Here is a 72,089-nt window from a genome sequence, read left to right as displayed (position 1 = left end):
AAGCTGGAAAATCAGTTCTTACATCAACATGTCGTGCAGAAACATTGTCGGGTGAAACTGAGTAATCATAAATATCACCACCATGAAATCACATGAAATCCAAGCTCCAGTCGAATGAGGAAAGACAGCTGTGCATCACTACATTCATTACTACAGCTGTACAGAGAAGAGAACTTATCTGATAGCAAAATGATCGAGACATATGCTTCCTTTATGTTTCGTTGAGGGAGACAGGTTTAAGAACAGAAAACACAAAGCGCTGTAAGAAACTTTGCAAAGCACACGTTATCTGTGTCCCTGCATAGTCTGTCAACGGAGCACATTTAGTCTGCGCCTGGCTTTATATTTATCAGACTAAGGAGCCTACTTTCATGCATGTGGATACTCTTTTTTTTTTTTATTCCTCAACATGAAAATGTGAAAGAATAAAAAAACAAAAATAATATGCTGATCCGAGTGTTCTCTACAATAACTGGCACTGTCAGCTTTATTAGCGTTTTTTTCCTTTCACTCTGCTTCAGCTTTAATGTTTTTTGTTCTGCAGGGTTCTCAAGTCTCACGCATTGGCCGTGAGACACACGCAATTCAACCAGTTCACATGCTCACACGCCACACCGTGTATTTCTCACGCTGAAAAGGCAATGTCAACCAAGTTGTCCTACAAGCTTTATATATAACGTTGTATACGAGGCGCGGGCACACAAAGTGAAGTTTCCTGCCGCCAGCACGTATCTCGGCCAGATTGCGTTCGTTAATAGGCAGCATACATAGATGCGCGAACACACGGAAGTTGACGGAACATTCTCGGCCACCGTACGTTCGTTACTAGGTAACCAACAACATCGCGCGAACACACGTGGAGAAGGTAAGTCGGAAGAAAGCTCGTCTAACATTTTTAGGCTAGAACATTTAATATATAGCCCATCGTATACATTATTATTGATGCAGTCAAAAACTCTACAACTACTTTGCAACCAGGCCAGAAGCTTTGGCTCAGTTTGGCTAGCTTACGTTATCTGAAACTAAGGGAAATGTTAGTGGGTATGGGAAGGAATGAAGATGTATTTCTTCATTTTATTTTAAATAAATTTAAATGTATTTATTTTATTTTATTTTAAATGAAATATTATACTGTATTAATAGTATTTCTAGTTACATTAAGGCTACATACGTATTAAAGCAGAGTGCTCTGGGTAATATATATCCTGTCATAGCATACATTAATCATTGCCATTGCATTTGTATTTTTCAAACACTTACAACACAAAACACATTTCATAACTCTTGTGTACACACACCCACCTTAATAATACTCTAATATGTCATTTGTTCACAATGTCCCAGTACACAATAAATCATTATACCGTTTCGACTAGACACATTCAAAAATGCAAAAATATTTGTTTTTCCAAACTGTTTGGAGCAATTTATTATATTTTTGTAATTTTTGTATAACTTATTTGTAATTTTGAAATATAAAATTAAAGAGTATATTTGATGTGATGAATTGCTCTGTCATTTATTAGATTTACCAATTGTTATAATTTCAATTTGTGCTGGTTAATTATGAACAATGGGTAAAATTGGGGGGCGGGGACAGGTGGGGGCGGGGCTCCATTAGGCTCCTCCCCCAACCACATGTGATCTCACTCCAAGCTTTTGATAAAACTTGAGAACCCTGGTTCTGTGTATGTTGTGTTTACACACATTGTTTAATGTGTTGAAACTGAAAAAGGGCAGCCCTCCTCCCTTTTTTATATTAAGATTATTTAGTAAGCTTACATAAAAAGAAGAAATGGTCACATCTTCATGACAAATTCTATAACACAAAATAATAGTCTCAAAAGCTTTAGATTTATTCACTATTAATAACAACCATAATAATAATATAGATAATATAGATATACAGGGTTTCAGGGCTTCTTTAGCTCTAAAGCACTAAGGTCCTAAAAAAACATGTTTTACCATATTTATACATGTGAAGACGAGCGGAGAGTATAGAATACTATAGATTCAAAAATTAGATAGCGAATACGTGCATATTAAAAGCCTTAAATTAACCATAATTTAATATTATTATCATTACATGATTAAATGTTAATAAACTGAGTGTATCAGCAGTCATAAAGCAAAGGAGAAATTTCTTAGAAATATGTTACCTAGGTGACGAGGATCACTCAGTCACTTTGTGTAAGTTCCAGTACGAAACAGCGCGGGGGCGCACCTGTGCTTATGATTTTCCCATGGTGAAAAATTGTATGTTGTTGTAGGCCTATAACTTATCAATCAATATATTGTTAACATTTTACAAAAGTCTAACTCAAATGCAGTTACAGGGTTTTTGACCAGAAAATGTGCATTTTGTCCATCATTAAAATGGCGCCCGCGACATCACATTACATTTTCATCAACAGGTAACAAACTAGTTTGTTGTAGCTATATGGGCGCTCAGTTTTTCCTGTTGTAAAATACATTTGGCCAAAGTCTAATTTTATAAATGATGAAATAAACGCTACTGTATGTACAGGCTATTTAAGTGTAGGCTATGTGTTGGCTATGACTAGATGGCAAATGCTAGACCTCTCTCTCAGGTCCCATATGTCTCAGTCAGACATCAAATAAATAAAATATGAGCCTTTATAGACATAGTGTTTTAGTACTTATTTAAACAACAACATATTTGTTTACCCTTGCAAAACTTCATTCAGCTGCTGTCTGGCTGCTGCGGAGCTTCAGTTCCCCTTTAGGAACTACCGCTGCGTGTAATCGCAGTGGGAACGCCTCCAGCGTAGAGCATGAACGAAATCAGTCCAATGACGAGACTGAGCGTCACAGCGAGTGACGTCATCGACCAGGAAACTATAAAGCACCCCAGAATCACAAGCGAGACATCTTCTGTTACTTCAGCAGCGCTCTGTGTGTGTTTGAAATCTGTCTATTTCGTGTTTGTCTGTTACTAAGCAGGAGTTTTCACTATATATATCCCTATATATATATATATATATATATATATTAAAAAAAAAATGAGCCAAGAAAATGTGACGAGCGAGCAGCACTATAGGAAGTGTGTTTCCCCCTGTACTCGATACATCACAGGCGGGGATTCACACCAACTATGTGTTGCTTGTTTAGGAGTGCAGCATGCCCAGTCAGCTCTCGAGGGGGCTGATTGTGAGCATTGCGAGCGTCTTCCATTACAGACGCTGCGCTCGCGGCGATCGCTCTTTGAGGAGGGCGGTTCGCTGCGCGCTCCCCGCGGCTCAGGTCCCGCTTCTGTCGAGGCAGAGCGGTGATGTCAGTCGTGGGGTTCGCAAATGGATCTCACCGAGGGGATTGAGACGGGCCCCGCCCTATCTCATCCTTCACCGGCGAGATCCAGCGCCTCTATACCCGGTGCAGAAGCACGCGCTGCGGTTACTTCTGCCCGGAGGGGGGGCGCAAGAATTTCTTCTATCCAGTTCTGAGGAACTGGATGTTGAAAGTGTTGAGACAGAGGAGATTGGAGACTCGTCATTTCATTCTCCAGCTGAAGAGGAGCTGTTTGATGTTTTAATTCGTGCTGTTGAAAAGCTCAGCATCAAGTGGCCATTAGATAGGCAGGAGTCTCGTCATAAAAGCAAATTACATGAGAGATTTCTGCCATCTCGCGCTCAGCCTTCACGCCGGTGTCTGCCGTTCTTCCCAGACCTTCACACTGAGGTGTCGAAGTCCTGGGCTAGACCAGCTTCATCTAGAGTTTACACCAATCATTCAAATGCCTACGCTAATATTATGAGAGCTAAGTCATTTGGTTATGTGTCGATGCCGAGGGTGGAGGAGACGCTTGCGAGCTATCTCTCTCCCGATTTGGCATCGTCATTTAAGGCACCGGCTCTCCCCACCAGACCTCTTAAAAATACATCATCACTGGTGGGGAAGGCATACTCGGCGGCAGGTCAGGCAGCAGCATGTTTACACACAGTGTCAATATTACAAGCATACCAAGCTGACCTGTTGGAAGATTTATTTATTTATTTATTTATTTGTTTATTTAACAGGGACAGTGCATGGCACTCAGCCATACCAGAATTAGCTACAAGCTAAATTTCATCCGTAGTCCCTGGGCAGGAAGAGGTAACATACAATTAACAATCCAACAAACACATATAAATATACCATAAAACGTCATCACGCAAGTAGCCTTTCAGACAACAAAGTTTCACATTCTTAAAAACACAATAAAACAAAACAACAGAACAAAATAAAGTGCAATATTTATAGACACAACTATACAATGTTAGGATACGACAAAAAATTAGTTTTTTGAGTTTATGATTAATGGGTATATGATTGTATAGATTTTAGCCATAATTTTATTTTATATTTAAAACAAGTAAATGTACTGATGTCTCTAATCTCATTTGGGACTGAGTTCCAGTACTTAGAGGCTCTGATAGAGAAGGCTGATCTGCCAAACTCAGTACGTCTGCGCTGTACGGCACAGTGACCTCTACTGGTCGCCCTGGTTGTTCTCCGACTATCTGAGAGCAATAATATGAACTCCTCTAATGGGGGCGCAGCCAGATTATTAATTACTCTGTACACTAAACAAACATTGGCAAAGCGCATAAAATTTTCAAAAGTCAAGAGTTTGTGCTTTTGAATGATATTGCAGTAATGATAACCTGATGGCTTTTTAACTAATACTTTGAGAGTTTGTTTATATAGCGTTTGTAGTGGAGCAAGTATTGTTTTTCCGGTTTGTGACCAACTTGTGATGCAGTATGTAAAATGTGAGAAAATCATTGAGTGCATATACAATTTGGCAGCATCTAGAGGTAACTGATTACGAATGTGTCTAAAATTTCTTAAATTAAATTTAACAGTATTACAAACCTGCTTTATATGTTTCTTAAAAGACAACTGTGAATCAAGAGTAACTCCCAGATATTTAAAGTGTGACACAATCTGGATTTTTTCCCCATTTACAACGACATCTGGCTGATTTTCATTTTTCCTTATATAAAAATACATACACGCAGTTTTACTGACGTTTAGTGTCATGCAAGACTCAGAGAGCCAGGTGGCAATTTTTGCCATTGCTGCTGTTAATTTGGTTGCCACTTCATATCTGTCTCTTCCATGTGCCAGAATGACTGTGTCATCTGCATACATTTGGGTGTCAACTTGAGGACATGCTAGTGGTAGGTCGTTAACATATAGACTGAATAACAAAGGGCCTAAGACTGAGCCTTGCGGGACGCCAACAGAACAGTTACTGAATGATGACATTTTATTCCCAACTCTGGGAACTGCGTCAGGCAGCAGATCTTTCTCTCCGGGCCACCAAGGAGACGGCAAGATATATTGGCCGGTCTATGGCAGCCCTGGTGGCCACGGAGAGGCATTTATGGTTGAACCAGACACAAATGAAAGAGAAAGAAAAATAATTTCTTTTAGATGCTCCGCTTTCTCCTTCGGGCCTCTTCAGTGATGCAGTCAATACTGTCATTGAGAGGTTCCAGGAGGAGAAAAAGCAGGCGGCGGCATTTCAAAAATGTATCCCCCTGAAGGTCAAGATTCCCGGGGCTGCTGAACGTAAAGGGCAGCCCCAGCTGTCGAGTAGCTCCTCGAAAAGAGCGCAACAAAAGCAGAGCGTCATGTCTCGTGCCCCCCCTCAGAGAAATTGGAGGGACGAGACAGGGCGCTCTCAGGCGCGGCCTTCTCGCGATAGGGCTGATCTGAGGACAGTCATTATCGCTAAGAAGGCCGCGTCTAAAAAGGATAAGTCCTGACGCCATAAATGTCAGGACTCTGAGGGTGGCCCCCTCCGAGGGAGATCGGAGTACACCTCATCATACGGTGCCCTTTCTCTCTCGGTACCCTCAGGGGTCCGTTCTGTCAACCCTGAGGTCATTCTGCCATTAGCTGTACATGCGAAAGCATGGGAAGCTATTCCAGGCGTGTCAGAATGGGTGCTGAGCACAGTAAGAGAGGGCTATTCACTGCAGTTCGCTCGCCGTCCCCCGCGCTTTCGAGCGCGAACCGAGACGAGAGTGAATGGGGAGGTAGCACACCTACTTCGTGCAGAAATAGCGAAGCTGCTGTGCAAAGGGGCTATAGAACCGGTACACCCTTCTCTGAGCGAGGCAGGTTTTTACAGCCGTTATTTCCTCCCCAAGAAGGACGGAGCTCTCAGACCAATTTTAGATCTGAGATATTTGAACAAAGCTCTTATGAGGAGACCGTTCAAAATGCTCACAACCAGACAAATTCGCCCGAGAGACTGGTTTATTTCCCTCGATCTGAAAGACGCTTACTTTCAGATCCAGATAATACCCCGTCACAGGCCATTATTGAGATTCGCCTTCGACGGTCAGGTGTATCAGTGCACCGTCCTGCCGTTCGGCCTGTCTTTAGCACCCCGTACATTCACAAAGTGCATGAACGCGGCTCTCGCTCCCCTGAGAGGTCAGGGCATGCAAATTTTGAACTATCTAGACGATTGGCTGATTCTAGCACAATCAGAAGAGGAACTTCTCTCTCACAGATCAGTGCTTCTCAGCCACCTGGAAAGCCTGGGTCTCACGGTCAATTGGACCAAGAGCTCATTACTGCCCAGTCAGTCAACCTCTTTTCTGGGTTTGGAACTGGACTCTGTGGCAATGACGGCCCGGCTGTCGGTACAGCACGCGCGCCGTATCCAACACCTGGCCGCGTCTTTCCAGATGGGCAGCACCGCACCCCTGAGAACATTTCAGAGGATGCTGGGTTGTATGGCATCAGCTGCAGCAGTGCTTCAGCTGGGTCTACTACATATGCGCCCTCTACAGCGCTGGTTGAATGCTCGTGTGCCTCACAGAGCATGGGCGTCCGGCGGCATCCGAATCAGAGTGACTCAGAGCTGCGTTTCAGCACTGAGACCCTGGTTAGCGGCCGACTGGTACCAGCGGGGAGTGACAATGGGAGCCATCTCACACTGCAAAGTTATCTCGACGGATGCATCCAACTTAGGTTGGGGCGCTCTGTTTGAGGGCAAACCGGTCTTTGGCCTGTGGTCAGATCGGGAGAAATGTCTCCATATAAACTGTTTGGAGATGATAGCAGTCGAGAACGCGCTCAAACACTTCCTCCCACATATACGGGATCACCACGTGCTAGTCCGCTCGGACAACATGTCTGTGGTGTCCTATGTGAATCGACAGGGCGGTGTCAGATCCAGAAATCTCTGCAATCTGACGAAACACCTTCTAGTGTGGGCTCATCACTCGTTGCGCTCGCTGAGAGCCGCACACGTGCCTGGCCACCTGAATGTCGGTCCAGACAGACTGTCCAGAGACAACATTCCCCTGGGAGAATGGTCCCTGCACCCTCAGACAGTCCAGCTACTGTGGCGCCTGTTCGGCAAGGCGGAAGTCGACTTATTTGCGTCGAGAGACAACGCTCATTGCCCGAGGTTTTTCTCAAAGAGCGAGGACGCGCTGGCCCAAACCTGGCCCAGCCTCCTGCTGTATGCTTTTCCCCCAATCTCTCTGTTACCACAGGTATTAAAGAGAATCAGGGAAACGCGCCACTCTGTGCTCCTCATAGCCCCGCGATGGGAGAACCAAATCTGGTACCCAGAGCTAGTGAGGCTGTCGCACTCACCCCCATGGCCGATCCCGGTGAGGAGAGATCTCCTCTCTCAAGCCGGCGGATCGATCTGGCATCCCCATCCAGAGCAGTGGTTTCTGCATGCGTGGATAATCAATGGATACCCGCTGATCTGCCAGAAGGGGTCATAAACACGATCATGCAGTCTAGAGCCCCTTCCACGAGAAGACTCTACGCGTCTAAATGGTCAGTGTTCACTAAATGGTGCGCTACTAGGAGCCTTAATCCACGCACATGCGGGGTCTCGCGGGTGCTTTCCTTCCTACAAGAGCTGTTGGACAAGGGCAGGTCCCCCTCCACTCTCAAGGTATATGTTGCGGCTATAGCCATGCAATAGGAAGAAATGAGCTCATCATCCGCTTCCTCAGAGGAGCCAGGAGGATGAAGCCCCCGCGACCCCCCTCGGTTCTGATCTGGGATCTTTCTTTGGTCTTAGAAGCCCTAAAAGCTTTTCCCTTTGAACCGTTAGATTCCGTGGATCTAAAATTCCTTTCGCTCAAAACCGCTTTTCTGATAGCTCTGGCATCAGTGAAACGCATAGGGGACTTACACGCGCTGTCTGTCAGCCCCGTGTGTCTCGAGTTCGGACCTAACGACTCTAAAGTCATTCTCAAGCCGAGACACGGTTACGTCCCAAAAGCGATTGGCACTCCCTTTAGGGCGCAGATCATCTCCCTGTCGGCTCTGCCAACATCCGATAGTGATGATAGTGATATTCTCCTTTGCCCCGTCAGGGCGCTGAGAATTTACATCACACGCTCCGCCGCCTTTAGGTGCTCCGAGCAGCTTTTCGTTTCGTTTGGTGGGCGCACCAAGGGTCTCGCTGCCTCGGAACAGATGGATAGGGGACGCTATTGCAGCTGCATATGCGTCCAAACACCTGCAGTGCCCTATGGGCATCAAAGCCCATTCCACTAGAGGCATGGCCTCATCGTGGGCTTGGTCTAGCGGGATTTCTATTCACGACATATGTATGACGGCAGGCTGGGCCTCCCCCTCTACATTCGTGAGATTCTATAATCTGGAAGTCCCCACCTTGCAGGCTAAACTGTTATCAGTCTAAGCGAGTTGTATGCTCTGCCCTTTCGTTCATGCGCGGACTACTCTCGTGTACTTCTAGCTTTTCTGGTAAGCTGCACTAGGGATAAAAGTCTCTATATGTGCCTATGTACTGTGCTGGCCCGCGTTGCTGGCCGCACTCTTCTCGGGTTTATACACAGACCGGCAGAGCCGCTTTGTACCCTTATGAAGTGCTTATGACATGTGCTGGCCCGCGTTGCTGGCCACCTGTTCTCGCATGTTTTTTCCCCAGGTTTCCCTGGGACTCATGCATTGATGCTTGGCGCGCACGGCGTTGACAAGGGGTTCCCGTAGCGTAAGTAACTTACGCAATACGAGAGAACCTCTCGTAAGAGAACGTACTCGGTTACCTAACGTAACCTCGGTTCTCTCTAGAAGAGGGAATGAGTATTGCGTAACCTGCCGTGTCGCGCCATGAGCTTATTCGCTTCAGTCTATGAAAACCAGAATTACAGCCTGTGAGCCCCTCTTTTATACACGCTAGCCACGCCCATTCTGGCGGGCTAGGTGCGTGGAGGGCACAACGTCACGCGGGGCTCACTGGTAGGCTGCTGCAGTTGCCGCAGGACAGCCAATAAGCACGCTCGTACAGCCTGCTATGGTCTGCTGTCTGCCGCACTGCGTTGACAATAAATACAAAATTAAGGATAATTTTTTGGCTTTAGATCTCGAGAAAAGACAACTTTACCCGTAGCGTAAGCAACTTGCGCAATACTCGTTCCCTCTTCTAGAGAGAACCGAGGTTACGTTAGGTAACCGAGTACGATTTATTGAAAAAACAAAACAAAACAAAAAACACCAAAAAAGGGCACTTCGGAGTGTAAGGGCAAAAAGGGCAGGTTGAGCCATACCTCTGCACGTGCCTGATGTAAACTTGTTGTGTGCATATTTGCTAATCATAAACTTTTTCAGAAAGGTTAAAAAATATTAAAACGTAATTTAACGTCAGTTAAATTACATTTTAATCTTTTTTAAAACTTTCTGAAAAAGTTTTAAAAATATTATCTTTCTTGTTAAACTACATTTAAATAAATGAATATTTAAATATTTGTTTTTTTATGAGCCCAAAAATTTGAATACAATTTTTTTGAAAAATGCCCATCCCTAGTGGATTGCCATTAATTTGCTGCCCTGATTGCCTATGTGCGAATACACTGCAGGCTCACTCTCGCCCGTATTCAAGGTAAATAATCAATACTATCAGCCCCAACATGTGTTTTACTAAATACATTGTCATCAGCTAAAACTTCCTGAACAAGCACGCACCCAAGTCTGTGTTGCTTTCACATTCACGTGAATGCAAGAATCTCCCCAAATACAATGGGGAGAAATATATATTTTTTATTATTATTATTTCACTCTAATGCCAAAACTATATAAGACAATTACTTTATAAGTTAATACAATTTAAAATATTGTCCTTTTTAACATAAATCATTGCAATTTGTATACCTTTAGTCTGTCTGTGGGTTTGCAAATATTTAACCAATAAGAGGTATTAAAAAGAGCTTGTGACCAATTTTCGTAACTCCATTGCCTCCTTAAACTGTCTGTTGAAAAGGCTCAGTAAGTTAATTCTTATTGGTGGGTTGTGAATTATTGACAGTCGTAACTTAGTCCCGCCCCCAGAGTTTGACGCAACTGGTTATGTTTCGCTTGAAAGCTGTGGAGGGCTCGTGTGTATTCAAGCCATAGATGAGTGTGCATAACTTTGAAAGTAAGATTATTTTCCACATATACCGTCTTCTTGTTTATATTGCTATTTGTTGTATTATGTGTTGAAACGTTCTGATGTTGAGTGTTTTCGGATTTCCGTGAAGCTAATGTTAGCGGTATGACTGTGTGCATTATCTTTGCACGTGTGTTCCGATGCGCGCTGTATAAGTGAAATAACGATAAAGACTCATATTTTCCATATGTTTACTTTAGTGTTTACACTTTACAGATGTTATTAAGCCATAATTATGTGAATTGTGAAGATTACACTGGATTGAGATATGGTTATAAGACGATAGTCACGTGTATATAAATAGTCAATTGTTTACATTTATAGCCATGTACCCTCACGCGTTTATTCTTTTTGAGTGAAATGTTTATCATTTATTACTGTAAACTGATTATTTATATTTCTGTTTTTATTATAGAAACCACACTCACACACCCTTAACCCTCAGGGGTCTGAGATCACGCCGGCGTGATCTGCTCGATTTTTTTCCTTATGAGTTGATTGAGACCCGAAATTCTCTTTTGACTTTGATTTTACAAAACAAGTTTCATACATCAATCGATTCTGTTAAATGTGTATTATTTTTGTGTATACTCACAATAAAAACAAAGTGTTGTGCTTTTTGCCAAATAAAGAAAAATAAACACGAAGCGAGTTCTGCCTTCTCTCTGTCCGTGTAGTCCATTCTGAAACGCGTCCGAAAATGAACTGTAGCTTAGCGAATACTCAGTCAAACAGGCATTCAGACACACAGGCATGAAGCTTGAATTCTCTACTTTTTAATGAAGTAATTTATATAAAAAACAAATATTCTCATCTTGTGAAATCTGTATTTCACAAGATGAGAGAGAGAGCGATTCCAGTCGACCTCATTAGAGCTAATTCAAATGTAACGTGACTCCGCCCACAGAGAGCGCACGCTATTCAAACGCAAATGGCTGAGGTAATCCAAGCAATCCTGTGAACGCCCACAAGCACAAGAAAACCAAAACACCAGTTTATTCAGAACATTACTTGTTTACAACGCAGCGCTGTGAGGAATAATGAGGAATACGAGGAATACGAGCTGAGGAATACTAGTAAGTTTTTCCTTCTCAGGTTTCTGTTTATGAATGAATGTAAGGCATAGATGCGCGCTGTTTACCACAGCTGGCAAAAAACAATATTACGTGACAGTTGACTTTCAAACATTCACAGATACCTCAAAACAGAAAGTACAAATCCTTTCTTTAAAACGAATTTCGTTTTGTATCAATTGTATCTTAATTGTAATATTTTTTTCATTAACAAATTTCCTGGATTTAAAGTAAATATATGCTAGCAATCACAACATAAGGTGCTTGAACTGGAGATCATCAACCAGACCGTAGCCTACTCGCCTCACATGTCTAAAAAATGTGAAATATATTTACATTTACAGCTGGTTCTAAACAAAACCATCCAAAACAAAAAAAACTATGTAGCCTAATAAATGTGCGTTTCTCCGGTGCGTTCACTAGCCTACTGCGAAGATCGCGAGTCAATAGCCTATCGTATTTTTTTATTTTTTTTTTTATTTATTGCACAAGTCATACATAAATTCATTCATTCATTCATTCATTATTACATGCATGAACGAATAAAAGAATAGAAAAAAAGGAACATGGAGAAGAAAATCTTATGATACCTGTCGCTTATTTGTGCACATCAGAAAAATAAATAAAAAACAGCTACTTTATAAATGGATCAACCCCAATCCTCACCCCAAACACCAAATATTTTCAGTAATACCTATCTTTACACTTAATTATCATTATTTTAAGCGTGTGTAAGCGTATTTCAAGAAAACAACGTTACAGTCAGGTGAAATATGAAAGACAACATTTTGTTTAGTAGATTTGGGTACAGTTTTTACTGTAGAATATACTGCCTCGTCAAATAAGCTTTTGTTTAGCAATTTCTATATATAAAATAGCCTACTATTTTTGTCAAAAATAAAGTCATCAACTAAGATGTTAGCTGTTCCAATGTTGGCTATATTCAAAGTAATGAATACATAGATAAAATGTAGGCCTATAATCTTTTTTTTACAAAGAAAGAGTACACTTGAAATATTGTTGAAATTGTAATTATTGTTGTAATTGTAACCTTTTTAATAAAATAGCAAAACATATTTACAAGATAGATGTAAGCAAAATCTTAAATGGTCCTTGCATTGTGGCTCAGTCAGTTGTCACACCTGAGTGAATGGCTCATCATTATGCAGAGTGGGTGGTAATTCAGGTGAAAACCACTCCTCGTTCACGCCCCTCTCGCATATTGGCTTTCCAAGCAAAACCTGTTTTACATCAATTTAAATCAATGTATGGTTTTATGTGAACGATAAAGCAAGACTATTTTCACATAATTTTGAAGAAAAAACTATAGGCGATGATATCCTTTAGTCAAAAGTCTTATTGCCACATATTTAGTATGTGTTTTGTGGCCTTATTTCTGCAACTTTCATTTTTATTTTTTCCAATAACCACGCATAAACATTATTCTCTTAAAAATTAAAACATATACATGCATGTTGATCAGATATTTTGGTAGCCCTGTTTGTGCTATATAGAGTGAATTTACACCTTTGCCATTAACATGTTTATAAATAACTGAAAAAAGCACAAATGTCAGAGCATGTCAGAACACCTCCAGGGCCCAGAAAACAGCTCAGACTCCAGAGGGTTAATATCACATGCATCTTTTCATGCACCGCACTAAGTATGTTGATGACTTGAACCTACGATAAAAAACAGTGATTGGACTTTTGGACTTTTGTGCACTCTTACCGATGCCCCGTGATGATCTGAACCAGTCAATACAGTCCAGAAACCTACTTAACACTGTCAGTTAAACCTCTTAACTCCGTCAAATCTCTATCATGAAAAACAGGAAAAAATCAAGCGACCACATAGCTACAATAATCTTCATTACCTTAAAGCTGATGAAAGTGTGACGGACTGACTGCCTCAGATACAGCCGTTCTAATGACGAAAAAACACAACATTCACTGGACAAAAACTTGCCAACTTCATTTGAGCTTGATTTTGGTAAAGTTTATAGTGACACATGCAAGTAATATGATCACATATAAAGCCACAATATCACATTTGACATCACAGTGTTTAATTGTTTTTTTAAAGTGTTTTTTCCCCCATTTCCTTTCAAAGTAGCAGTTTTGGTCATGCGGTGTGGAGGGCCCCAATTTGATTTTGCCTATGTCACAATATGAGGTAAATCCGGCCATGTTTATATTCATACTAAGCCATATCCAATTGTCTCAAACATTTATTGCTAGTATTGATAGAATCTGTTGTGATAGATTCAGATCTTACATTTAACAGTCATATCAAAGCGGTCACCAAAACAGCATTCCATCATTTAAAAAATATTTCTAGAATTAAAGGCTTGATGTCTAAAAAAAGACCAAGAGAAGCTCATCCATGCTTTTATCTCTAGTAGGGTTGACTATTGTAACTGTACTCCCAAAAAAGACTGTAAAACAGCTGCAGCTTATTCAGAATGCTGCTGCTAGAATGTTAACCAGGACTAAGAGAACAGAGCACATTACTCCGGTTCTTAAAGGCCCGTTCTTCATGATCCCATGTTTCAAACTTTAGTTAGTGTGTAATGTTGTTGTTAGAGTATAAATAATATCTGTAAAATTATAAAGCTCAAAGTTCAATGCCAAGCGAGATATTTTATTTAACAGAAGTCGCCTACATCGAACGGCCCGTTTGGACTACATCCCTCTTTAATGACGTCAGTAGAACAGTTTTTTGACTAACCTCCGCCCACAGGAATGCTCCCTCAACTCTACCGAAATTTGTTTATGTACTTGCGCACTTCTTATAACTTACTGTGTTTACTCAGCTCTTACGGTGATTTTCTGAAGTAAAACTGACGCGTCATCTTTTGTGTGATGTACAATAAACTTTATTAACCCTCTGAGGTCTGAGCTGTTTTCTGGGCCCTGGAGGTGTTCTGACATGCTCTGACATTTGTGGTTATTTCTGTTACTTGTGACATTTTCATGGCTAAAGTCTAATTACACTGTATTCAGCACAAACTCTGCTACAATAATATATCAGCAGCATGTATGTAAAAGTTTGTAGTTTTGAGATAATGACATTTATGCGTGGTTTGTGAAAATACAAAAATAAATTCTCACTGAAATAAGGTCATGAAACCCATACTGATTATTTCTTCACAAGACTTTTGAAAATTGTATGACGTAGCCTAGAATATTTGCTCTAAAACTATGTGAGAATCACCCTGACTGCTCGTTCAGAGAAGACAATATATTGATTTAAAAATTTTACGACGTGTTTTGTGTGATAAAGCAATATGCGAAGGGGCGGATCATCTCATTAATATGAAAGCTTTCCACACCTGAGAAAGACAAAGAACCTCCCTAATGGCCCTATTAGGAGCTTATCAGGGCCCATCATTCTGACCACCCTTGCACAAAGAATGAGGAGATTTAAAAAAGAATGGCTTTTAAAATTGTTTGGATTTATTTACAACACAACATAATCCAAAGATACACAACAAAAAAGTACCATGTTCATGTGCAGAGACATGTACTGTGAACGTTGAAGTCAGCAGGACTCAGTGGCATCTAGGCCCTGAAAAAAAAAAAAAAAAAAAAAAATGAACATACTGATATCAAGAGAAAGGCCTGCACGATTTTGGGAATACATTTTAGATTTTTCTTGTTAAAATTGCTTTTTAAAATTCACAGAATACACACACACACTCACACAAATGTTTCCAACAATATATTATATAATGAACACCAGGTTTGTTGTGCCTTGTAGGTATAGGCTATGCGCAGTGCTGCATAAAATAATAACAATATAGCAGCCTATATATATTTTCAAAAAGATTTCAGTAACAACTAAGCTAGAGAAAAATATATTGATTATCATGTTCCTTCAAATGTTTCCATCCGTTATGATGATATGAAATGAGATAATAATAAAAACATGAAGCCGTTTGGTGCGTTTTGCTTTCATCCAAAATATGATGTGTACATTCAAACGCGATCGCGCAGGAAAATATGATACATTCAAACGCGATCGCTATCAAAAATATGATACATTCAAACGCGATCGCGCTCAAATATAAAACATTATGGTTACCATAATGCGTTTGAGCAGATATCCACAAACACAGTAACAGTAAACACGGGTCTAAATATTATAATATTCCCCATATATCTAGCAACAGTTCAACTGCAACGTGACATTTATGCAACAATAACAAACTAAGAATTTCTTACCTTATCTTTCTTGTCTTCATATCGCGTTCTTCTTCTTCTTCTGAGGTAGCCTAAATCCAATGTAAGCTCGCACGTCTTTCAAACTCGACGAAAAGTGAAGTGTTTTGTTGTTGAGGTCATGGATGAGGTAATGAGCGAGTCCGCGTTCCATGTGGAGATTTGCATGTGAATCTCTTTTGCGCGAGTGGGCGTGGCCGAATTAAAAATAATTAGGAAGCGTTTGAGAAGCTGGACATCTTGTTGGTTTTATACAAATTACTTAAACAGAGAATATTTGTTTTCGTTTTGAATCCGATCATTTAAAAGTACACACTTAAATGTTTATAAAGGTATATGGCTCATAAATGTGTGACAAGTATTCGCTGAGTTTTGTTTCAGTTTATAGACGTGCTCAAGAAAAAAAAGTTCACCGCGACGGAGAGGCAGAACGCACACCCTGTTTATTTTCTTTATTTTACAAAAGCACAGTGTTTTGGTTTGATTGTAAGTGGACACATACAAAAGGAGAAATATCACAGATTCTTTTTTTATATTTCTTTTTTCTGTATGACTATAAATGACTGAGTAATTTAAGTTTATAGTGCTACAATGTGGAGAAAATCCAGCAAAACGCGCCCGCGCGTTTGTCGACCTCAGAGGGTTAAACTCATCAGTATATGTTTGATCATCATTCGGACCTGGTCCGAAACAGCAGACTTGTAAGTTAGGCTATTGATACATACAAGCAGATGACAAATACGTTATAATAACCGTAATTAAACTACTAAACTATACCCGTTCCATCTCTATACAGCACTCTGACTCTGTAGGCATTATTGTCAGACTCGAAATGAACACTGTTACTGAGAGTTTCTGATATTATCATCATTCCGTGAGATGAAATTGTCCTGAGAGACTGTGCGCAAGCTCATGAAGCTCCGCCCCCTGTGCCGTCCAGCAGCAGCTTATTTGCATTTAAAGGGCACACACTAAAACAGCGCGTTTTTCTGAGCCCCCAAAAATGACAATTTAAACATGCTGTAAAAAATGATCTGTTGGATATTTTGAGCTGAAACTTCACATACACACTCTGGGGACATCAGAGACTTATTTTACATCTTGTGAAAAGGGGCATAATATGGGACCTTTAAAACTTTGCATTGGCTTCCAATCAGTTACAGAATAGATTTCAAAGTGGTGCTTTTAGTTGAATGGTTTAGGACAGGGCTATTCAATTGGCGGCCCGCGGGCCAAATGCGGCCCGCCAATCATCTCCATGCAGCCCGACGGCACCAACCTCCCTCCTCCTCTTTTCCTGGCGGTGCGGCTAATTCAGTTTGATACTCGCTCCGACTGACATGAGAAACGTTTTAGCAGTTATTATATGTGTCCCGAATTTATGTCGACTGAACCAGCGATAGGCTAACGTACCAATCATTCGTGAATGAATCATTATTTTGGTTCGGTTCTAAACGCGCTTGCATAACGGTCTAAAACTATTCGGATTCATTCGGACCGCTCTGTCACTGAATCATCTGAAGCGGTTTCTCGGTCAGGACAGTAACAACAAATAGCGATGTTTTCAGTTGTTTCACTAGTTGTTTCAACACGGCCCAGCACGGAGTTGCGTTTACTCCCGGGTCCCGGACACTATATTAAACAGCGTTGCGACAACCAGTGGGAAGCGTTTCAGTTCGACAGAAACCTCTCTGTTACAAACCACAAATAACTCGATGATTTAACTATTAAATCGGATGAAACAGCCTCAACATTCCCAACAAGACTGATGAGGAAAGCAGGAGAAACATTGTGGCATGAACGGAATTAGAATACTTGAAATCCCCTAATCACCCTTACAAACATTTACCATGAATGTACTGTAGTAATTTACCATGGTTGGGCAGAAATTTGCAATATTTATATTGAATACTATGCAGTAATAAATAAATATAGTAAATATATATACTATAATATTATGTAGTATAATAGTAAATATAGTGATTTATATTGCATTAGATTTATTAGGTAGGTAGAGGAATATATAATTAATGTTTGTTATGAAATTATGTCAGTTTCTTTGTAAAGGTGCGTATAGTTTTAACTTGTGTTTAGGCATTTTTTATACAGTGGGAGCGAGTAGCCTGTGGTTAACAAGTGTCACTGTCAGAATATTTTCATTTAAGCATAACTATTATAAATAAAATAATTATTATTTCTCACCAACAGCTATAAGTTTGTATAAATAATTTATTTGTTCCAATGAAAATAGTTGTACACAGCTGTAACAACATTGGCTATCGAATCATTCGTCGTTGGTTTGAATTAACAAATTCAAATACTCTGTGTTGCTAAAAACATTTCTTCCTGAATACAAAAGCTGGTGCACTTTGAACTCGTGAGTGCAAATCAGGCTTTGGCTCCAGCTAGTCGGCCAATTGACTTTTACGACACTAATTTCACCTCAGAGACATTCCGAACCCCCCCTTTCCCCTCTCTGGACCACAGAGAGATAACGAAACTTGAAACTTTCTACACACACACAAACACACACAAACATCCCTTTGTGTTTAAATTAGGATAGAATATACTTTAATTTATGTACAATTACATTAGGCATGTGTGATTTAGTTTGGCTTTATAATAGAGGTGTGGTTTTGAAATGTATTCTTTAATCAATAGTGTTTTAGTTAGAGAATGTTCAACAATATTCTCTGGCAATTGCCTTCCCCCCACTTTGCTGTTTTATTGCCTAATGGAATGTCAACTGGGTTTTTTAGGAGTGGAGCAGAATTAACGTGGTAATCTTTACTCCTACTTAAATCCTACATTTTCTACTTAAATCCTAAATTTTCTATATGCATAACCACCGAAGAAATGTAAACATGGATGTAATTTCCCATCTCATAATTTTTCTTTTACGTGGTGTAGTTTGTGTATTCTGGTAAACTTTGGTAATAAGGTTAGACAAATCAGGTGTGTACCATGTTTAGTTCCTCAAGCTTCATATCCATTTGTACCCTATAGGGTACAACACATTTTGGGTAAATCTTATTTCTAGACATGTAACGAACTTTAAAATGCTTGTAAATATGCATATCTTATGTAACTTGATTTTCTTAATCTTCATATGACGTGTGTGATATCGTTGAAATTCTCTCAATCTAACAGAGTCGAATTTCGATAGCAGAATGAAGTAATGTGCATTATTTTACACTTTTTCATATTTCGGGAGCCGAACAGCTCAAAGCTCATCTCCTCATGACTCATCCGAGTGGGCGTGGCCCCAGGGACAAAGACATTTTTCCCGCTTCAGACCTTTGGACGTTCATTGGTTGTTCGCGCGAACAGAGGCGTCAACCCATATTGTCCATAAAAGACCGACTCAGAAAATCCTCTCTGCTCTCTCTCTCCTTCCTCCTCCAAAACCCAAGTCCGGACCGGCTTCGGCCTGCTTCTCTTTTCTTTTTATTTATTTCTTTTATGTTTTTCTATAGTCTAGTTTCGTTTTCCTCTTCGCCTCTGTTCATTCACGAGCTGAATGAACTTAGCCTGAATCATTCCCGGCAACTCTTTGAAGCTCCCGCGCTCGCACGCGCGCCGGAAGACAGCACGCGCACGCCTCCCCTCAGACGACTCGCGCTGCTTTTAAAGACACGCAGAACCCTGCGGTCCTACACACCTCATACAAAGAGAACCATATGCCATGCAAGTATCGATTATTGAATTGAACTTATGATGTGATTTCTTTGTTGTGTCTTAAGGGTTACTGTCTGTGATTTTGCCATAGCCAACTGCGATCTCTGATCGCAGATTTTTGCTTTCACTTCCGATCTCGTCCCCCATCCTTCTCTCCATCTCTCGCATCTTCCGATCTCTCTCTATCTATCTATCTATCTCTCTCTCTCTCATTTTCGTTATTCGTTATCTTGTATTGTTTAACTGTATTTGATGTACATAGACATATAATCCGTGTGTATTGTGTAGTTTGATATATTCCTTAGTTCGATGTATTGGTCCAATTATTAAATTCCATATGCCATTGACTGACTCTGATTTAATTGCCCATGTTACTTAGTCCCTGAAATGTTCGATCTTAGCTATATGCTTTATCTTGGTAGGCTACGATTTAAGTAACCTAATTTTAGTCTACAGACACCGAGAGTGTCTTTTCAAGGCCTGGAAAAGATACTCTTTCTCGTGTTTGTAAGAAGGATAATTTTCCTTGAGAGTTAATTTAATCTTACGTACAATCTGTTCGCTGGACAAACAGATTGTTTGATAACTAAATTAATTCCATTAAAGTTATCCCATAACTTCGAGCTGAAATAAGAACAATTGATGTATTAATGACGAACCATAACCCGTTATGGTAATCGTTCATATATCAATCTAGTTCAGCTGCGATAAATTAATGTAACTGTAACATACAAAATATTAATCATATTCATGATTAATTATTAAAATTCCCTATAGATCATTTGAGCTAATATTAATATTAATGTACGACCCATTGTTCTTACACAGCTGTAAATTATCAAGTTTTTATTTATTATGGTTTTATATATTTGCATTCTGTTGGGTACCACATTTCCAAGTAAATACCACACTTTTTTAGGGTTACTTTAACTTATTTATTGAAACTGTTATGTTTCAATAAATAAGCTAAACCCCCAAACCAACCCACCGGCCCACCTCAACTTTTCGATTTGATAATGCGGCCCTCGAATGAAACTAATTGAATAGCCCTGGTTTAGGACCTGAGTATATTTCTGATTTGTTTGAAGAATATAAACCGAGCAGGGCTCTTAGATCTATGAACACAGGTCAGCTAGTTGAGCCCAGAATCCGAACTAAACATGGAGAAGCTGCGTTTAACACTTATGCTGTACACAACTGGAACAAACTACCAGAAGATCTTAGGCGTGCCCCATACGTATGGATATTTAAATCTAGATTAAAAACATTTCTTTTTTCACATGCTTATGACTGAGAACTTATACTTAATCACACTGTTCAACCTTACAGCTTCCTACGTTTTTTAAAAAAAATTATATGTATTCTTTTGTATCTTGTATTATTATAAATGTTATTATTTCTTTTTTGTAAAGCACATTGAATTGCGTCAATGTATGAATTGTGCTATATAAATAAATTTGCTTGCTTGCTTCCTAGAATTTAGGAAGAGATTGCTAGCCAACTTGTGGGTATCATTGTTTCATAAAATTGTCATTTGGCATGTGGTGTAAATTTTGAACCCTGGCTGAGATGTTCATGGTGTCCCATACACAGCCACTAGATGGTACCACTAGCCTTCGCTAGTGCTATCAGAAGCAAACCATGCATGAAATGGATGTATTTGAAAAACGTGGGTCATACTTCTCAACTTTGACAATACGGATATCTCTATCAATATGGAAAAAATCCCATTCCTGCAAATGGTGTTTTTGTCTCTTGTTCTTGTATTCCACTGAGAGCAGATGCCACATTCTTTGACAAAATCATTTATTGTGATAGTATTTCATTAATTATTTTACAAACATTTACCTCAGTATCTTCAGCTGACAGTTTGGACTCTTTAGTCCATCAGAAAGAAGCTTCACTCCTGAATCCTGCAGGTCATTGTTACTCAGGTCCAGCTCTCTCAGGACACAGTTTGAGGATTGTAGTGCTGAAGACAAACTCTCACAACACTGAGTAGTGAGATTACATGTGGGAAATCTGAAGAAGAAAAACACAATGTAATTGCATACAGAATAAATCTTAGACGTTGGGATATTTAATAATTAACTTATTGTTAAAAAATAAAGTATTTGAACTCAAACCTTAGTATTTCCAGCTGACAGTTTGGACTCTTCAGTCCATCAGAGAGAAGCTTCACTCCAGAATCCTGCAGGTCATTGTTACTCAGGTCCAGCTCTTTCAGAAAGATGTTTGAGGATTGAAGAACTGTCGACAAACTCTCACAACACTGAGTAGTGAGATTACATGTGGGAAATCTGAAGAAGAAAAACAATGTAATTGCAAACAGAATAAATCTTAGCAGTGAGATATTTAATAATTAACTTATTGTTAAAAAATAAAGTATTTTAACTCAAACCTCAGTATCTTCAGCTGACAGTTTGGACTCTTCAGTCCATCAGAAAGAAGCTTCACTCCAGAATCCTGCAGGTCATTGTTACTCAGGTCCAGCTCTTTCAGAAAGGAGTTTGAAGATTGTAGCGCTGAAGACAAACTCTCACAACACTGAGCAGTGAGATTACATGTGGGAAATCTGAAGAAGAAAAACACAATGTAATTGCATACAGAATAAATCTTAGCAGTGAGATATTTAATAATTAACTTATTGTTAAAAAATAAAGTATTTTAACTCTAACCTCAGTATCTTCAGCTGACAGTTTGGACTCTTCAGTCCATCAGAAAGAAGCTTCACTCCAGAATCCTGCAGGTCATTGTTACTCATGTCCAGCTCTTTCAGAAAGGAGTTTGAAGATTGTAGCGCTGAAGACAAACTCTCACAACACTGAGCAGTGAGATTACATGTGGGAAATCTGAAGAAGAAAAACACAATGTAATTGCATACAGAATAAATCTTAGCAGTGGGATATTTAATAATTAACTTATTGTTAAAAAATAAAGTATTTGAACTCAAACCTCAGTGTCTCCAGCTGAGAGTTTGGACTCTTCAGTCCATCAGAAAGAAGCTTCACTCCAGAATCCTTCAGATCATTGTTACTCAGGTCCAGCTCTCTCAGAAAGATGTTTGAGGATTGTAGAGCTGAAGACAAACTCTCACAACACTGAGCAGTGAGATTACAGCTATGAAGCCTGTGGAGAGAAGAAAACAAAAATAATGCAATAGTAATTCTTCTTAGGTAGGGTTTATAATAATTTGGAAAAACCTTTGACTAAAGTGATGGAAGCAATAGGGATGCACTTCTGTTGCATGCTCTTGATTGCTGATTGTTCACTCAGCACACATGTCATGGATTAAAACTAAATCGGATATTTAAATAAAACATGAACTGTTAGCTGCTTTATGTATAACAAGTGGTTCCGGAAATTATTACAGGACGTTTGCAAGTCAAGACTTTTCATGAACGCAAACATCCAAAGCGTACGCACTTAACCCTCTGGGGTCTAAGGTGTTTTTGGGGTCCTTGAGATGTTCTGACATGCCCTGACACTTGTGCTTTTTTTTAGTTGCTTATAAACATATTAATGGCAAAAAAAAATTACACACTATTTAGCACAAACAGGGCTACCATAATATGTGAGCAACAAGAATGTACATGTCTGCATTTTTGAGAGAATAATGTTTATGCGTGGTCATTGAAAAAACTAAAAACTGTCATCACCTAGTGTTTTTTCTTCAAAATGATGTGAAAATCACCCTGCCTTATCATTCACATAACACAATACATTTGAATTTTGCAAAGCACTTTCTGTTTGGAAAGGCAATATGACGAGTGGGCGTCAACGATCATGCATATTTAGTGGTTCACACCTTAAGAGACAGTGGGGCCTGCATACTTAATTAGCCATTCATTCAGGTGAGTCACTGAGCCACAAGAATGCAAGAGCAACAGTTGGAAGCATCTCAATTCTTTTTTATTTTTCCACATATTGTGCTTGCAATTTGGCCTATAATATCCAAGGAAAACATGTCTAGTAATTGTGCAGTTAATTCTCATACTGTATTTTCAGTTTTGGAATATTTATCCTCTCCCCAAATTTGTCACTAATAAAACACAATAAAAATTATTTAAAGAAATAATTTTATAGGCTTATATTTACCTTTTAATAGTTTGTTTACATACCTTGTAAATATATTTTTTTATTAAAAAGGTTACAATTACAACAACAGTTCAAGTGTAATCTTTCTTTGTAAAAACTAAAGTATACATTTTATCATACATATTTCAAAGTTAAGGATTTGATTGATTATTTGATAACTTTATTTTTGACAAAACATACTATATTTAACATGAGCAAATATTGGCAAACAAAAGCTTATTTGAGGTGGCAGATATTTTACAGTAAAAATGTATAATCTATCCAAAACTAATCAACGAAATGTTGTCTTTCATATGTCTGTAACATAGGTCTTTCATTTTTATTATAAGAAATATAAATGTTAATTTGCAGTTTAATACGTTGCTTATAAAAATACATTTTATTTCAACATATTTCAGTCGATTTTTACTCAGTATAGCAATACAGTTTGTTAAAACCGAAACATTCATTCACAAACAGAAACGCCTGACTGTAACGTTGTTTTTATGAAATATTAGGGCATATAAATGTTAATTTTCAGTTTAATACGTTGCTTTTACAAATAGCCTACATTTTATTTCAACATATTTCTGTCAATTTTTACTCAACTCAGTATAGCAATACAGTTTGCTAAAACATCATCATTCATTCACACAGAGACGCAATTTAAATTTAAACTGTCTTTTTGCGAGCTGTGATAAACAGCGCGCATCTCTGCGGCTGCCGTTCATTCATTCACAGAAACGCGATTAACTTGAGAAGGAAAAAAAACTTACTACATATTCGGATCCTCTCTCCTGCAATACCCACACTCTGAGGTAGATTTTCCATTATTATTATTCCTCACAGCGCTGCCAGATGGTGTAAACAACATATGATTAAACTTGTGTTTTCTCGAGCTGATATGGGGCATTCACAGGTTTGCTTGGATTGCCTCAGTAATTTGCGTTTGAATAGCACACGCTCTCCGTGGGCGGAGTCACATTACATTTGAATTAGCTCTAATGAGCTCGACTGGAATCACTCTCTTTTAATACAGATTTCACAAGATGAGAATATTTGTTTTTTATATAAATTACCCATTTAAAAGAAGATAATTCAAGCTTCATGCCTGTGTGTCTGTATGCCTGTTTGACTGAGTATTCGCTGAGTTACAGTTCATTTTCGGACGCGTTTCAGAATGGTCTTCACTGACAGAGAGAAGGCAGAACTCGCATCACGTTTATTTTTCTTTATTTGGCAAAAAGCACAACACTTTGTTTTTATTGTGAGTATACACAAAAATAATACACATTTAACAGAATCGATTGATGTATGAAACTTGCTTGTAATATCAAAGTCCACAGAGCAAAATTAATTTCTTTTGAACTGAACTGAAAAAAGCGAGCCTATCGCGCCGGCGCGATTGTCGACCCCAGGGGGTTAACACTGTTTGCTGCTGTCTCAGACAACGCGTGAATACTGAATTGAATTCTCTTTCACGTCTTGTGCTTGTACGGATGAATTCACACAAAATTATGTAAAAACGCCCGTCTTGGTGAGTATCCTAGTAAACATAGTCAGTTATATCTCAAGTGAACGTAGATAGTATATTCATATGGAATCTGTGCATTCGGTCATAAAGGTGCAGCAGTCTAATAAACTTTCTGGTGTGTTTTAATGTTAATCAAACAATAAAGAACAAATAAATCACTCACTGCTCTAGAATGAATACCTTTTGTAACTTTGTAAAGATCCATCTATATTTAATGTATACAGCAATAAAAAAGCAGTGTTATTTCACATTTGATTGCTTTATTTAAATGTCTGTACCTGAAAACTATTGACCTAGCCTACCTGAAAAACTCTAAAACACTGTTTATTTCATTTGTGGCCTTTCTTTGTTCTTTTTGTGCTATTTGTAATTTGATTATTTGTTCTTATTTTATTATTGTCTGCTTACTTGTCCTTAAAGGATTAGTTCACTTTCAAAAAAATTTTTGCTGATAATTTACTCATCCTGATGTCATCCAAGATATCCATGTCTTTGTTTCTTCAGTCGAAAATAAATTAAGGGTTTTGAGGAAAACATTCCAGGATTTTTCTCCATATAATGGACTTCAAAGGCAACCAACGGTTTGAAGGTTCAAATATCCATCTCAATGCAGCTTCAAAGTCTCAACACGATCCCAGTGGAGAAATAAGGGTCTTATCTAACGAAACAATGTTATTTTCTAAAATATATATACTTATAAATATATATAAATATATATAATGTGTATATATATTTTAACCACAAATGCTCATCGTGTACCATCTCTGAGATGCATTGGAAAGGTCACGCGTCACATCAAGTTATTTGTCTGTTTACTCCGGTTCATAAATATATATATATATATATATATATATATATATATATGTCAGGATTGACATAGACATAGCAGACAGAATGGTAAGTTAAATGCTTTAATTTGCAGAATGGATCGGTATAGCGAAACAGATGAGTAAACAGTAAGTTGAATTTCAGATGAAATTAGGAATAGGAATACAGGTAAGTATTGGAGAGAGTCTGTGTCAAGAGTAGACATATTGACAAGACCAGACGAGGAGTGAAGGGAGAGTGCTGAATATATATGGCTAGTTAACGAGGTAGTGCAGGTGATGATGATGATGGCTGAATGTGTGCAGATGTGCCAAGGAGGATGATGGGAAGTGTAGTGCACACACAGATGAGGAAGACAGACGGTGGATGTGACAATATATATATATATATATATATATATATATATATATATATATATATACATATATATATATATATATATATATATATTAGGGCTGGGGGAATTAACGCGTTAATCTTTGCGATTAATTTGAGATGTTTAATGCGTAAAAAAAAAAAACGCATTTAACGCAGCACTTTTTCCCCCTCGTTTTAATGATTCCTGTTGCAGCTGCTATTGAAAAGCCGAAAAAATGGGGATCAGGTTTCATTCTCGCGTAGCTTTCATGAGCGGGTCTTTTCCGCTCCGTGTGCGCCGCCGCACTCTCCGTTCCGTGTGTCTGTGTGTGTGTGTGTGTGTGTGTGTGTGTGTGTCGGCGCGCTGCGCTCTCTGCTCAATGTTCGACTCCGTGTTTGGGCTGCACGTTCTGCTCTGTCGTTAACGGCCCAAAACGCTCCAATCATGTACCGATTAAGCACTGGAAAAGCAAAGTCCGCTCAAATAAGGTGAAATTTCTCTGTAGACTTCTTTTTGCTGAGCTGGTATAGTCATTCTGGGCAACAATGTTAAAGGGATAGTTCACCCAAAAATGAAAATTCTGTCATCATTTAGTCTCCCTCAAGTTGTTCCAAACCTGTTTGATTTCCTTTCTTCTGCTAAACACAAAAGAAGATATTTTAAAGAAGGTTGGTAATTAAACAGTTGCTGGTCCCCATTGACATCCATAGTATTTTTTTTCCTACTATGAAAGTCAATGGGGTCCATCAATCGTTTGGTTACCGACTTTCTTCAAAATATCTTCTTTTGTGTTCAGCAGAAGAAAGAAAGTCATACAGGTTTGGAACAACTTGAGGGAGCGTAAATGATCACAGAATTTTCATTTTTGGGTGAACTATCCCTTTAAAATGACCTGCTCTGATCACATGCTCTGGTAGCTTTGTAGGACTATAGTTTATTTTTATAATTAGTAAAAAAAAAAAAGAAAAAAAAATCTTAAATTGATTATGTTGATTGATTATTGAAAAATAATAATACATTGATATATTGATGTTTAATATTATTTTAATATAGGGCTATTATCTGTTCCTTTTTTTCTGGTGTTTCACTTAATTAGGTGATTCTAAGTTGAATTATTGATGATTACAAGCTTGGAGGAAATGCAATTAATTGCAATTAATTACAGCAAATTGTGCAATTAATTAATTAAATTTTTTAATCGATTCCTAGCCCTAATATAAATATATATATATATATATATATATATATATATATATATATATATATATATATTTTTTTTTTTTTTTTTTTTTTTAAGAAAATGACCGATCGTTTCGCAAGATAAGACCCTTATTTCTTGACTGGGATCGTGTAGAGACTTTGAAGCTGCATTGAGACGGATATTTGAACCTTCTTTGAACATTGGTATAGTTGGTTGCCATTGAATTCCATTATGGAGAAAAATCCTGGAATGTTTTCCTCAAGAATCTTAATTTCTTTTCAACTGAAGAAAGAAAGACATGGATATCTTGGATGACATCAGGGTGAGTAAATTATTAGCAAAATTTTTTTTGAAAGTGAACTAATCCTTTAATAATGTTTTACATTGACATTAATTAGGCAGGTTGTTTTTGCTGTAGTATCAAAATTGTGATATTTTACTGGTATCTATTTTTACCGCTGACCCAATCCTCAGCACTGAGCCCTGCTGGAGCAGCTCTAAATATGTGCTGTGCTGTTAAATGATAGATAAAATATGATAGAGCAATAGAATAAACATTGAGAGTAATAGAAGATCATACAATACATTTTAACAGGCTTAAGCATGGAAATAACTGAAGGAAATATATATTTGTTAAACTAATTAAGCCAACTCATATGATTTATGTTATTTTGGTTTCTCTACCCAATACATAAAAAAATGACAAATGCAATGAAAATACAGGTATCGGTATCTGTACTCTGTATCGCCAAGTACCAGAAAGTATTTGAATCGAACTTGTTCTGGGAAATGTGGTATCGGTACATCCCTAGTAAAGATTAAAAAAAATCCAAAGTTAAAAAAAATATATCTTTATAAAATCAAAACCAGTATTTTCAGTTTCTTTAATTTGTGATAAAATTAGTAATATTAAAATGGGTTAAAACTCAGGTTGCTGAGTTTTGTCCGATCCCTGACCCAACCTGCCTGATAATGGTGTTACTTTGGTATTTAATATCATCACACTGATCATTGATACATTTATATTTATTCTTTTTTTTCTGAAGAGTCTTGGCCAGCAAATTACCTGTGTAACATTAAGACCAATTAAAATGACTAACAGTGTATATAAATTATAGTAAAGAAGCCTCCTACAGTGCTCTTCTGGTGTTTTTGATCACTGGCAGCAGTCTCATCACTGCTTCATCAGATCTTCTGTATTTCTGCAGTTCAAACTTCTCTTGAGTCTCTTCTGACATCAGGAGCACAAACACCAGACCAGACCATTGAGCAGAGGACAGATTCTGTGCTGAGAGATTTCCTGAGCTCAGATTCTTCTGGATTTCCTCCACAAAGTCATCTTTCAGTTCACTCAGGCAGTGGAAGAGATTGATGGTCCGTTCTACTGATTTCTCCTTCTCTATTTTCTTTTTGATATAGTCAACAATGTCTTTAACGTTCTCTGTTTTGAGTTCCAGTCCTGGCAGTAGTTCCTTCAGGTCACTCTGATTGGACTCCAGTGAGAGACCCAGAAGGAACCGGAGGAAAAGGTCCAGGTGTCCGTTCTTGCTTTCTAAAGCCTTGTTGACTGCAGCCTTATGAAGCTGAAACAGTGGCTTTGTGGAGAGTTTCTGTTTCATTTTTTTCCAGAATGGGAAAAATGGGTTTGCATTCTTGTCTTTGTTAACAAAAAACACATAGAGAGCAGCGAGGCATTCCTGTACGCTGAGGTGTACGAAGCTGTAAATGTGTGTGTCTGAAAAAGCCCTTTCCTCCTGAAACATTCGAGTGCATAACCCAGAGTACACTGAAACTTCACTGACATCTAGTCCACACTTCTCAAGATCTTCTTTGTAGAAAATCAGGTTTCCTTTCTCCAGCTGTTGAAAGGCCAGTTCCCCAAGCTTCAGAATAATCTGATCAAAAGACATTGCATTGTCTTTAGATTCAAGGTTATCACGGTTGTATTTTTCTTTCATCTGTTGCTGCTGAGAAATTAAGAAGCTTGTGTACATCCCTGTGAGAGTTGTGGGAGTTTTTTCGTTGCTCTCTCGACCAAGTAGAGGCTGAAGAACAATAAGAGAGATCCAGCAGAAGACGGGGATGTGGCACATGATGTACAGACTCCTGGATTTCTTGATGTGACTGATGAGGTTCTCAGCAACCTCAGGACTGCTGTTATTTTTGAAGTATTGCTCTTTTTGCTCATTGTTAAATCCTCGCACCTCTGTCACTTGATCAATGTATCTTCGGGGTATCAGACTGGCTGCTGCTGGTCTGGATGTGATCCAAATGAGAGCAGAGGGAACCAGATGTGCCTTGATGAGGCTTGTTATTATCTTACTCACTGTTGTTTTTTTGTGAACATCTGTAAATCTGCCACCCTCTCTAAATCTCAAAGGGAAGCGACATTCATCCAGTCCATCAAAAATAAACAAGACCTTACGGTCACCTTTAGGAAGAGAAGGCCGTTCTTTATCCTCACTAAAGAAGTGTTCGTGAAGCAGTTCCATGAGACTGCAGTTCTCTGTAATCAGGTTTAGCTCACGGAATGGCAGTGGAAAAATGAAGGTTATATCCTGATTATCTTTTCCTTCAGCCCAGTCAAAGATGAATTTATTGACAGAGACAGTTTTTCCTACCCCTGCGATCCCCATCATCAGTACCTTTGTGTTTCCTTTAAACATGTCATTACACTTGATTGGCTTCTCCTTGGCAGTCAGTCGGTTGTGATTTGATTCAATCTGTCTCACCTCATGCTCGTTCACTCTTCCTCCAGTCTCATTCTCCACCACATATAAATCAGTGTAGATATCGTTCAGGTATTCCTGATGACCCGTCTCTGAATTACCAACCAATATCTGCTTGTAGTCCCGTTTTAATTTGTCCTTCAGTCTACAGCTGGTCTCTGTGTATTCATGAAGAGTAGCTTCTCTATCGTCTGCAGTTGAGCCTTTAAGAAAGAGGGGACAATACAGCATAAAATAAGTGATTGTGTTTTTCATAAAGTCTTAATAAAACCTATTTGTAATTTGTAACCTTGTCTGCAATTCCAATTACAAAAATAATGATAAAACTACACTTCTTCTGTATTCAAATTAATCACACTTTGTCCTGAAATTGTGTTTTCATCAACATCTTACAGTATTCTGAAGTTGACAACATATATGTTGATGGAGACACTTTGACTAATGCTGACTTGAATGCAGTTGTTTTCAGTTTTTAAATTCCTGAATAACTTCAGGTCATGCTGACGGGCATTATTAAAAGCCTTTTGATTAAACATTGACATCTAACACACCAAACTAGACATGTAGTCTGTACTGTAGTAGGCTTAGGTTAGGGTTATTAGGATTAATATTCAACAATATTACTGATCTGCCTGCATTGACACCATTATATAAGAACTGAACTGAGCTGGACGATGACATCACTGTTTTCTCCAGAGTGGCTGTATAGGCAAGGCAAGGCAAGTTTATTTATACAGCACATTTCACTCTTAGGATTGAGACGCTTACATTAAATAACAACCTCTTTCTAAGGAAGTATAGTTGCTGTCCTTTTTTGTTCACAGCTTCAGTCCATTTATCCCACCTCAGTTTATGATCAAGGACAAACCCAAGATATTTATACTCATTAACACTCTGAATTAGCTCCCCTTTAACAGTCGTCACACTCACTGAAGATTCCTTCCTAAAATCAATACACATCTCCGTTGTTTTTGAAATATTTAACTTAAGGTTTGACACAACAACAAATAAATTCATTTAAAACAGGTCCATGACTGTCCTCATCCCCCTGAAGGAGACTAACTAATGCAGTATCATCTGCAAATTTGATAAGATATCTCCCTGAATGGGCACTTTTACAGTTGTTTGTGTACAATATAAACAGTAGGGGTGAGAGGATCCAACATTAGTAATTTGTTTCTCCGACAGTGATCCACCCACACTCACTCGCTGTACTCTGTTTCTTAAAAAGTCCTGCAACCACAGAATCAATCCTCCATCTAGATTAAACTCTGTGGCTAATCTTTCGACTAACACAGATGGCGATATGTTATTAAAAGCTGAGGAAAAGGCAGCAAATAGGATTTTCACATGATTTTTGGAACCTTCAAGATGCGAGTAAACAATATGCAACAATGTTAAAATTGCATCATCCACTCCCTTGTTTGTCTGATATGCAAATTGCAAAGCATCCAATACACTCAAAAAAATGGTTTTGTGGCACTGTTCTTTTTACCCAAATATTTTTTTGTTAAAGTAACACACATATATTTCTTTTACCACCAAAACACTATTGTATTGCGTTTAATTAATTATAATTTTACACTATACTTAATTATCGATCGTTAAACTAATGTAAAGGGTTTAATTTTGCGATTAAAAAATGGATTGACGATTTCCAACGTATTGGATGAAGACGGCGTGTGAAAAAGGTGGCAAGGTGCATGGCATCAGAGCTAGAAAATATAAAGTTAATCTAAAGGCGCAGTCTTTCATTTCTGTTAGTATTTTGGAAAGTGTTCTGGGATGCTTTTAATATATTGCACAGAAAAAAACAATTTTGGCTGCTTGTTCAAATTGCTTCATTAAAATGAGCTTGCAACACAATTGCTATACATTTTGTCTAATAACTTAATTTGATTGTGTTCAATCTGCTTAAATATATGTAAAATGTAAGTTTACTTAATACGTTTGTGTTGGATTACATGAATGATTTGTGTTGCATTAACTGAAACTGGGCGAGGCTTAGTTCCCAGCATGCTTTGCATATAGCTGAATTAAGAGAGAATAAATGTTGAAATTAAGTGTTAAAAGAGGAAGACTTGATAGTGTGTAATTGTGTTTAATGTTCAATTACATTGGAATAATTAGAACCATTTTAATTACAGTGGGTTACCATTGTGGAGAAGAGTGGAGTATTTGGTCAGGCTGTGGACTGATTCATATAAGTTTTGCTCCTGTGGTTGAAGGAGTATATCAATCTTAGCATTTAAGATGTTAATAAGTGTTGTTATTAGTTAATAGCTAGCTATAGTCTAGAACAGGGGTCGGCAATAGGCGGCCCGCGGGCCAAAACTGGCCCGCCAGCAATATTTTCTGGCCCGCCGGATTATTTTGGAAGTCCGTTTTTTTTTTTTTTTTTTTTTTTTTCAGCCTATTTTTATTTTACAATAACGGTTTACAAATAGGCCCCGTGTATCATTCGTTACTTATTATTTACTCGGGTAGGCCTATAACACACTGATAAATAATATGTATTAGCCTACCTGATAAAAAATATTTGCACTAAATGCTGCACAAAACTCTTCCACTAGGCTACTTGAGAAAAGCTGTAGCCGCGCGGCGATTTCACCGCCGCATACTGTGTAAAACGCGCATGAATCATGCGGCGCGGGATTCAATTTTAAAATATAAAGACGGTAGCGGTCGGAACTCTGTACCTATACTTTGGACGGAGCGGGCGGTCTGACTGACAATAGCCCACTCCCGACATCTTTTGACAGCGTATCCGCACTTCATTCTGACCACCTGTAGGCTCCTAGCTCTGAGGAGCTGTTTGGTACTGAAACCATTGTTAATAAATAATAAACAACATAATTTTTTTGCAAGGATGTTTGAAATAGTTGGCAGAAAATAGCATGCTTCATTTGTCAGTAGGGCAATATGGTTTTCGTTTATGTTGCTTAACAATTTGAGTGATAGGCTTTGTCCTATTTAATTTATTTATATTTCATTATTTTTTTCTGTGACATTTTTTTCTCTGCTGACACTGACAGTAGCCTACAATGTTAAAATAATATTTTATGTTGACACGAACACAAGCATTTATAATTGTTATAGGCTGCTACTTAATCTCTCAAATTTCCGTTAGAGACATTTGAATGTGAGATTCTGGAAACTAGATCTAAATTTTGCGGACCCGTCAGGTCGGGAAATAATGCGGGTGTATTTTAATTGCTGAATTGAACCTTGTGGGAGCGGGACGAAAAGAAGGAAAAAAAAAACAGTCCCGCGCAGACCTCCTTAAACCATAGGTGTGTATGTGTGTGTGACAGTGTGTCCCGAATAAATAATAATAATAAAAAAGGAATAAAGTTCAAAAGTCGGACTGTAAGCAAATTAGGCATTGTATTGCTATTCACACCTTTATTAAAATAGCTGTAATATGTTAACACAATAGTACTTGATCTGTTTAAAATGATTTCATTGATATATGCAATGTAGACGTTAAGAGTATTCATTAAGAGTAGCTATCTAATTTGTATCCATAGGGCTACTCCGTGTAGCTGGCCCGCCATCTACTGGCTAAAAGAAAAATTGGCCCGCGGCCAAAGTTAATTGCCGACCCCTGGTCTAGAAGTTCAATTGAGAAATCAAGTACATCCATCACACTTTATTTATCAGTGCAGTTTTAAATAAACTAAAGCATGTTCACTAAACTTAACCGGTTTAAGTTACAGGGAAGCAATTCCATTGATTACTTTTTCACATAAATTCTTTCTCATTCAGTTGTGTTGTCACAGCACAAGGAGCTTACATAGGTTAAAAAAATCCACTAATGTTAATAAAAAAATAATTTGCTTGTGTGGAACCACTGTCCATAATTTAAGTTATTTTAAAGAGTATTTTTTTGAGTGTATATATTGCGTTTTTGACACTACATACCTTTTAACAAGCCTTTCAAAGCTTTTAAACACCAAAGACGTCAGTGCAATTGGCTGAGAGTCACTAAGTTCCAATGGTTTATTGATTTTAGGAAAAGGTATAATAGTTGAAGTTCTCCATATAGTTGGTACTATGTGTTGGTCTAAAGATCTTTGGAATAACAGAGTAAAAACCGTTGATAGTTGCTCAGCACAGTTTTTTAACACTCGTCCACAGATGCTGTCAGGACTCTTATGTGTATTGCAACTCTGAAACATTTTCTTTACATCAGCCTCTTTGATGGAGAAGTTATTAGTTGATGTCAAAGTTAGTATCCTCACTATTCCCCTCAAAACGTGAAAAAAAACCTGATTTAACCTATTCACTAGTTCCCCACTTTTGCTATCTGTGATTGTCATATTTGTGTTATACTTTCTTTGACTTTTATGTGGTACACTAATAGTAGAATTATGATCCACCTACTGTCAAAATGATTGATGGCCCTCTAATTGATTGATGGGTTGACCTTTTGCCCTTGCCCCTCCACTTGCCCTGACCTTGCCCTAGTGTTGACCTGCCCTAGTGGTGACCTTACCCTCTCGCTGACATTGTCACCTTTGACCTTGTATCCTACAGGGGTGGAAATGACCTTTGACCGTTGATTAATTGGATATAGGATTATTTATGACCTTGTGAGTATAGGGCTTCCATTGATTAATATTTGAACTTTGATATAATGGAAGTTATGAGGGTTATTTTTTAGCTCTGACATCAGGATGTGTGTGACATACTAATGGACATTATTAGGGTTATATATATCAGGATGTGTGTCACATGCAAGCATCAGCATGGAGCTCCCTCCCTCCCATCCACCCTCCACATTCCAGAGCGCAGGGGGATTGCTAGGGACAGTGGAAGTGAGAAAAGAGGTTTTCTAATAATGCTGTATATATTAAACTAACTAAAGTTGAAAAACATGCTGTTCTTTAAAAGTATATGTTAATAATCCCTAATAACTTCCATTAGTATATCACACACATCCTGATGTCAGAGCTCAAAAATAACCGTTCATCACTTCCATTATCTCAAAGCTCAGATATTAAACAATGAATCCCCTTATACTCTGCCTTTATAACCGGGCCAAAGTTCAAATATTAAACAATGAACCCCCTTATACTCACGAGGTCATAAATAATCCCATTTACCAATTAATCAACGGTCATAGGTCATTTCCAAACCCCGTAGGATACAAGGTCAAAGGTGACAATGTCAGCGAGAGGGTAAGGTCACCACTAGGGGCAGGTCAACACTAGGGCAAGGTCAGGGCAAGGGCAAAAGGTCAACCCATCAATCAATTAGAGGGCCATCAATCATTTTGACAGTAAGTGGATCATATCACTACTCCTCTATAATGAAGAAATGATGGTTGTACCTTGTTCTAACTGTTTCTCTGGTGTCTCCGTCGCTAAGGTTTTTTGTGGCTCTGTGAGGAAAGAGAAAATGAGTTGAAGCATTATTTCATACATGATTGTTAATAAGCAGTGTGTCTCAGAAAGCACAGTTATTGTGTCTTTATAAACATTACAATTTATTATATTACATTTTCATTATATGAATTGTATTATAGTCATTATATATATATATATATATATATATATATATATATATATACTATATTACCATGTCCTGCAGTGTTTAAGCTGTTGTTGAAGGTCACTGGGGCTGTGATGGTGTTATCAGTGAGTACAGGAGCATTTACAGATGCTCCTGTTCCAGCTTTCTCATCAACACTGACTCCAGTGTGAGCATTGCTGCTCATCTGGCCTGGAATAGAGATAGAAAGATTAATTACATCGCTTAAATCACAACTTAAACATTTCCAGTGAGTACACATCAACACTGCTAGTAGTGATTATGATATAGCATGTGTCAAAAATTATTTATTTATTATTATATCCCCCCCCCCCCCCCCACACACACACACACACACACACACACACACAAACACACACATATTTCATAAGATTTCACACTAACTAAAGATGAAAAACATTCTGTTCTTTTAAAAGTGTATAAATGAAATGAATATATCACTCGATATAAAAATAAATATCTTGCTAAGTTTAGAGAAGCAATTGAAACAGTTATTTATGGATATTATGAATAAATAAAACAGCTTGCATGTTCAGCGAGATAAAGAGCTTAGCATTGGAAATGTGTCCAGTGATATGGTTTACAAAATGTTTTAAGCTGAAAATCTCCTGAGAGTTTCTTAGAGAGATAGAGAGACAGAGACACAGGTGTGAGACTGCACAGAACACACTCCCATGGGGAAACACTGCGCTCCCCACATCAGTTTTCTAAGGACACACACTCTGCATTCTTTGGATGCCCTGCAGTTGTAAACTGCTTCATTATATTTACAAAACAAAGCAAATTCGCAAACGGAGTGACATTTCTTTTCTCTCTCTCGCAACACACACACACACACACACACACACACACACACACACACACGGGTTCTATAAAAAGGAAGTTCTCTCTATTTTAAATTAAATGATTATAAATAAAATATATATAACCCATTGAATAATAACAAATGTTACAAAAACAGTTTAAAGTTATTTTAGTTATACAAATATGTTGGTTAAAAATGAATAAATACATATAAATATAAAAACACCTTACATTTTCAGAGAGCTGAAGAAGTAGTTCTTTATGCAATGATAAAAATAAAAAAAGAATCCAAAAAGTTGAAGTTGTCATAAGCAAGACACTCCCAGATCCTCCAGTGATAAACCACAGTGTGAACTGAAGCTTCAGACGCTCACAGAGACGAGAGGAGTTACAGACCAGACAAGCCTCGGAACACAATGTCACAGTAAAGCTAGTCTGCGCTCCAGAGGTTTATTCACACTAAATTCATTTAAAAGCATAATCTTAAAAGTTTAAATTAGATCTTTTAAAATTAAAAGACTGTTTAAATCAAATCTTTCAAGTTTGATCAAAATTGTATTTTCTATTTATCTTCTAGAAGACTTCTGTATGAGATAAATGATTTTGCTTAAATTTTGGTTGGATTGGATTGGATTGGGGGGATGTAAAAAAAAATTAAGGGCCCTATTTGAACGATCTGAAGCGCAAATATCAATCGCGAAATGCAAGTAACTTTGTGGGCGGGTCTTGGGCACTGTTGCTATTATACCGGCGGGATAAATGACTCTTGCGCCCAACGCAAATCTAAAATGGGTTGGTCTGAAGTAGCTTCATTACTCATAGGTGTGGTTTGGGCGTAACGTGAAATAAACCAATCAGAGCATCATCTCACATTCCCTTTAAGAGCAGACGCGCTTGTTCCATGACGGATTGCTATTATAACGGCGGATTTGCCAAGAGCGGTTCACACCCGAGGAGACCAACGTTCTTGTCAGGGCCGTAAAACCATACCTGCAAACTTGTCGCTTTTCGGCGACAATCGCCGTTTTCTTGGTCAATTGGGTCATTTACGTGAATCGCGTAGAACCGGAGAGTTTTTGTTTGGGGGGGGGGGGTATTTTGAAATTTCAAATGTAGGCGGGTTGCTCGTGGCAAGCACGCTCATAATGAAGAGACGCCGGCGCGACCACAACATTGCCCAACATCAAATGGCAAACGTAATGCAAGCGGAACGAAACTGCTCGTTATTGTGTGGTTGAAGGACCGTTTATCAGTTTGGACCAGTGCAGCGCGAGCCGATCTTGATCAAGCGACACTGTTACTACACAGCGCTAATAAGAGATCCAATAAAGAAAGCATTTGAATTCGCCACAGAAGTAATAACATCGCTGCGATAAAGGAGAAAGATCTAGTGAGAAACATTCACATTTCTCCGTTATTAATGGATCAAACAGCGCTGACGTGGAAACCAGGAAGAAACATTGTGCCATGACTAAACCTGTTTACTCAATACTACAATATTTTTTCCAAGGAGCTGTTTTGTTTTATATGCTCCTAAGAAGAGTCAATTATACACTGCAAAAAATGCTTTTCTTACTTAGTATTTTTGTTTTGTTTCCAGTCCAAATATCAAAAAATTCTTAAATCAAGAAGCATTTACTAGAGAAGTAAAATGACATAAGAAATTCTGTTTTGTTTTAAGATAAAAAGAAAGTAATTTAAGTAATTTTTGCTTACCCCATTGGCAGATAATTTGGCTTGTTTTAAGCAAAAATTACTTAATTACTTTCTTTTTATCTTAAAACAAAACAGAATTTCTTATGTCATTTTACTTCTCTAGTAAATGCTTCTTGATTTAAGAATTTTTAGATATTTGGACTGGAAACAAAACAAAAATGCTAAGTAAGAAAAGCATTTTTTGCAGTGTAGCTCCAGAATTGCTCAAAGTAAAAAAATATCATACTTTATTATGTCAGTTTTAATAAAAAAAAAAAAGAAAAGAATAAAAAAAATTAAATCAAGGAAATTTCTCTGGCATTTCTTTCTTTTTGCTGTATCAAAAATGTACCAAACCGAACCATGACACAAGTGTATCGTACACCCCTACTGTTTACTCAACAGCTGATGCGAGAGTAAGAGTAACATAAAGCAATTTGGCAACCGTGTTAATCTCTTGTTGCATGGGATGCGCCGCATACCTGGTAAACAGTAATTTCTAACAACATAGGGCTATTTAGATAAACAATCTGGCGAGTGTGTTGTTTTAGGCTAATACACCAACAGCAAATTTCTGTTTAATAAAGCGCTCAGAAATTAGTCATTTCTGATGTCCCCAAAATCAAATACTGTATTACACTTTTCAAAGGATACTCTAGCTTTAAAGTTAGAATAAAAAGTTAAAACCAAACATATCTTCATACCTGTTGTGTTCTGACACAAAGCCATTAACTGATCCTTTTTGTTTTATAAATTTACTTTTCTTATTTCTACAAATATCAGCCTGATAAATATGGACGTAATACACAATGAAACAAGATAATCATGCTGCCAAATACGTCTGACACAACGTTTTTAAGAAAAAGCAGTGTTTTAAAATACAACTAAACCAAATGATTTTTCTTTTGACAGTCCTACAGAAATGCATGTTGATTACTAAGTTTCAGGAATAGTGCAAACATGCAATGTTCGAGAAAGCTAATATTGGTGTAATCTTTGCGAGGTCTCACAAACAACGCAAAACTTTGTGTGTTTTATGATCCAGGCATTGCTTTACTAAAAGAAAATATTATGGAAGTAATTTTCAAACTTTAAATATACCATATTTTATTTATTAATATTAATAAAGGCCTGAGGCATTACAGGTTCTAAATGTTGCGCTTTGTCTTTCTCAGAATTTCTTAAATAAGGATATATTGAACATTTCACATGTGTGAGATGACGTGTGACACTTCATATTAAAAAAAAACAACAACAAAAAAGTTTTTTACATGAGCTCTAATAAAAAAATATACTTTAAGTTCAAGTCAAGTTTTTCCACAGACCACCGATGTAGAATATTTGTTTTTATTAAGACTTTCAATTAAATTGAATGGATTATTTAAACCATCTTTTATTTTTAAAATACATAATTTAAACGTTTAACTATAAATAACTTTTAAGATTGTACTTTGAAATAAATTCAACACTAACAAAACATTCACAATGTCTCATCCTGATCACTGAACTCAAACTCCCTTCTGACACAGAGACTGTCAAACACTAGCCTGGGAAAACCCTGACAACTTCCGGCAAATTTAGATTTGCTCTGCAAGTAGTCTGGCAAAGAGCCCATTCAAGCCGATTTCTAATCCGTCCAAATCGAGGCACCAATCAATAACGTTGAGGGGGGCTTTACACGATGACGATTGCTCTGATTGGTTTTAGGTCTATCCAATTGCACCCAGAGGCATTTGAGCGACGTCCCAAAGCTTGACTACTTTTTTGCTACACATTCAAAAGTAAATACCTTTTCTTCACAAAAAGAGTACATACTTTTATGGCGTAGTGTAACTTAGGCGAATTGGGACACAGCATATGGCTTTACGCGATGACGATCGCTCAGGGGTGCGTTTCCCAAAACCATAGTTGCTAACCTGTTAGCAACTTAGTTGGTTGGCAATGGGAAATTGCATTGCAACCAACAAAGTTGCTAACTCAGTTAGCAACTATGGTTTTGGGAAACGCACACCCCTGATTGGTTTTAGGTCTATCCAATTGCGCCCAGAGGCATTTGAGCAACGTCCGTTGGTGACGCCCCTTTGGAAATGAGTTATTAATGAAGCTTTGCCAGACCATAACTCAGTTACTACTGAGAATGGTCTGGTTTTAACCAGGCTAGTCAAACAATGATGTGAGAGAGAAACTCTTCAGGAAACACTCTGAGATGTTTTTTTTTAACCAACTGCATTTTTGCAATACCCATTCATACGTTGTTTGGACATCGATGTGGTCATAAATCATTTTGACACAAGCTGAATGACATCATCATAACTACTAACTGAACTGTTGACGAAACGCGCTCATGCCAACTAGAAATGAATGCGAGTGAGCAGCAGACACAGAGCTCTTTAATTCGCGATCAACCTTGTTTTATTGTTTATCGGTTTATTGTAAAGTGAATTCAAGTAGTAACCTTTGAAGTAACAAAGGCTAAATAATTTGTAACAGTTATTTTTTGTAATTGGTGTGGATGACACGCAGTGAAATATACAGTTTTATCAAGTCAGAACATTTGAAGCACCGAGAGACACATGTTAAAGCGTTGACCACCCAGCTATCGTCTGAACACTGTCATATGAGCATGAGTTTAACGCTTTATGCTTAGGCTGCACAAAGCCTCATAGATGTGACATTTTTCTATTGCAATGTTTTTTGTTGAAATGTTTTCATTATTTATTAAAGAAAATAATGCAAATCATAACAACCTTCAATAAGCCCATTTAATTCTTAATTAATCCTAAAACACAAATGCTGCCGACTAACATCGGTTAGCAAGTAATTTTACGATCATTTATTTTAAATTATTTCACTGTTCCAGTTCATAAATCTAGGCCTACTAACAAATTAAAATAACACAAAGTATAAGATGCATAACCTTGACATGCATAGCCTTTCTAGCTATAGAACATCTGGGCACACAATGTTAACGATTAGCCTACTTTGCTAAAATTTGATGCGATAATAGAAGCCTACATTTCTTTAGTTCTAAATTTGTACTGTAATACAGTATTATGAGTTCGTTTAACTACAATGTTTCACTTGAATTGATCTGCTACCAGTTCTCAATAAGCCACGGCTGATTAGGCAATAGAGAATAAACTGACACTTTTCAAAGTCTGTGATTTACCGCTGAGAGGTGCTACAAAGGCAGCAAATACACACCCGCAATTTTACGTCAATGTTCTAGTTGCTAGCAGAAGTTTTGATTAAGGTTTTTAGACCATTGTAAACCATTTAACCATTTTGTAAAATCAGACACTGTTCTATTAAATGTACTTGTATAACATCTGTTGCTGTTCTTGGCCCTGTTTGCTTTTATACTTTCTTGTTTCCATGTACAGGAAGTACACATATATTTCTTTTGAATGAGCTCCTCCAACAGCGACAGATGTCTTCATGTGGCTTGTCACCTACATTACAGTCACAGTGAATTAAACCTTACCTTGCTTGTGTTGCTTGTGTTTGTTCTCCAGTTGCTTAGCCAGATTGTTCTGGTTTATCTTCCTCAGGATCTCCACTGTGATCTTCACAGCTTCTTCTGGCCCAAAACATGCTGCCATCTTATCCACTGTGTCTAAGATATCTGCTTTCTCCATGTCTTTCTTTGTTATACACTCATGATCATTCTGTAAGTGCCACTTAAACTTCTTCCATTCAGCTTCTACCAGTTCATTCAGTGATTTCTCAAGCAGATCTTCAACAGACGCCATTGTCCTTCACTGATTCACACAGATTCACAGCTGCAGGACAAAAAGAAAAAGATCTGAAGTAGTTTCACTCCTAACATTTGGACATAAGCACTCAAATGTATTTTGGGTTATGAAATGAAGCTGTGATTGGGTTCGCTGATCGATTGCTCCTGTCTGCCTCGTTGCTTCTGCTGCTGTTGTGTTGGTTTGCGTCTGTAAGCTTTGTATACCTTTCTGTTTTGAATCATTATTTACTATCATTCCTTGTTGTTTATACTGCTAAATATAACTTACTCAACATCACATATTATTCTGACATCGCTTACTTCAATCTAAATCGTTATTGCTAGCACAACACACTAGTAATTCGCTAGCCTGTTAGCGTGCCATCCGTGCGCTCTTTATTTATTTATTTTTCTCTCACGCGCCCTTTACAAGTCCATTAAACAACTTAGGTGAGTAGGATCAGCCAAAAAACTCAGTGAGTCATGTCATCTTCTCCTCTTATTGTTACTTGCACCTCATGCAACATGTTTAGCATATCCTTCTGTAACCCGTGTATCAAAATTAACTAAATTAACTGAGGTTGAATGGGCACAGTAGCATTACAGTAAAGTTACGTCTAAGTTCGTAAGGAGGATTTGAGACAGCAATTACCACTTGTCAAATAAAGAAAACATTTTGTATTGGTACCAGTTTGTAAACATACAATTGATAGAACAACAACAACAAAATACAATCATCAGGCCTGTTTGGTATGACAAATAAAATAAATGGTTCCCCAAACACAGTTCAGAAAGTATTTTCCTTGTGTTCTTATTTATCTTCTTTTTTCTTTCATAAAGTCTGATCCTTCCAGGAAAGAAATATTGAAGTAGAAAAAAAAATAGAAGCAGAAGTAGTCACGTGACAGAAGAAAGATTTACTACCCGGGTAGTTTTAAACTCAGTTTCACTCCAGGTATCTGAAGTGTATGGCGTGTTGTATTCTCTTATCTGTTTGATTAAGGATACTGAGCTCGCTCCAGAGAAAGACGCGTTGTGACATTAACTAGGCACTGTTGGCTCGCCAGTCACTCATCCACGGTCAACTCAAGAAGTACACATCAACAGGAAACAAGAAGAAGAAGAAAGAAAAACCTGCATAATGCAGAGAACTTGTCACTCATTCACATTCACTTCATCTGAATTGACAACAGATATAAATCACATGAAATTTCAAATCTTTCGCTTTTCTTTCTTCAACTGCAATATAACTTGTTTTACAAAGAAAATCCTGTGAGAATATACCCACTTAATCAACATTAAACAGAGCAATGTCTGTCATATTATTATTGTATGACTCAAACACTAAATGAAACGTCCTGGTTGCTTATGCAACCCACCACCGTTCCCTGAAGGAAGAAACAGAGGACGTAGTCGACATCGACTGAATGGGGGCTAGGGAGCCTATCTTCTTCGAGCATGCTTGAACGAGCCAATGCGCGCAATGGCGACTTGAATTTTCATCACGCGCTCCGCCCCACGAGGCAGGTATAAATACGGTAGTGGATGCAAACACCATCTGTTTTTCGCTGAGGAGCCGAGCGTAACTTGGAGTCAGTGGTGGTCCAACTATAGTGGCAAAGGGACTACGTCCTCCGTTCCCTCCTTCAGGGAATGATGGGTTGCATACGCAATCAGGACGTTCCATGATAATTCATGGTAAATTATGCTACAACATGGTAAATCATGGTAAACTATGGCAAATTATGCTAGAATCAAAGTAAATCATGCTAGAACGTGGTAAATTATGGTAAGTTATGGGAATTCATCGTAAACTATGGTAAACCATGTTAGCATGATGCTAATGTAACGGAGTTATATATATTGTGTGTGTGTGTCTCCACTTGCTAATAATGATCTGTTAAATATTCACACTGAAAGATGATTGGATAGAATAAGGGTCAACAGGGTTTCCTATTGGCTGGCTGGTTCTCTGTGCTGTGTGCACCCTGTGTCGCAGCTATCAGTTCACGTGTGCAAGGCCAGCGGTAAGTCGTGTGATTGAGAGCTCTGTAATTCTGTCTGTAAATTATCTGTCAATTATATGTGTGATATATCATGAGCAATAGCCTACTTATTTTGAGACCAAGAAGAGTGTTATATATTAGTGAAGAGTGAAAAATGTGTCTTATTATAGCGCCAGAGTGGTGTGACGCAGGCTGAATTATTTTGACTCACTCACCCTGGTTACACGATGTTTTTCAGGTAAATTGTTCTATTTTTGATATGAGAGAATGAATTCATTTGAAACGTTTATTTTGTGAATTTGTTAAACTGTGTCATAGCTATCAGTTCACGTGTGCAAGGCCAGCGCGCCAGAGTGGTGTGACGCAGGCTGAATTATTTTGACTCACTCACCCTGGTTACACGATGTTTTTCAGGAGAATAAAATTACTTGGACCTGATTATTGAAGCACGAGTTTTATTAACAACACAACACAACGCAGAGGGACAATAAAGACCAGTTACATTGGTGCCGTGATCGGCCTTCCGAGCATCTGCGTCGACCTTGTGACGCCAGGCGGACATCCAGGCATTTGGTGCACAGCGGACGGCGGAGGAATACCGCGAGAGGCGAAACTCTGGTCATCGTTGCGGAGCAGACTTTCAGAGCGTCAGCGCGAGGCGGAGCTCGGAAGTGAAGACGAGGTGGTTGCTTACAATACTGCACGCGAATATATGAACACAGAACTGAGTAAAATTAATGGATTGAAACTCTGAAAAAAAAAAAAAAAAAAAAAAAAAAAATTGAAACAGAAAAAAAAAAAAACGATTGAAACTGATTAAAAAAATAAAATAATAATAATAATAATAATTTGAAACTGGTAAAAAAAAAATTATGCATATTATCTGAACTATTTTCTGTTTTGGATGTTACTCTTATTTTAGTGTTTTTCTTTTTTTTTACACTTTTTTTTTTTTTTTGCGGGGGTTCAATAGAGTAACAGAAAATGAAGAAATTTAACACACCAGGTCTGGGAAGAGGAAGAGGTGTGTATCAGACAGATGTAACATTTTCTGTAGGTAGGGGGATTTCCGGCTACCCACTGACTTCCACACCACGGGTAGCCTATGAACATTGTGGGGAAACAGGTCAAATTGATCAGCATGAGATTACTGGGACAGATGTGAATGAGTTAAGGACTTCATCTGCAGAGGGTAGTATTCCGATGGATATGTTGGCCAATGTGGTAAAACAAATAGGTCAATCTATCAGTGAGAATATTGTATCCTGTCTGGAATCCAGAGTAACGGGGTGTGGGGCGGGATCTAGATCAGGACACGCTGGCAGCAGTGGACCCTCTGACATGCAAAATTTGAAGCTGGTATTACAGTCTGATGTTAAAGAGCCAGCTTACTATCGTGGGGATGGTTCTGATAAATGTACGATTTATGAATGGGTGGAATTGATGTCGGTATACTTGCGTAAACGTGAGTATAGTCAAGAATGTCAGGCTGAAGAAGTTCTGAGCCGATTAATGGGAAGGGCTCGAGATGTCGTTAAAATAGCCCTACGCAACTATGAAAATACTGACTTGAGTATTGGCCCTGGACCTGTTTTTGACATCCTGAAGCAACATTTCGGTGACGCAGTGTACTCTGCCATGCCCTTGGCTGATTTTTATGCCACCTTGCCGCTTAAAGGGGAGAGCTCGTTTGACTATTGGATAAGGCTCAATAGGGCAATTGATGTAGCAGATGACTGTTTGAAAAGACAAGGAAAAAAGCTTGATAATCCATCTCAGGAGGTGACTGTCATGTTCATCAGACATTGCCCAGACCCCCAGTTGCAGCTGATTTTCAGATGTAAACCTCAGCAACACTGGACAGCTGCTGAAGTGCAAGAAAGGTTGGATGAATTTCAGAGGGAAACCAGATATACACGAAATCAGTTGTCATGCTTAGCTCAGAAGCAGGAAACCACAATGCAAACCTTACCTTCTGTTCACGACGTGGCTAGCGATTATGAGGTGGCAGCAATTAAATGTAACGCTCCTCAAGTTCAGCAGTCTTTTGCTTGCAGTTCTGTTGAAACCTTAGAGCGCCTAATTACACGACTGGAACATGTGTTGGAAAAAGTTCCGAGTGGTCCAACAAAACCTGCTGAAAACTCTGTGCGACCAAGGGCCAGATATAGAGGGGATGGACGGGGTGCGTGTAGAGTTTGTGGGGACCTTAACCATTCCACCTCTAACCATTGTCGGGCAAAAGGGCTCTGTTTTGAATGCTATGCCCCAAATCACACACGTTTTGAGTGCCCAAATGCTGTTACTGAGGGTGGTGTTGGGGCTGCGTCTGCAGCATGCCCCCCTGGCCAGCAGGGAAACTGAAAGGCCCGCATGCGGTGGGGGGGAATGATGGGCCTTATGAAACTCCCCAAGTATATGATGTCGATCTCAAATCATTGTACTCTACTGTATGTGAGGAAATCAACCAAAACGTGACTGTCATAGTGCAAAACACACAAAAACTGTCGATGCATGAGGGATTGTTTTATACTGACGTTTTGCTGGAGAACACAGTGATTGTTAAAGGTATGATTGATTGTGGTTCTATGGCTTGCACTTTGAGTTCTGTGGCTGTGTCTAAATTGAAGGATGCTGGTATAGCCTTGAATGGTTCGGTGTCGCCATCTGATGTAGTACTGGTCGGCTGTGGTGGGTCAAAAACAAAACCGATCGGTATGTGTGACTTAAACATGACTGTTTATGGGTGTACTGTTCAGGTTCCTACCTTAGTTGTAGACGGCCAGGTTGATGACCTCATTGTGGGCAGTAACGTGATAAAACACCTAATCAAAGAGTTGAAAAAGCATGGAGGATTAATGGAGAAAATGAGGTCCAATGTCGATACGAATTCTGAGGATAGCAATCTTATTCAGTTGCTGGCTAACGTTGAGAGGTGGAATGGAACAGTTGTCCCTGAGAAGGTTGGAACGGTTAAACTGAAGAACTCGGTCACACTTGAACCTTTACAGGAACATTTAGTCTGGACAAAACTCTCTAATCTAAACAATTTGTCAGCTGGCAGTGCCATCATTGCAGAGCCGTGCAGTGCTCACTCAAGGCCCAGAAATATCCTTATTGGTCGCACAGTGGCGAGGTTGTGGGCCGATGGATGGGTGCCTGTTAAAGTAATTAACCCTTCACCGGTGTCCGTTACTCTCAGACGTAATGCAAAATTGGCTGACATTTATCCGTGTTTGGCATTGGAGGATTTTGATCCTGATGCGAGTGTCACAAACATAGGGTTGCCATACACAATCAAACAACATACAAACAATGTAGAGTTTCCTGACAATTCAAGTGCTGACAGTTTGTCGGATATCAGTGCACCCAAGGAAGGCTGTGAGTTCAGTGATAGGTTAATGAACCTGGGACTTGCAGATGTTGATTTGAGTTCTTGTCAGTTGTCTTCAGAATGGAAGGAAAAACTTGTTGATCTACTTGCAAAGTACAAATGTATCTTCTCTAGACACAGACTTGATTGTGGCAAGGCTGAGGGTTATGTACATCGGATAAGGCTCAGTGATGAACATCCATTTAGACTTCCGTACAGACGACTTCCGCCTAATCAGTATGATAAGCTCAGGCAAGCTTTGGATGAAATGGAGGAGAGGGAAATTATCAGAAGATCCAGTAGTGAGTATGCTTCCCCTCTGGTGATTGTTTGGAAGAGAAATGGAGATTTGAGACTCTGTACTGATTTTAGGTGGCTCAATGCTCGAACAATAAAGGATGCCCATCCACTGCCTCATCAAGCCGACGCTTTAGCTGCGCTGGGTGGAAATGTTTTCTTTTCTACTATGGATCTGACATCTGGTTACTACAACGTTGCAGTACATAAGGAAGACCGCAAATACACTGCTTTCACATCTCCTTTTGGGCTATATGAGTATAATCGCCTTCCTCAGGGCCTTTGTAACAGTCCGGCGACTTTTATGAGAATGATGCTTGGAATTTTTGGAGATCAGAATTTCCTGAGTCTTCTCTGTTACTTGGATGATGTGCTTGTTTTTGCCCCAAATGAAGAGTTGGGATTGAAGAGATTGGAGTTGGTTTTTGAGCGCCTGAAATCTCATAATTTGAAATTAGCTCCAAAGAAATGTCATTTTTTGCAACGGTCAGTTAAGTTCCTTGGTCATGTGGTCAGCGAGGCAGGGGTGGCTTCAGACCCTGATAAAATCAAGGTGATTATTGAAATGACTGAGTCAGACCTTATGGATGGAAACACTGGTGTCCCATCTCAACAGAAGATACGTTCTTTTCTTGGGATGGTTGTATATTACCAGCAGTTTATAGAACAGTGTTCAGTAATTGCAAGGCCACTTTTTCAGTTGATTGCGGGTCCTAAGGCTCAGAGAAGAAAAAAGGGTAGGAAGACCACGTTGAAAAGAACACTCACTGCAGAGGATTGGACTGACGATTGTAGGCAGGCATTTAGTCGTCTTAAACAGGCCCTGATTGACAGTGTTTTATTGGCTCATCCGGATTTCAACAGGCCATTTTTAGTTTCGGTGGATGCTTCCAGTAGTGGCCTGGGTGCTGTACTTTCACAAGTGCCAGAGGAGGGGGGTACAGCAAAGCCAGTTTATTTCGCCAGTAAGTCACTTTCGTTCGCTCAGTCGAAATATCCAGCACATCGGCTAGAATTTTTTGCATTGAAGTGGGCGGTATGTGACAAATTCAGTCACTGGTTAAGAGGTCGGCCCTTCACAGTATGGACTGATAACAACCCACTGACATATATTTTGACAAAGCCGAAACTGGATGCTTGCGAGCATAGGTGGGTTGCCAAGTTGGCTCCATATCAGTTCGATATTAGGTACATACCTGGTTCAAGGAATGTTGTGGCGGATGCTCTTAGCAGAGAGCCATTTGTGAAGCAGAGCGCCTTGCATCGTCTTACTAGGGTACCTTATAACTCACTGTTGAAGGAAGCATCAGCAGTCCAAGGAGAGCAGGTTCAAGAAGTTTTCAGATGGTCCGCACACCCTTTTGAACCTGGCATGGAGTCTGGCATTGAGCCAAGTCATGGCATGTTGGCAGTTAATTCTCAAACAGCTGTAAATGGGTCATCTAGTTTTTGGTCCGCAATGGAAGTGTCAGCGGTCATGGAGGCAAAGAGGTCTCATTTGGTTACACCACAGTGTGACCTTTTGTTACCACAGTTGATTCATCATGTTGTTCCCACAGATCAACCAAAACTGAAGGGCCTGTCTTACGAAGAGTTGGCTGAGAAGCAGCAGACTGACAACATATTGGCTAGAGTGATTTTCTATGTTGAGAGGGGTAAGAAACCGTCTAATCGTGAGTGTAAACGGGAGCTAGTGGAAGTGGTGAGGCTGCTTAGATCCTGGAGTAAGTTTGAGATGAGAGCAGGGATTCTTTACAGAGTTTCAAGGGATGTAGTGTCAAAGAAAAAGACTTTCCAGTATGTCGTTCCGAAACTGTTGGTGGGGACAGTTTTGAGGGGGGTTCATGATGATGCTGGTCATCAGGGCCAACAAAGGACATTGTATCTGGCGAGACAACGTTTTTTTTGGCATAAACTTGAGAAGGATGTGAGAGATTATGTTAAATGTTGTAGGAGATGTGTCTATGGCAAATCCCCTGAGCCAGAAGCTAGAGCCCCTCTTGAAAACATTGTCACATCTGATCCCTTGGAGCTTGTGTGTGTTGACTTTTGGTCAGCTGAGGACAGCAGGAACAAGTCAGTGGATGTTCTTGTTGTCACTGATCATTTTACAAAGTTGGCACACGCTTTTCATTGCCCAAATCAGTCAGCCAAAGCTGTTGCCAAACAGTTATGGGACAATTTTTTTTGTATATATGGTTTCCCCAAACGAATTCACTCCGATCAAGGAGCAAATTTTGAAAGTGCTTTGATTTCTGAGCTATTGTCTGTTGCAGGTGTGGAAAAGTCACACACCACTCCGTATCACCCAATGGGCAATGGAGGGGTGGAAAGATTTAATAGGACTCTCGGTAACATGATTCGAGCTCTCCCCCCTACAGCGAAGCAAAGGTGGCCTAGAAAGTTGAAGTCACTGACATTTGCGTACAATTGTACAATTCATGAAACGACTGGATATGCGCCTTTTCAACTGATGTTTGGCAGGACTCCAAGACTACCTGTTGATGTGGTTTTTGGGTCAGTTTTGCGTGACAATGACATAGTTGACTATGATGAGTACGTTAGGGATTTGTTAAAAGACCTCAAACAAGCGGTGACAATTGCGGGAATGACTGCAGGAAAACAGCTGAAACGACATGCTGCTCTGTATAACAGAAAGGTTAAGGGTGCTCCCGTAGATGTCGGGGATAGGGTCCTGTTGGCGAACAAGGGAGAGCGTGGGAAACGAAAATTGTCCGACCGCTGGGAGAGCAGTCTATACATTGTAGTTGACAAGAATGCTGAAACCAATACTTTCAAAATTGAGAATTCTTCCACAGGCCAAGTGAAGATTGTTCACCGCAACTTGATAATGCCTGTTAATTTTCTGCCTCTTCCCGATGAGGTTGCAGAGGGACCTTTGAGTGCGGAAGGGTGTGTTGGGAGTGAAGAAACCCAGACTCTAGATCACTTGCCTCAGCCTGCAGCTGGTGAGAGAACTGTGGTATGGGTTTCAGAGCTTGACAGTTCAAGTGGTTCTGAAAAGGGGCCAGAAATGTTGGAAGAAGAGGTTGGTAGACAAGAAAGGATTGGAAGTCATGATGGTTCCAGTGACTCAGTGGTATTGGGTGGGTTAGAGGACTCTGTTATACTTCCACATTCAGCTGATGATGAAATTGATCTGGACATTAATTCAAATTTGACTGCATTGGACCAGCTGTCTTCAGACGTTGACTGTCAAAGTGATGTAGCTACTGTAGTAACAGTTCAATCAGTTAACCAAAATGATGTTGGAGGGTTGATGACTTCAGTCAGATCAAGAGCGGGAAGGTTTATCAGACCAGTCGTAAGGCTTATTGAAACAATGCAAGTACAAAGAATAGATAACCAGGTTAATGCGCCTATGTGGATCTAATCTATTTTCTTCTGTTTGTTTTCTTTTTCTTTTGTGGTTGAGTTGCGACTATATTTAGTCGGTATACCGAGATGTCATTGAAAGGAATGTATATATGTTGAGTGAGTGTACTAAACATGTAACAGGCATGTTGACCTATGAGTTTGGAGGGGCGTAGCTAACCTTTCCTTCCTCTAATTCTTCGTAAGAATAGTCTATGAACTGGAATACTCATCTACATTTTTTTTTCTCTGTGAGATGTATTTGCATTGCATTCCAATTTTTTTGTTTTTTTTGTTATTTTACAAGTGTATAAGTATACATAGATCTGTTATGATTACTGATGTTCTTTGTACCTGAGTGTTACCTGATTAGTCGTGGGTGATGTATTATGCCATGATATTTTATTTTTGTTTATTTGCAAGTGGAGTTCAGAAGGGGAGAATGTAACGGAGTTATATATATTGTGTGTGTGTGTCTCCACTTGCTAATAATGATCTGTTAAATATTCACACTGAAAGATGATTGGATAGAATAAGGGTCAACAGGGTTTCCTATTGGCTGGCTGGTTCTCTGTGCTGTGTGCACCCTGTGTCGCAGCTATCAGTTCACGTGTGCAAGGCCAGCGGTAAGTCGTGTGATTGAGAGCTCTGTAATTCTGTCTGTAAATTATCTGTCAATTATATGTGTGATATATCATGAGCAATAGCCTACTTATTTTGAGACCAAGAAGAGTGTTATATATTAGTGAAGAGTGAAAAATGTGTCTTATTATAGCGCCAGAGTGGTGTGACGCAGGCTGAATTATTTTGACTCACTCACCCTGGTTACACGATGTTTTTCAGGTAAATTGTTCTATTTTTGATATGAGAGAATGAATTCATTTGAAACGTTTATTTTGTGAATTTGTTAAACTGTGTCATAGCTATCAGTTCACGTGTGCAAGGCCAGCGCGCCAGAGTGGTGTGACGCAGGCTGAATTATTTTGACTCACTCACCCTGGTTACACGATGTTTTTCAGGAGAATAAAATTACTTGGACCTGATTATTGAAGCACGAGTTTTATTAACAACACAACACAACGCAGAGGGACAATAAAGACCAGTTACACTAGCAACATGCTAATTATGATTAGCATATTGCTAGCATGATGCTAACATGATTATCATAGTTTACCATGATTTCATTTTGCAGAGATATAGGTCTTGCTAAACGGTTGCTAGGGTACTCTGTTTGATTGCTATGTAGTTGCTTGGGAGCTGCAAATGATGAAACTCCAAAAGGCTGCTTGTCAGTATGAATGATATAACTCCCATGCCTCTGTGACATTCAGAATGGAAGATGTCCCTCTTTGGAATTTGGTTGCTAAGGTGCTCGACAATGGTTGCTAGGGTGGGGCTGGAAGTTTTGAGGTGATTCATGATTGGCTGTTTGCTGCCCCGAGTCAAACAAGACCACCCTCATTTTTCTAAGACACTTATATACAAAGATATCCCTTTGATATCTTTCAATGGAAGTCTATGGACCTTGTTGCTAAGGTGCTCTAAATGGTTTCTAGGGCGTGGCTTGATAGCTTCACAATGATCTTGAGAGACTGATTGGTTGTCTAAGTAAAATGAGCCTGCCCCCTTGTCTCTATGACACTGTGATCCAGAGTTATGATCAATACAAAATCCCTATGCAATTTACCATAGTAGGAGAAACACATGCGATTCATGGGCCGACCTTCGCCATAGTATGTCTATGGGGCAACTTTTGGGCAGCTCCTGCTCTTGTTCTTACCAGTGGGGATTTCTTTAATGGCTTGTTTCCACTGAGCGGTACGGTACAGTACAGTACGGTAGGGTTCGGGTCGGGTCGGTAAACCATGAATCAGCTAGCGTTTCCACTGCCAACAGTAGCCTACCCTTACTTGATAGGCGTGGTGTAGCCTATGCTGGAAAGAAGCGATCGACGTCATTTGCTCGCGAAGAAAGCAACATAAACAACAATGGATGACACACAGCAGATCTTGTTCTTGCTTCTCAGAGTGTTTATCACAAGTCCGGTTATTCTGCAGATGGAACAGCGCGCGTCACTCAGCTCGCTCTGCTACTCCGGTTATCTCTGTATGTATATTTTTGGCAACAATAAAACGAAATATGTTATAAAACACCACACTGCCTCTTTTCGTTTTCATTTAAAGAAATCTTAAACATTATAGCCACACAAATGTGGTTCAGGCAACGCGTATTGATTATATTCACTGCATATAACGTTAGCCTATTTATAACAAAACAAAATATAAAAAACAACCCAGCCTCTTTTCGTTTAAATATAATATAAAAATATTAAACATTTTAATATGGTCCAGGCAATATGTACTAAACAACAGATGTTGCAGATCATCTTCGTTGTATTAAAATTTAAAATGACAAAACTCTTTTTGTTAAATTTCAGTTTTATCAATATTAGCCATTATAAAAGTATAAGTAAAATGTACAAGAAGCTATACAAATAAAGCAAACAATTCAGTCAAACATACAAAGTCAGTGCTCTAGTCTAACCATACAAGGGTAAAGTTAAATAGCTTATAAAGTTATGAAACTTAACTTAGCCCTCAGCCAACACGATTGGCCAGGGAACAAATTATAGATTCACGAGATCAAAGATCGACCGTTAGGTCTACACAAGACGAATTATATCTCATGTTTAACCACTACAGAGACGCCAGAGTCCGCGGCAAACGTCAGAACGACTAGCCGAGGAAAAGCTGTTCCAGGCGGAGAACATGAGCGCCGAGCGCCCGGTGATCGTCTGGATCTCACAACCTGGATAAAATTTTCATAAATCTTTAAAAATAAACCACAGATTTGAGCTTTAAACAACTACATTCTCGCCTGAAAAACTCTTAAAACTACATTTCATGATGCAAAAACAGTAGTATTATATTTCAACTGTATATTAAAAAATGGGCTTTTATGTTGTCATTCCCCTTGTAGCACGCACAAGTGACGATACTGTCAACCAATCAACGTTCTGCAGTGAGTCTAGCTCCACCCTTTAGTACCGTACCACTGTGCTAGGTACCCCAACGGAAGGGTACCTAAAAAGTGGTACGGTACGGTTTTGACAGTGGAAAACGCAAATAATTGCCTACCGTACCGTACCGCTCAGTGGAAACGAGCCATGAGACTGCAAGGGAAGCTCGGCTTCCCCTATAATGTCAAAAAAATAATGGTTAAATATATACTATTGTGTTAACATTTTATTGACTAAAAATGCATTAGAACACGTTAATCTCAAAGACTAGTTCGTTCAGAATCAGTGCATATAGCAGGTCGGCTGACTCGATTTCCTTCTCATCATTCCCGTAGCGTCACAGTGTATTTCCCTGTTGAAGCCCAGCGTCCACTGACTTCAATGGAGCTGCTTTGAACAGTTTTTTTTCAGTGCTTCAAACTAGACGGTCATTGGATAAATGCTGCGATTATGTCCCGCCCACAGACGCTCAGCGTCTCTGCAGTGAATGAGGAGTGGGCTGGCCTGGCCTCCGGGCTTCTGCCTGATGATTGGAGGGTCTGTCGAAAGGCTGCGTCTCCTTTTGATTGACAGCTATTTCATACAATAGTGATGGGAAGTTCGGATCATTTTACTGACTTTCTTCGATCTTGTTAATCAAAATGAACGAATCTTTTTTCGAGTCATTTCGTTCATTTAAGGGGCTTTAAATATTATACTTTTAACAGGCAAATTCCCTGAACACATCCACCAACGCAATCTTGATCATATTCTGAATTAAGAAATCATTATAATGCCATCAAAAATAATAATTACTTTACCTTCCGAGTCTTTGGTTCATTTGTCACGTGACAGACACAATGAACGGATCGTTCATGAACGACTCATCAAAGTTGCTGACGCTGAAGCTATTCGAGCTCAGTCCCATCGCGGATTTTGGAAGTATAGTCGAAAGACAAACTGCAGCAACCTATTTCTTGGTATTCGCTTTTCGAAATTGCTTGCCAATTTTCATAATACATTTCACACAATTATATATTTATATCTTTATTATATTATTACTTATTATATTTTTATATTATTAGTAGTAATAATTAAAAAATAATTATTAAAATAATTCAAAAAATATTATTATTAGTAGTATTATTATACTTTAATATATTATTATTTATACCTTTATTATATTATTATATTTATACAATTATACCTAACTCTGCTGGCCATTGAGAGGACACTGGTCAAGTCACTGGAAAAGACGCCTAGTTGGTACGACAGGGTCACAGAGCATTTTCTTGAAAAGGAACGTAGGGCAGCATTTACGTATAAATAAATGTAAAAATTTTATGATGTAGGCCGAAAATGAGCTTCCCCTCTTTGAAAGACCAGCAGCCGCCACTGGTTCTTAGAGCCTGCCAGCCTCTTCAAATGTGGTAAATCACACGTTTCTGCGAAATCCTCGCTCTGAGCTATGACTCGTCAAAGTTTGTCGCAATGCAAAGTCTATGGGACTTTTTCTGCGACTTTTTCGCCCCTGATCGCAACTAAAAGTCATAGCACACCTCTCCTCAATAATCCGCATGTTTTGACGCCTCATTCGTGGGTCTGTGACAAAAGCTGCAGGAAAAACTTTTGTGAAGAAGAAGAAGAATGAGCAATAACAATAGTGATGCCTTGCTTTTGTTTTTATTAGGGCTGGGAGAAAAAATCTATTCACCTAGCTATCACGATTTCTTTTTTAATGATTCTAAAATCTTTTTTTTTTTTTTTTCAGAATTGATATTCTGAACAGAGGATGAAATGTGTTGTTATCTTTGAGTGTTGAGTGACGTAACATCACAAGTGGACGCGTGGAAGAGACGCGAGACTCAACGCACTGAAAGCCCTCGCGCTGCTCATATGCAGAGAGAGAGATAAGACAGTAGAGCTGCACCATTCATCTTTAAAAGACTGATCTCCATCAAACACACTCGCAATCTTTCAATCAGTCTGGATTGTCAATTTAATTATTTGTCAATTAAACTTTGACAAAATCATATCACAACATTCAGATCTGTGTTGGCGCTGCCGCTGACCCGGAGAGAGTCGTCCTGAAAGCGCTTCACAAACAGTCTTTTCAGCCTCATAGTATCATTATTTCTGTGATGCAATAGTTCAAATTATGATAGAAGTACTTGGATAAAAGTTTAAAGTCTACGATAGCGATCAAAATCAGCTTTTGATAGAAACTTGGTACTTAAAATAACGTATTTATCGATTACATTGTTTCGCCACTAAGTGACTGTTAAAAATTGTTAAATCATTTATTCAAGAGACTGTAGTATTGTATGATAGTCCTGAAATAAAAGTCAGAAAGATGTGATGATTTGTTTTAGTAAATATGACTCATCTTATACATCATGTACGGTCTGTATAAGTGTATGATTTAACTTTTCCCCATGGTCTAGTGTTAAAAAAAAATTGCAATATGTTGCAAAATCGAAGCGCAATACTTGTAGAATCACAATTGTTAAAAAAATCACAATACATCATATCTGCACCCAAGTATCGTGATAGTATCGAATCGGGAGATAGATGTATCGTCCCAGCCCTAGAAATTAGAGATCTCTTCGCAAAATAACGTGTTTGCTTCCATGATTCGGGGAGAAAAACTTACTTACAAGTCTAGACTAGTGCCAGTGCTGCCAACTCTCAGACATTCAGTGCAAGACTCAAGCTATTGACACTGTTCTCACACTTACTTGCGTTACACAACCATATTCTCACGCAGTGAAAAATCACAGAGCAAAGACACTGATTCTAACAGACAAGAGCAGATTACTCTGATATGAAAAAGTCTCAGCTTCAAATTCTGTCAATTTTATTACAAAATTCAAACAATAAATACCGCTCCATAATCCCCACAGCAAGCTAAACTCAAAGTTGGCAGCACTGCTAGTGCTAAGCTAAAATGGTTAGCATTTCCCTTTGTATGCAATTTTGAGATTCATTAACCAAAATAAAGAAAATAAAGGCTCTTTGACTGAAAGCATTATATTTCTTCAAGATTTCTATAGATATTGCAATATATTTTTATCATTAATTATTTTGGCCATGACAATCGTGTAGTCAAGTCAAGTCAGTCATCTTCATTTATATAGCGCTTTTAACAATGTAGATTGTTCCAAAGCGGCTTTACAGAGATACAAGGATAGTTTAAAGTAACAGAGATTTTTTGAATGCAGTTTTTAGCAGTTCTTGAATTAAGTTATTGTCCAGCTAAAGTTAATTTGATTGATTCACTTCCATCGCAACGATCATTAGTTGTTAACTTAGGGGCCACTAACACGACACCGTTTTAACAGGAAACTCTACACAGACTTTAAATGCGAAACCTGTGAGAACGCTGATGGCGTGCACATGCATATTATGAGTTCAGTCTATTGGTGTGCGCATTTGAATATATGTGCACAGGTTTGTAATTCCCTACAAACCAAGCCTTTAAAAACTACTTGTCTGGCCTTAACATTTTGATACAATTTTATCACTTCGGGGTAGATACGTGAATCGAATTTTCCTGACAACGCTTTATCTGTAGAGTGGGAAAGGGATCCTCCATAAGGAGAAACTAGTTGGCACTTTAGCACCCCGCTATGACATCGGGTCCAGGCGAAGGTCCTTCGTCAGATCCGGATACGGCCTGGATCCGGCAGGCTGTAGGAAAACCTCGGGATAAACAGAGAGACTGATATTAGTGTAGATGCCATTCTTCTTATGATGTAACGAGTACATCAGGATTTATGGGAAGTGTTCCCGGTTCCGGCTGACCTGATCTATGCAGCCTAACATTGAATTATAGAAGTTTATAATGTGTTATGTGAATGCTAGGTCAAAGAGATGTGTCTTTAATCTGGCTTTGAACTGACAGAGTGTGTCTGCTTCCCGGACAATGTTAGGAAGACTATTCCAAAGTTTTGGTGCTAAATAGGAAAAGGATCTACCGCCAGCAGTCGATTTTGATATTCTAGGTATTATTAACTGGCCAGAATTTTGAGATCGCAATAGACGTGAAGGACTATAATGCGTTAAGAGCTCGCTCAAGTACTGTGGAGCTAAACCATTTAGTGCTTTGTAAGTAATCAGCAATATTTTAAAATTAATACGATGTTTAATAGGGAGCCAGTGCAGTGTTGACAGAACAGGGCTAATATGGTCATACTTCCTGGTTCTGGTAAGAACTCGAGCTGCTGCGTTTTGAACTAGCTATAGTTTGTTTATTAAGCGTGCAGGGCAACCACCCAGTAGAGCATTACAATAATCTAGCCTTGAGGTCATGAACGCATTAACTAATTGTTCCGCATTTGTCATTGAGAGCATATGGCGTAATTTAGATATATTTTTAAGATGGAAAAATGCGGTTTTACAGATACTAGACACATGACTTTCAAATGAAAGATTAGTATCAAAGAGCACACCCAGGTTCCTAACCGACGACGAAGACTTAACAGAGCAGCCATCAAGTATAAATAATCACTAATTAAGTGATTGGTTTCGTTAAAATGTAAATGAGTATGCACAAGTATGTGATCTTCCCTCTTAAAGATGTTTTTCCTGCATAAGTGAAAGTTTAACCGAGTGAATGCAGTATCACGTTGTGTTGTATGTTAGTGTGAAAGTTGGCCTGTGAAGCGTGTCTGCTGATATCTTTTCTATGTTCAAATGTTTGACAGGAGAAGGCTGATTAAACGCACTACTTTTAATGCAACAAATAATCACTGCATTTTTCAACTCATGCATGCAGGTATGGTTATGAATTGTTTTTGTGATTTCTTTGTTATATGTGTTCAATCGAATTGGTTATATAAAATGCTGGAATGTGGGTGATTTAAAGATGTATATCACATGAATTTGGTTAGTGTCAATGTATAGATATTAGGGGTGTAACGGTTCACAAAATTCACGGTTCGGTTCGATACGATACACTTGTCACGGTTCGGGACGTTTTTGATACAGCAAAAAAAAAGAAATGCCAGAGAAATTTCCTTGATTTAATTTTTTTTATTATTATTTTTTATCATAACATCATAAAGTATGATATTTTTTTACTTTGAGCAATTCTAGAGCTATAATTGACTCTTCTTAAGAGCATATAAAACAAAACAGCTCCTGGAAAAAATTAAATGTAATATTGTAGTAGTTATAAACAAAGGTTTATTTTAGTTCAGATTAACATTTGAGGGCAGCAATTTTATTCATATTGTCAAAATAAAACCGACGTAATGTTACTTGAAGGCATTATAGCCTACTATTACTGCCAAACTTACATGGTTGCAGTTAGTGTTACTACAGTAAATCCATGGTGAATGTTGCAGATCTGTAGCCTGGCAAGCCAGACCTACATCAAGATGTTAGGTCTGGCAACTCACCATAGACACGGCTCAATCTGAGGGGCGGGATAAACGGCTGTCTTTCAAATTCCCTCTGCACGCAATAGGACAGCGCTTCAACCAACCAGAGCGTTTTCCCAACAGCTGAGCTAATGTTAGATGATAGATTCACCTTTTGCCATATCTGACAGGCAAAAAAAGCATTTCTAAACAAACGTGTCGTAAATACTTCACCTTTGGCTTATAGTCAGAAGTTACGCTGTTTGCGTAGATCACGCAGCCCAGAGACAACCGCGCCCACTACGGTCACATATTATGATGGTCACAGAATCTGGTGTAACACCAGCAAAACTACAAACACATCTTCCTTTTTTAAGAATGACTTAAGTGCTGTTCTTTGCTCTTTTCTCAAAGAAAAACTTAACTCCAAGTACTCAGAGTCGCGGCCAAAGCCGACTCGAAAGACTGTTCGCCAGCAGCCATTCTTTGTTTTCAAGCCAGGGAACCGTCGCAACTCTGTCGTCATTATGTTAAGCCCGCCCCGCCTACTCTATACACGATGTGATTGACCTGACCCAACAGAGGTAATACTTATCGGTTCAAAAAACCACCCACAAAACCTCTCACAATACAACTTTAACATAGTAGGATGTCCTGTTACTTCATCCTCTACAGTAAAAGACCTGGGTGTTATACTTGACTGCAACCTGTCTTTTGAAAATCATATTTCATATGTTACAAAAACAGCCTTTTTCCACCTTAGAAACATTGCTAAGCTACGTAATATGCTATCTGTTTCTGATGCAGAAAAGTTAGTTCATGCATTCATGACCTCGAGGCTAGATTACTGTAATGCTTTATTAGCTGGTTGTCCTGCATCCTCAATAAACAAGCTACAGTTAGTCCAAAATGCTGCCGCTAGAGTTCTAACTAGATCAAGAAAATACGATCAAATAACACCAATTTTATCATCACTACATTGGTTACCTATAAAGTCCCGTATTAATTACAAGGTATTGCTACTGACTTATAAAGCCCTAAACGGCTTAGCTCCAGTCTATTTAACCGATCTTCTATCGCCCTATAATCCATCGCGCTCTTTAAGGTCACTAAATTCGAGGCTTTTGGTCATACCTAGGATATCCAGATCCACCAAAGGAGGGAGAGCATTTTCACATTTAGCTCCAAAACTCTGGAATAGTCTTCCGGATACTGTTCGTTGCTCAGACTCGCTCTCCCAGTTTAAAACTAGATTAAAGACGCATCTCTTCAGCCAGGCATTCATATAATACTTTTAATCTTACAGTTAAATCCGGTCTCTAGTTCATAAACGCCAGAGGAGAACTGGCCCCCGACTGAGCCTGGGTTCTCCCAAGGTTTTTTTTCTCCATTAGGTCACTTGATGGAGTTTTTCGGTTCCTTGCCACTGTTGCCTTTGGCTTGCTCAGTTGGGGATATTTGGGGATATTTAATTTAACTAATCAATCAACGATACTATTGATCAGCATTACCAAACATGGACGTTCCACTAGAAACAAACATTGATGTATTGTTTTAATTTATTACTGTGAAGCTGCTTTGATACAACCTATGTTGTGAAAAGCGCTATATAAATAAACTTGACTTGACTTGACCCAATTTAGGTTTTTGCAGCTCAAAAGTCAATGGAGAGTTGCTAGACTACCCTGGCTGCAAAATACATTTTGCTGCCGCTAGGGTGCGTCTAGATTTCTAGGCTAGCAGATCTGTGGACACTGGATAGTTCATTCATGGCACAATGTTTCTTCCTGGTTTCCACGTCAGCGCTGTTTGATCCGTTCTCCGTTGTTCTCCGTAACGGAGAAATGTCAATGTTTCTCACTAGATCTCGCAGCGATGTTATTACTTCTGTGGCGAATTCAAATGCTTTCTTTCCTGGATCTCTTATTAGCGCTGTGTAGTAACAGTGTCACTTGATCAAGATCGGCTCGCGGTGCACTGGTCCAAACTGATAAACGGTCCTTCAACCACACAATAACAAGCAGATTCGTTCCGCTTGCATTACGTTTGCCATTTGATGTTGGGCAATGTTGTGGTCGTGCCGGCGGATTATGAGCGCGCTTCCCACGCGCAACGCGCCTACATTAAGCCCGTTTAATGTTTTTACATTAAAAACATTTTTTGGTCGGGAAGTTCGGTCTGGACTCGATCCGTTGAGGAGTAATTAGCCTCCCAAAAGGCCGAGCCAATCAAATTGCCAGGGCGGGCTTTAATCGTTGATGGACAGATGATCTGCGGTTACGTAATCACTCACGTCACCAAAGAGCGCTTGATTTGAATTAGTTTACAACAAAGACGAGTGCAGCTGGATAATTGAGATTTCACGAGTTCACACTTACAAATAAGTCAGATAGAATAAATGCGTATATATGAGATTTCACGAGTTCACACAAATAAGTCAGATATGCGTATATGACGTGCTGTCCGAGGAGAGGGCTGTGGGCTCGGTAGCCATACTCCCCCCGTATTCCTGGTTGTGAGAGAACAAGACAAGAGTGAGGATTCGGGGTGGTGGAGGGATGCTGAAAAACTGTCAAGGAGTGTTAGGTAAGTTGACAGAGTGAATATGCTTCCTCATGCTGATATAGGGTAACGTTAGACATGGTATTGTTTGATGACAAGTTGATATTGGATTGTGCTCCTCCCGAACTTTGTTTATGAAACATCATGTGTAGATTCCGCCATCGCGTCTGTTATAGAAGATATCCACAGACCACAGCGCATTCATTTTAAAAGAGGAACAGAAAGCCGCAACATTTTGTTGGTTGAAAATATGAATGAAGAACATGCGTCATTTACTCCATTGCTCTGATTGGTTGTAGGTCTATCCAATTGAGTGCAGAGTTTTTTGTTTTTTTCCTGGTTCGGTTGAGACACGCCCCATAATCAAATCTCTATGGAGCAGTATCAGACTCACATTCTGACTAGAATATGAGTATGACGAAGTCAGGCTAGGTCTCCAGCAAAGCGTCGTCCACTTTCCTCACGCAGCGACTCACTCTCCTCACACAACGAGCGACTCACTTTCCTCACGCAGCGACTCACTCTCCTCACACAACGAGCGACTCACTTTCCTCACGCAGCGACTCACTCTCCTCACACAACGAGCGACTCACTCTCCTCAGCTGGCGACTCACTCTCCTCACACTCTAGCGACTCACTCTCCTCAGCTGGCGACACACTCTCCTCAGCTGGTGACTCACTCTCCTCACACAACGAGCGACTCACTCTTCTCAGCTGGCGACACACTCTCCTCAGCTGGTGACTCACTCTCCTCACACAACGAGCGACTCACTCTCCTCAGCTGGCGACTCACTCTCCTCACACAACGAGCGACTCACTCTCCTCACACAACGAGCGACTCACTCTCCTCACACACTAGCGACTCACTCTCCTCAGCTGGCGACACATTCTCCTCAGCTGGCGACTCACTCTCCTCACACACTAGCGACTCACTCTCCTCAGCTGGCGACTCACTCTCCTCACACACTAGCGACTCACTCTCCTCAGCTGGCGACACACTCTCCTCAGCTGGCGACTCACTCTCCTCACACAACGAGCGACTCACTCTCCTCACACAACGAGCGACTCACTCTCCTCACACAACGAGCGACTCACTTTCCTCACGCAGCGACTCACTCTCCTCACACAACGAGCGACTCACTTTCCTCACGCAGCGACTCACTCTCCTCACACAACGAGCGACTCACTCTCCTCAGCTGGCGACTCACTCTCCTCACACAACGAGCGACTCACTCTCCTCACACAACGAGCGACTCACTCTCCTCAGCTGGCGACTCACTCTCCTCACACAGTGACTCACTCTCCTCACACAACGAGCGACTCACTCTCCTCAGCTGGCGACACACTCTCCTCACACACTAGCGACTCACTCTCCTCAGCTGGCGACTCACTCTCCTCACGCAGCGACTCACTCTCCTCACACAACGAGCGACTCACTCTCCTCAGCTGGCGACTCACTCTCCTCACACAACGAGCGACTCACTCTCCTCACACAACGAGCGACTCACTCTCCTCACACAACGAGCGACTCACTCTCCTCACACAACGAGCGACTCACTCTCCTCACACAACGAGCGACTCACTTTCCTCACGCAGCGACTCACTCTCCTCAGCTGGCGACTCACTCTCCTCACACAACGAGCGACTCACTCTCCTCACACAACGAGCGACTCACTCTCCTCACACAACGAGCGACTCACTCTCCTCACACAACGAGCGACTCACTTTCCTCACGCAGCGACTCACTCTCCTCACACAACGAGCGACTCACTCTCCTCAGCTGGCGACTCACTCTCCTCACACAACGAGCGACTCACTCTCCTCACACAACGAGCGACTCACTCTCCTCAGCTGGCGACTCACTCTCCTCACACAGTGACTCACTCTCCTCACACAACGAGCGACTCACTCTCCTCAGCTGGCGACACACTCTCCTCACACACTAGCGACTCACTCTCCTCAGCTGGCGACTCACTCTCCTCACGCAGCGACTCACTCTCCTCACACAACGAGCGACTCACTCTCCTCAGCTGGCGACTCACTCTCCTCACACAACGAGCGACTCACTCTCCTCACACAACGAGCGACTCACTCTCCTCACACAACGAGCGACTCACTCTCCTCACACAACGAGCGACTCACTCTCCTCACACAACGAGCGACTCACTTTCCTCACGCAGCGACACACTCTCCTCAGCTGGCGACTCACTCTCCTCACACAACGAGCGACTCACTCTCCTCACACAACGAGCGACTCACTCTCCTCACACAACGAGCGACTCACTCTCCTCACACAACGAGCGACTCACTTTCCTCACACAGCGAGCGACTCACTTTCCTCACACAACGAGCGACTCACTCTCCTCAGCTGGCGACTCACTCTCCTCACACAACGAGCGACTCACTCTCCTCAGCTGGCGACACACTCTCCTCAGCTGGCGACTCACTCTCCTCACACAACGAGCGACTCACTCTCCTCAGCTGGCGACTCACTTTCCTGACGCAGCGACTCACTCTCCTCACACAACGAGCGACTCACTCTCCTCAGCTGGCGACTCACTCTCCTCACACAACGAGCGACACACTCTCCTCAGCTGGCGACTCACTCTCCTCACACAACGAGCGACTCACTCTCCTCACACAACGAGCGACTCACTCTCCTCAGCTGGCGACTCACTCTCCTCACACAACGAGCGACTCACTCTCCTCACACAACGAGCGACTCACTCTCCTCAGCTGGCGACACACTCTCCTCACACAACGAGCGGCTCACTCTCCTCAGCTGGCGACTCACTCTCCTCAGCTGGCGACACACTCTCCTCACACAACGAGCGGCTCACTCTCCTCAGCTGGCGACTCACTCTCCTCACACAACGAGCGACTCACTCTCCTCAGCTGGCGACTCACTCTCCTCACACAACGAGCGGCTCACTCTCCTCAGCTGGCGACTCACTCTCCTCACACAACGAGCGGCTCACTCTCCTCAGCTGGCGACTCACTCTCCTCAGCTGGCGACACACTCTCCTCACACAACGAGCGGCTCACTCTCCTCAGCTGGCGACTCACTCTCCTCACACAACGAGCGACTCACTCTCCTCACACAGCGACTCACTCTCCTCACACAACGAGCGACTCACTCTCCTCAGCTGGCGACTCACTCTCCTCACACAACGAGCGACTCACTCTCCTCACACAACGAGCGACTCACTCTCCTCACACACTAGCGACTCACTCTCCTCAGCTGGCGACTCACTCTCCTCACACAGTGACTCACTCTCCTCACACAACGAGCGGCTCACTCTCCTCAGCTGGCGACTCACTCTCCTCACACAACGAGCGACTCACTCTCCTCACACAACGAGCGGCTCACTCTCCTCAGCTGGCGACTCACTCTCCTCACACAATGAGCGACTCACTCTCCTCACACAACGAGCGACTCACTTTCCTCACGCAGCGACTCACTCTCCTCACACAACGAGCGACTCACTCTCCTCACACTCTAGCGACTCACTCTCCTCAGCTGGTGACTCACTCTCCTCACACAACAAGCGACTCACTCTCCTCAGCTGGCGACTCACTCTCCTCACACTCTAGCGACTCACTCTCCTCAGCTGGTGACTCACTCTCCTCACACAACAAGCGACTCACTCTCCTCAGCTGGCGACACACTCTCCTCAGCTGGTGACTCACTCTCCTCACACAACGAGCGACTCACTCTCCGAACACAACGAGCGACTCACTCTCCTCAGCTGGCGACTCACTCTCCTCACACAACGAGCGACTCACTCTCCTCACACAACGAGCGACTCACTCTCCTCACACAACGGGCGACTCACTCTCTTCACACAACGAGCGACTCACTCTCCTCACACAACGAGCGACTCACTCATGTAAGCTACATTGACCTAATATTATAATAAAATCTCTACCCTTATAAAATCCTGTGGTGGTGCAATAACTAACTACTTCAGTAAAGTGTTCAATTTTTATGTTGTAAAAGTCATTTATTCTGAACCAATAATCTTAAATTGATTCTCATTGCATTTTTTTTTTTTTTACATTTATAAAGGTAATTTCCCCCTAACTGTCATCTTTTATGTCAAATTCTATACATTTTAAGTCACTACATGGCTTTTACCAATCAAATTGACTAGTATCAACAAAAAATATTTTTTTCCCACTGCAGAGAAAACAGAATCTGCATCAGAGGTGGCATTTATAAAAATGTGAATATGCAAAACAAGAATAAAACACTTAAAATAAACACTCGTAAACTTTTGTGGATTTTATAAATGATCTTTAAAATAGAATATTCTAAAAAAGTGACATTTCCATTTTTGCTGATTCACATTGGTATCAAAATAGGTAAAACACATTTCAAAGTTACATACAACATTATGTTTTGCAGCTAGGCGAGCATTATAACGTGTTACAAAGTGAGCACATTTGTCTCTGAAGTAAAGGCTGGACTACAATAGAGCAGATGGTGAACAGTGTTTTCTGTGGGACATGGTAAGTCCCTTTGGGGTGGACTTTGGGCTTTTTCACTTTGTAAACCTATAACATGCACAAAAAAAGATAACACAATAAAGGAAAGGGAAAAAAACAAAAAGTATAATATGAGCACTTTAAAGGGATACTTCAGGATTAAGAATTAAGCTTTGTATCAGTAGAAAACTTGTAATATTTTCAAATTACCGTGCTTTCCTCCCTCATATCCCCCTTAGTGCAGCAGATTAATGACATATTTCAAGAGAATCGTTCAAATTGGTATAAAAGCATGAAATTTGGCACAGATACTCTCTAAGGGTCACTTTTTGGGAAAAAGGCGTTGGCCACCCAAAAATTCAACATGGCGGCCATTTTTTCAAGATGGCCGCTATTTCTGTCAAATGCTCATTATGTCAATCGTTCAAACAGTGATGTAGGCATAACATTTTGTGAAAATACTCTCTTCAGAATGTTTTTTTGGAAAATGGTGCTTGTCCCTCAAAAATTCAAGATGGCAACCATTTTTCAAGATGGCCGCCATTTTTCTTGAATCTTTAATATTTTTTTCAAATGGCGATGCTATCATGAAATTTGGTACAAATATTCTTCAAGGAACATTATCATGGAAAAAGATGTGTGCCACTCAAAAATTCAAGATGGCGACCATTTTCAAGATGGCCACCATTTCTGTATATTTGGGTCACAAAAATATTTAAGTGTTATATATATATTAGTGTAGTGTATTTAAGTGTAGTAATATATATACAGGCATGTACTGGCCATCGGGACTACCGGGAGATTCCCGGTGGGCCGCGGTTTGTGTGGGCCGGTGCCGTGCGTGATGTATTTTGTTTTTAAATCAATATTAATCGTCAATATATTCGTAAGTATATTGTTGTATAGTCCAATTCCGGGCTTATGTGCCTCTCTCATTGGCCGCATGAAGCTAATGCGAGCTGCGAGACTGACAGGTAGGTTAAACGTGTGCTGAGCACGTTCACTGAGCATTGGCCAATCAGAATCAAGTTACAGACTTGCAAAGCGGCCGCTTTACAACTTGAGCGAATTCATGTGATGATGTGCAACGATACAAAATATCTAAACGTAAAGGAAGGACCGAGAAGTTGAGAGAGAAAAAACGACAAGCACTTGAGACAGATTCCACCACCAAATAAATGAAAATAAATGAATTATTTGCTGGAAGGCCGGCAAAAAACATTGTTTTGTTTCAAAGTTAAAGAAATTGCAGCTGTAATAGGCCACCTTTCACTGATCTATATAAATGACATTTATATACATCAGATCAGTGCTGCCACTGTATAATCTCACTGCTATTTAAAATAACTTGATTAGTTTTCGTGCGCATGAAACAGTGCGTGAGTTATCTTTTGCATCTTCTTTGCGCCCGAATAGATAAATTCACACACAATTGTCAAAATAACTTTCTTGGTGAGAATAAGTGAATGTAATCAATCGAGAAAAAAATCCCCTAAAGTGACAGGCAGCGCCGCAAAAGCCTTATACCTGCCGCCTAAACGATTACCGAATTTGACTAGAATTGTAATGAGACGCGTTTGTAAACCAAAATCAATTTTGATTTTGTTCCGCCAAAATAAAAGCTCGATGCAGTTTCCATCAAAATAAAAGTACAAAACGAATTATGAAAGTTTCCTTTATTTCTCAGTGCATTTGTTTTACAATATATGGCTATTACTGCCATGGGATTAATATTATAACTATTATTAGTGCAATGTAGACAGACACTAACTAAAAGAGGATTGAGTTTTTCTTTGTTCAATTTGCACACTGAATATGGGTTAGAGCTTTTAATTTTGAACTCTCAAAGTGCACCAGATTGAAGAATTTAACATTAAAATGCACAAAATTTTCTTCCGGGGGAGCATGCCCCCGAACCCCCCTAGAGAACCTGAGGACCATCCACCACAGTTTTACAAAAAACCTGTGAGAAACACTGGTATTGCTATGTCAGTGCATCTTATAGCTTGTTTTAGGATTCATCACTGTGGAGTATAGTTTTTTTTAATGCTTGTTTTAATAAATGACTTTTTTTGGTTATTTCATATATTAACTCTCGCTCGTTCCTACTCACTCAATACATGGCATTAGTGGTTTTAAGGAAAAGGAGTACATTATGTTTTTGATCATATGTAGGCCTAGTGGCCGTGGGCCAGTATGGGCCAAAATGCCAGGGCCGATTTTTTGTCCCAGTCCAGCCCTGTATATATATATATATATATATATATATATATTATTTTGTATTTATTTATGTCTATTTCAATTTATATATAGTTTATGTATGTTTTATTTAAACTACTTTAATTATAATGAGTTTGCACTGGACATTTGCATTTTCTGAATTCGGAGTGACAGTTGGGAGTTGGGAGTTGCCATGACGACTGTGGCATCCTCAAACAACACAGAGAGGACCACTGAAATTACACAGTTTTCGTCTCTCTCACTCGAAAACTAGAATGTACATTTCCTGAAGAAAATGTGAGTGGTGCATGCAGTGGCAAAATTCGGCACGGTTGCTAGGGTTTTACTAGGCGGTTGCTATGGTGTTCTGGGCGGTTTCCAAGGTATTCTGGGTGGTTGCTAAGCGGTTGCTAGGGTATTCTGGGTGGTTGCTAGGGCGTTGCTAGACAGTTGCTAGGGTATTGTGGGTGGTTGCTAGGCGGTTGCTAGGTGTTCTGGGTGGTTGCTAGGCAGTTGCTAGGGTGTTCTGGGAGGCTGCTAGGGTATTTTTGGTGGTTACTAGAGCGTTTCTAGATGTTGCTAGGGTGTTCAGGGTGGTTGCTAAGGTATTTTTGGTAGTTGCTATGGTGTTACAAGGTGGTTGGTAGTTGTCAAAGATGGTTACTATGGAGTTTTTATATAGTTCTTAAAATCTTTAATAACTCAACTCAACTTTATTTATATAGCACCACTAAAAACAACGGTTGTTGACCAAGGTGCTGTACATTATTGCACATAACATTGGAATTAACACCATTTACAACATAAAATACAAGACAAAAACACAGAACATACCAGACACCGCACAAATCAGCTACAATTATAAGCCCAAAAAAAATGATAGGTTTTGAGTTTAGCTTTAAACTCATGTAGTGTAGTGGCATTTCTAATAAAAACAGGTATGCTGTTCCAAAGTTTTGGTACAGCAACGGCAAAAGCTCGATCTCCTCTCGTTTTTAATCTGACCCGCGGAACATTTAACAGTCTCTGGTTGGATGACCTAAGAGACCTTCCAGGATTGTGGATGGAAAGTAAATCAGAAACTTATACAGGAGCCAATCCATTCAAGGATTTAAAAACCAGCATCAAAACTTTAAAATCAATTCTGTAACGGATTGGGAGCCAATGCAGAGATTTAAGAACAGGGGTAATGTGCTCTCGTTTGCACACACCAGTAAGGAGCCTAGCAACTGCATTCTGCACCATTTGCAGACGGTTAAGAGTTGCTTGGTTAGTGCCCAAATACAGGGAATTACAATAGTCAAGCCTTGTCGAAATAAAAGCATGAATCACTCTTTCAAAGTCCTTAAAAGAAAGAAATTATTTAACTTTGGCCTGGACTCTGGGATGAAAAAAACTGGTTTTGACTACCGTACTAATCTGTTTGTCAAATTTGAGAGCACTATCGAAAACCACGCCCAGATTCTTCACTAATGGTTTCACACATGGAGATAAGGAGCCAAAATTTGAGCAAAGGGAGCTAGCAGCTTCTGATGGTTCAAAAACTATGATATCAGTTTTGCCTTTATTAAGGTGAAGAAAATTTAGGGACATCCAGGCCTTTACCTCTGCTAGACAAGCCAGCAGAGTATCTAAACCCATGTTATTTGATCCCAGAGGCAAATAGACTTGGGTATCGTCAGCATAACTATGAAAGGAGATGCCATGTTTAGTGTCTGACAGATTAATCGAGACACAAAATCCTAAATAAATAGCCTAATTTTGGGATATTTAATATATCAATTAAATGCATTAAAGTCAGTAATCATTTTTCAAACGTGTTATTTGTGTCACGTCTGTTTTTGATTGGCATGCATTCAATCAAGGAACAACTTTAGATCTGAGAAAAACTCAACTTTAACTGATCTCAAGCCTTTGGCTCTTTGTAAAAAGGACTGAATTTTGGTGAAAGAGTAAGCACTCTCCACATCCATCTGTGCGTTTCCACTAACATCACTTTCAGACTCTTCGTGTTCATCAACCCATCATCTGACTGAGAAGAACAGCTCATGGGATTCGTCTTTGACACTTTTGTAACTTTTTGACACATTTTTTAAATTTGGAAATGTCAGTGTCCAACAAAACCTCTTCCTCATTAAACAACACTGACATAGCAACTGTAGTCACGGTTTGACCAACATTTAATTACTCTTTTAAAACATCTGCTCAATGTCAATGCGGCACAAACACTGTGTGATGCGTGGGCTGAACATAACTTTAGGAAGGAGGAGGATCCAAAATCAGGAATGCTTTGAGTGAAGGGCATGTAAAAGCAGTTCAGGAAAATAGGGACACCCAAGCAATAGCAACACCCTTGCAACCACCCAAAATACCTTAGCAAACGCCCAGAACACCATAGCAACTGCCTAGTAATACCATAGCAACCACCCAAAACACCATAGCAACCGCCTAGTAACACCATAGCAACCACCCAGAACACCATAGCAACCACCCAGAACACCAACTTAACAACTTCAAACTTTAAACTACTTCAAACTATAAACTTCTTCAAACTTTCTGGTCCAAACTTTCTCAAGCCATCTTAAAGTTTGTCTCGACGAACTTTTTAATCTAGTTTATTATTATTATTATTGAGTATTTTCACAGAGGTGAAATAAAAACAGTAAATAATTGATCATATTATTTATTCGGATTTCTTCCTTTAAATATCACAATCCAGACACACTTTAATTGGAGAGTATAGATTTTCTGTAGCCATCAAAAATACATCTGTTTGTCATAATCGATCTTCTCACTAAAGCTGATCGTCTGTGAACCAACGCCTGGCCTACAGAAGAGCGGAAGTGTTGAACATTTACATGTTTACTTTCCACCTCTGTATATTTCAGATTGTAAAGAGTCTGTAAATTAATCTAAACTAAAAGCAGAATCCCTAGAGCTCGATATCATTATAATCCTGAAGATTAATTCCTGAAGACTTACCGTGATGTGATATTTGTGCCAGTGTTAAATCTGTGTTGGCTCTCTGTCACCCTGTTTGAGTTTGCATTCTGTGCGCTGTCTACGCTTTCTCTTCCTCTTTATGGTTTTCCTGCCTGCAACTTTGACACAAGCAGAAAACAGGCTAACACATGTATTGACACATGTATCCTCTGTCCAACTGTATTAAACTGAGAAACAACTCCGCAGCAATCTGGTTTCTGTGTCTCTTATTTGGTTCTCCAAGTGCACAGTGTCAGGCTTCACGAGATTTGGAGGGCATTGCAGAAGACTGTAGATAATTGAAGAAAAAAAGTCACGCTGGTTTGGGTTTTGTTTTCACTTTCACGTTTCATGTCTTTAATTTTGTAATTTACCTATAATTAAGGTTCCTGTCATGTGATTCCCTTTTCCCTCATGTGTTCTTGCCATGTGCTCCTCTTGTGAATGTGTCATGTTAGGTGTGTTGGACATCGGCTGATGTAACTGATCGGC

The 72,089-nt window shown here is 39.7% G+C and overlaps 1 protein-coding gene across 1 annotated transcript; it reads right to left on the bottom strand.

Annotated features, from left to right (window-relative positions):
* Positions 1 to 20,821: 20,821 nt before the first annotated feature.
* On the bottom strand, positions 20,822 to 71,678 carry LOC307157233 (protein NLRC3-like). The gene is made up of 10 exons (XM_079869080.1): positions 71,598 to 71,678; positions 41,682 to 41,979; positions 35,726 to 35,869; positions 35,478 to 35,528; positions 28,548 to 30,345; positions 22,371 to 22,544; positions 22,094 to 22,267; positions 21,817 to 21,990; positions 21,542 to 21,715; positions 20,822 to 21,437 (listed from the first exon to the last, which is right to left on the bottom strand). Exons 2-10 carry the CDS (start codon positions 41,947 to 41,949, stop codon positions 21,260 to 21,262), a joined length of 3,135 nt encoding a protein of 1,044 aa, XP_079725206.1. The 5' UTR covers positions 41,950 to 41,979; positions 71,598 to 71,678; the 3' UTR covers positions 20,822 to 21,259.
* Positions 71,679 to 72,089: the final 411 nt, after the last annotated feature.

This window comes from Squalius cephalus, assembly GCF_949319135.1.
Source record: "Squalius cephalus genome assembly, chromosome: 4".
NCBI lineage: Eukaryota > Metazoa > Chordata > Actinopteri > Cypriniformes > Leuciscidae > Squalius > Squalius cephalus.
The sequence above is the reverse complement of the archived record's forward strand: the minus strand, read 5'-3'. Positions and strand labels throughout refer to the sequence as shown.

Excerpts from the sequence above, each read along its gene's own strand:
- LOC307157233 (XM_079869080.1), bottom strand. The coding sequence starts at position 41,949 with ATGGCGTCTGTTGAAGATCTGCTTGAGAAATCACTGAATGAACTGGTA. Across the intron at positions 21,991-22,093 it reads TGTCAGCTGAAGATACTGAG|ATTTCCCACATGTAATCTCA; the intron begins GTTAGAGTTAAA and ends TTTCTTCTTCAG. Across the intron at positions 21,716-21,816 it reads TGTCAGCTGAAGATACTGAG|ATTTCCCACATGTAATCTCA; the intron begins GTTTGAGTTAAA and ends TTTCTTCTTCAG.